This window comes from Hirundo rustica, chromosome 7 (genome assembly GCF_015227805.2).
Source record: "Hirundo rustica isolate bHirRus1 chromosome 7, bHirRus1.pri.v3, whole genome shotgun sequence".
Taxonomy (NCBI): domain Eukaryota; kingdom Metazoa; phylum Chordata; class Aves; order Passeriformes; family Hirundinidae; genus Hirundo; species Hirundo rustica.
This window is the reverse complement of record NC_053456.1, coordinates 29184271-29256359: the sequence shown is the minus strand read 5'-3', so window position 1 is coordinate 29256359 and position 72089 is coordinate 29184271. Positions and strand designations below refer to the sequence as shown.

General features: G+C 42.4%; 1 long non-coding RNA gene across 1 annotated transcript; it reads left to right on the top strand.

The window, feature by feature from the left end:
* Nucleotides 1-51926: 51926 nt before the first annotated feature.
* Nucleotides 51927-63612, top strand: LOC120755325 (uncharacterized). Its single transcript, XR_005701736.1, has 3 exons — nt 51927-51953; nt 61948-62071; nt 62339-63612. It is a non-coding gene; the product is annotated as an uncharacterized LOC120755325 (long non-coding RNA).
* The last annotated feature ends 8477 nt before the right edge of the window (nt 63613-72089 follow it).

The following is a 72089-nucleotide window of genomic DNA, read 5'->3' as shown; positions in this document are numbered from 1 at the left end:
TGTTGAGGGACTAACCTTTCCCTGCACATCCAGAATTTCTCCTCTGCCTGGACCATAGTGCCCTTTGTTCAAAGAATGACTGTTCAGGTAATTCATTTTTACTTTGCACTCTCCTGGCTACTGACAAGTGAAATGATCTTCAGGAATAATTGCAATGAATAGTGCCATCTCACTCATATTAGGTAAAACGTGCAGTGTCTTTAAAGCTACAATAGGCAAATCCCATAAATATATAAATGTTTCTGAAAGGCTGCTATACAGAAGTCAAAGGGGCTGGAAAAGCTCAGTGAAATGCTGGCATTGGCTTATTCAGTCAGAGGGAAGGGGGCCAGATCCTCAGCTAGTTTGGGGCAGCCTAATTCCTCAAAAATCAATAGTGCTGCTCCCCCTCTTGTGTTAGCAGAGCACCTTTTATTTCCCCTTCTGCTTGGCACTCTTCAGTCTGACTTCTTCCCAAGCTGTGGATGTGAGAAAAGAGACACTCTCCTTGCCCTGCTGGAGCGGAGCCCTTCCCTGCGGACTGAAGTGCCTTTCAGGAGCTGGACTTTCCAACCCAAACACTGCAGCACCTGAGCCCCGACTCAGCACACAGGGGGCTCATTTGTTGATAATGCTGCTCCATCGATTTAGTGGTGTTACAGGAGCTGAATGAGGCCCATTATGCCCTGCTCAAGTGACAGAAGAAACTGCAGCTATAACTCAGATTTCCCCGAGCCATTCCAGCTACTTAACTCGGCTTCCAGACACCCGTCCTTCTGCCCTCCAGGGCGTTGGAAGTCGAGCAGCACATGAAGGTGCAAGGCTATTTTCTCCATAAATGAGAACTACAGCTTGGATCTATATGGGGAGTACATATTACATATCCAAGCACAGAGAAACATCATAGAGCACCCATGAGAGCCGAGAATGGCTTCAGAAAACAATCTATAAATCTCCGGTGTTATCTTTCTGACAGCCTCCTAATCTCTGCAGGTTGTTGTTAAGAGCTGCATTAAACTAGCCTGTCATTGATCCCAGCTCTCACTGCTTCTCCAAGAGATGCACTTCCTGTGATCAATTAGGAAAAGAGACAACAGCTTCTTAAAAGCATCTTTACAACAGGACCCTGCAATAACATATCTTCCCAAAATGTGTATCTCTGACATTTACATCATACTTTGTCAAAGTGCAGCCGGCATCTGCACCAACAACATTATTCAGTCTTCTGAAGCAAGTGAAAAGCTTAGGTTCCTCATGTTGAATCATCATTTTTACCTCCAACTTCACCCCAAGTAAAAACAGTTATGTTTAAAAAGTGCTTGCAATTTCTTGCCATTTAAGTAATTTTCAGTCAGGCTTAGATTAGCTCTGGATAGTAACTACCTTACTCTCAATGACTTAGGGGGAAACAGGCTGTGAATCTGCCTCCTTGTTAAAACTTTGAGAAGCAGCCTGCTTATTGCCCCACTGTGGCACAGAAACTTAGCACTGGTAAGAAAAATACACAGAGGAAAAAAAAAAAGTATAAGGTTATTAGCAATACAGGCTTGGCATTGGATTTCTACTATGGAAATTGTGTTTCTCCTCACTTGTGCCCTAGGTGGAAAAGGTAAAGGTCATTTTTGTCCCCCATTCTAGCCTAGGTAAAGTCCCCTTGTGCGGATGAACTTAAATTCATTTAATGTAATTATCTTTAAGAGGTTACTGTCCAAGTATTAGAAAATTATTTTCTCCCTGGTTTCTGTACAGGAACCTGAATGTAGGGTAGACAAAAGGATGTGGAGAAGGACAAGTAATGTTGTAGCCTGTTGCTTGGTATGGTGGCTTTTATACTGGGCTATTTAATTCCAGAATAACTTGTATCACACCTATCAAGACTGAGCATTCATATGTCATTCCTCCTGTACATATTTTTAAAATGTTTTTAAGCTTATTAATTTCAAAGAAGAGATTGGCCTTTCAGCTACTGTGCTTTTGTAGTACTTGGAGCAGTCTGTCACCTTAACAAGGGAATAGGGTGGGAGTGGAAGATAATGATCTTTTGAATTTAGAGTACATATCCTCTGTATTTTCTGGACTACAGCAAGATGGAGTAGCACAAATGCTGCTGGACTAGTTTTCCATTTCACATCTTTGTAGCCACTGACACTGACAAAGAAAGCTAATTTTGTGTCTTGGCTTTCAGGAATTTTAAGATGAGATGTTCTAAAATTGTAGCAAAAGGATGGCTCTGTTTGTGTGTGTACTCACAACACTCCATGTAATTAGCAGGCTGAGCAGGAGAGCTGTATTTAGCTCACTAGCTCTTAAATGCAGTTACTTTCATTTGTTTACTGAATGTCTCTACCCACTAAAGGCTAATGAACTCATAATGGATCTGTCAGAAAACGGATAAGACAAATATCTCTAATGCTGCTATTGTAGCCTAAGAATGTGGCTATTGCTCCTCTAACTCACGATCTCCACAAGAAGGAAGCGGTGGGAGGTTTGGTATTCAATGGGTGTAAGGAAGCACAAGCGTAATTTATGTACTGATGGAGTGGAAGGGAGGAGAGTAGCAACCCTCAGGAAACAATAAAATAAGCAAGCATATTCTTCCTGCCTATTTCTGTGATGGCTTTCCCATCTACAACCCCCTGCTCCCGTGTAGAGTGTATTAATCTTCCCAATTTTCATTTGTGTTGGATAAAACCTTAAGAAGTGAAGCACTGCTTGAAGTTCATCAGCCAAACAAAGGATCAGTCAGGTCATCAACTTCAGGTGTGATGGGGAAGTTCAGAGTAATGCCCAAATAATAACTTCAGGCTGATTTAAACAAAGAAATTTCTCTCTGAAGAATGTGAAGAAAGCATACAGTCACCACTTGCCTGAAAATTACACTTACTATGTTTTGTAGTTTCAGCTTTTTTTTGGTGAACTAAAAAAATCCAGTCTTCTAAATCTGCATTACTCACTTTGGCCCAAAATGTTCTCGGACTGAAAACTAAGAAGGCTCTGGGCAGGCTGCCTTTGCAGTTGAGTAGATGTAATATTAAGTGCAATCTCTGAGAGATCAAAGCTTTTATGCTAAGATTGCTATGCTAGTGCAAGCAGACCAATGTTTATGTATTGAGTAAGCGGCACTGGTAACACTTTAACAATAAAATGAAATAACATCTGCCTTGAAGAAATAATAATTAAATTTCATAACATTCACATACTGGAAGGGTTCTTCTGTCTGATTTTTAACACCTCTGACTTTTGGAAGTAAAATATGTACATATGTCAAACTTTTTTTATGTAGTACAGTTTCAGGGTTTGGGGTTCTTTTCCTTGTAGTCTGTTGTCACCCCTTCTATATATAGTTTAATTTTTTGTCTTCATTCTCCTCTGGTGGTTAAAATTTTATGAGAGAACTGTATTTATGACCCATGTTACATTTTATCTGGTGTTATTTCATTCCCTCTGCATCTGGAGTCTGGGATAGGTTCAGACTGCTCCTTGTGTCAGAGTCTGGCTCTGGACAAGTGTGGAGGAAGCAGAAGAGGCTCCTGACTCACAGCTCAGATCTTTCCCTAGAACCAGAGTTGTTTCTTTGCTCTTACCTAGCAAAAGCAGTTTGAATTTTGGAACGATTCATGGCTACAGGAGTAGATTGGTTCCATCACTGCTGCTGCTGTTTGCTGAAGCAAGGGCACAGAGTTTCACCACCTGCATCAATTCTTTATTCCTCTCCAACAGGAGATATTTCTGCTGACCATCTGAAAACAGTTTTCAGGTTCCTTACCTATGTTTAGGGTAATAGATAATATCGTTATGGGATGTAGATTAGCACAACAGTTTTTAGGAGTAGTGACAATTGTGGCCTAATTCTTTTGCAAGTAAGAGGTAAATAATCTAATCAGGTCGTCTGGACTATGAAGCTTTTTAAGATTTTCAGGAAAATATTGAGGAAGAATGATTCATTGTGTACCTGGAAAAAGCCTAAAACATTATAGAAAGTGGATGTATTATACAGATATTTCCTTATTTCAAAATTGAGGTTTTAAATTTTAATGTTTCTTCAGTACTTTTAGTTAGAGATTTCTTGTCATGCTAGTTTTAATAATTTTTCCTTGCCTTCTACCTACATGGATACTATGAAATTTTCATTTTTATGTACTAGAAGAACAAATTTCTTGAGACACTTAAACCCCATAGAACTTAGGTAGTTAGATCTTGCTGGAAGTTTTGGGTTTTTTTTTTTTAGTAACAATTAAGTTGTGCTATATACTAGCAAGTATTTTAAAGGCCAGTTCAAACAAGAAATTTAGCTAAGGCTCGTAAACAAAGTAGAGGTAAAAGCGTCTCCATAATATCCCAGTTCAAAATGCTGCCCTTTTGAGGATTTAGTGCCAGACCACGAGGAGGTTTGATGTGCCAGAGCGAGCACTTGGGGAGCGCTGAGCCCTCCCGAGACGGCAGGGCAGGAGCTCCCCTCTGGCCAGGAGGGCAGGGCGCCAGCAGAAATCAGATGTCAAGCCTCTTGATGAGATATAAGCAGCAGAAGATTCCTAGCAGAGGAAACACAGCCCGGCTTGACACAGGCTTTGTCTGCACTGATCTTACTGATGCCGATTGCACCGCAGGGCGGGCGGAGAGCGGGCTGGGGGATCGATGGAGCTCTGCAAGCACCAGCACCGTGAAGCTGTGCTTCATCTCAGGGTTCAAGCTGCACCTTGCACTCAGCACAGCTTCACCAGAGCGCTGCAAGGATCCAACAGCTGACACGTGCAAGAGGGAAAGACCACTTTCTAGTTCTGGTGGAACAGAGATAGCTAAAGTAGTGAAAACAGACGTCACTGTACCTCCACGGCTCCACCGCATTCTGGCACTTAAAGGCTGGAAAGGAAATGTAGCTGAGGTCAACAAGGTCAGTGCACATGGCAGTCAGTCAGAAGCTGGCATTGGGAATGCATCTCACCACGGCCATGCACATTAATTAAAGAAGGATATGTAATGACAGAAACCACAGATACGTAATGACAGGTTGCACACACGGCATGAAATGAGGGAAATCAAAATCAGGAAATGAAGTGGAAACAGAAAAGCAGTATAGGATCAGAGATTTCATTTGGGTGTTTAGTATATACCTCCAGCGCAGTATAGATTTTGACAGCATGGCAACACTAAAAGAAGAAATCAACAGGTCCTGAAGTCCTTTATTTGCAATACAAAGACTAGAGTTTTTCAATGTGGTGCTTAGATTAAAATACTCTGGTAAACCATAAATGTCTTTGTTTGCTGTATCTGTTTTCTCTTCTCATTAGATCTCGGTAGGAGTATAGACAAATCTAAATCCTTAGCATGATTATGTTCTCAACAATCATATATATTGTAACCCACCTAATAATTTTAATGAAATGTAAAAAATTTAATCCTTCTAGCACTAAAGTAAAATTGTAGTTTAGATTGACCAGAATAGCAAGTCTTAAACCAAGTGAATAGCAGAAGTTGAATAGTCGAGTCTTGTGTGACTGTTGCATATACTTCCAGATAAGACTTGGAAGCTGTGAATTAGTTCTTATAAGATGGTCCGACATAGATCAGTTTTGTCTTGAATATCTGATGGAATTGGAGGCTTTGTGCTTGTTCTTAGTCACCAACAACTCCTGTAATAAAAGGGTTCTGAAGAAACCCATGTTATCAACATCCTTTCCTAATCTTCCTAAATGCAGGGGTAGCAAAGAGGAAAAAACTCCAAGCTGTCTTCCTAAAATATTACCTGAATTTGGATATGCTGTAACAAACTATTGTCAAGGATTGGAAAGGAGCACAGGTGAGAGCTGCACAGAGATTATCCCAGTTTGTGCCAAGGGCTAAACAATCCCTGATTAGCTCCTGGATTAACTGGAGCTTCATAAAAGCCTTGTACAATTATCTTTTGTCCCTGCTTGAGCTATGCACAAGAGCTTTACAGCCAGAGCCAAGGATCTTACAAGGATAGAAAATGCTGTGATTAAAACCTGGTGGGTTTTTTTGTTGGTGTTTTTTTTGTTGTTGCTTTTGGGGTTTTGTTGTTTGCTTTTTTTTTTCCAAATAACAGGCAGGCAGCAATTTCTATCTATCAAAATGCTCTGTACATGATAATCTGTCTTGCCAAAGCTGGAGTTGGCTAACCACGTGATGCTAGATAATAATGAAAACATGTCCCAAACTTGCCTCAGACAACTACCAATTTGTTTTTCAGGAACAAATATTGTCGCTTTCTCTAGAAATCCCTCTTTTCTATAAGCTCCTGTGATACTAGTGCTCAAGTACCCATATTTCATCAGCATATGGAGCAATAATAAACAGCTATGTTGTCTCCTCTTTGGAGCTTGATTGCAGAGAGCCATTTTCTGTCAGGCACTGGGAGCTTGTTTAAATATTGTGCTCCGCATCGTTGTATCTTCCCAAGAAGCAGTTTAATTTTGTCTAAACATTTTAATTGCGATCCTAAGGGAAAGGAAGTCATTGCCCATATTAAACATGAATCCCATTATACTAAAACGTTTATGTTTCTCAAAGGCTATTTATAGATGCTTTCCTAGTGTATGAAAATGTAAAACGCCAGAGCTGAACAATCATCTCCTGGCTGCGCTTGCCAGGCTGAGCCTCAGCTTGTTTATTCCAGTGGTCAAGCAAGGCACATGGCCTGGGCTTCTTCCAGCATCACCATGAATTCCTGGGAACAGTGGTGAGTGGCTTGTGGAGCCAAGGCAGGTGCCAGGGAAAGGGTGTGCTCAGCAGGGAGAACAGAGGCTGGCCTTGCAGATGTGCAAGGGAGAACAGTGTGTGGATCTAACTCCCAGAGGGACAAAACCGAACTGGAATTGAATAAATGATGAGTCTGCCACAAATCTGTAGTTGACAGCAGAATGAAGACATATTGCCATATTCTTGTCAGAAGCGTGGTGCACATGTTCTTCAACTTGGAGCAGATTTGTTTCCCTGCTTGTTTCAAAATACCCTGAACCAGTGTGAGCCACTGGTTGTACAGAGCTCATCCGTATCTGCAGGGTTCTTTGCACATTTAGATGATTTCTCACTCATGACAGCATCCATCTCGTTCCCCCACAAGTGGCCACGAAAAAATGGAGTCTCTACTGCTAGTAACTTGCATAGCACACCAATGTGTTCTACAGATGCAAATATCTTTGCATTTTGCTCTAAATGGAACCTGGATGTAGCTGTAGACCTGTTTCATGGCTTCTCGCTTTTCAAGAGTTCATGAAGCCAGTGAAAGCCCAGCTAGATCTACAGGAAAATGAAACTGGCAAAACTGTAATCAAGGAAACGTAGGGATTTAACACTCAGTACAATTGCTATTGCCCTAGATATATGCCATCAGGAGAATATTTTCTTCCAGATTGTTAGTGAATCTCATGCTTAATGAGAATGAACACAGTTTTTAACATTTCACAGAAAGTATCACCAATAACAACATAGCACTCCTGGCAACACCAATACCACAGAAACCCATTACTTTTCTGGAAACTACTGAAAGTGCAGCTTAACTTCTATCAAAGGCAAAAGCATCTAAGAAAGAAAAAGCCATTATATATTTCTCAGTACTCAGTGTAGTCTCATGTTTTTGTGTTATTGACAAGAATGAGTTTTCCTTCAAAAAACATTTTCAATAAAGAAAATAAGGTTTGTGGGAAAACAACCTGATTTTTTTTATAAAAAAATATTAGAAATACTGGAAAACAATTTAATTTGGATTTGAAATTATAGAAACCTGAAAAATAAAAATAGAAAAGATTTAATTTTCTTTTTTTTTTTTTTCCCAAAGATATTTCTTTTTATAAACTACTAGTATTTTTTTTAAGTTAATATAGTATAGTAGTCACAGGATATTTTCTCCTTCCTGAAAGAACTTCCCCCTGTCCCCAGTATATTGACACTAGCTGTAACCATCTCACTGAGCTAGCTAGCTGTGGACTGAAATTTCTTTCAGTTCGTATATCATTACATAGGAATAAACTATAATAAAGCTGAAAGAGCAGTAGAAAGTGCCAGTGAGAGCCAAGCTGTATCACCAAAACTTGCTCTTCTTTTCCTCTCCTTTGTCCTCCTTGACAGTATTTAATAGACCACCTGACCCTGCTGACAACAAAACTGTGAAACTGCATTTTCTAATATCCACAGCATCACAGGGAGCATCCATTTCTAGGAACCCCTGAGTGCTGAGCTAATATTGCAGGCTTATGTGGTCCTAGATAATTAGTTATAATGACAAAAAGGACTACCAGAACATAAAGCCTTTCCAGCAGGCACTGTCATTTCTGGGTGGTGTTTTATATTGTCTAGACTGTGCCTCTCCAGCTATGAGGGAACCTCAATTAATGTGCAGCATAAAAGAGGGTGAAACATTTTGATTACTTGGTGCATGGAGAGAAGAATTGATGCTAGCAATGTATTTTAACATATTAATCTTGCCCTTTTTTTAAAAATAACGTCTTTTTTTTTCTTGCTGTTAAGAGGAAATTAGTGCCTTGTGGAGCTTACACTGCAAATTAAACAAGAAGACAGACATACATGGCTTTTAGTATGTTTGTAGCCCAACTGTATATGTCTGTGTGTACTTCAGCATGTTCATGCATAGATTAATAATTTAGTCAGCTAAACAGTAACAGGATGCAAAGCTGAAATGGAACATTGGCACAAGAGACATTTCTAAGTGCTATTAGTACTTGGAGCTATACCCATATAGCAAAATCAACAGGGAGAACTTAACACCTTTATTTTAAATGGTGCTAAACTTGCCCATTTCTTGTGTAACTTATTAGTTAATATTATAGAAAACTTTTGTCACTGTCCACAGATGTGCAGATTTTGTCATCTTGGACCTGCCTAGAGTCATGAAATTGCCAAGTTTAAGGTCAAGAAGAGTCAGTAATTTAATGGCATCAGAAAATGTCTGACTGCTACACTAGTCTAAATGTCTGCAGGGAGCGGTCAAGAGAATCTTTGCATTGGCAGTCAGATGTATTTCTTTTGGTTAGTACTGTGGATATTTCATTTTCCATGCTAAAAGTTAGCCTGACTTGTGGAAAAGAGCTTTTGGAGAAAAACAAGTAATGGAAGAGTGACTAAATACCACATATATACACCACAGGATAAATGAGATTACTGGCAAGCAGTCAATACAGCATGCAGAAATCCAACACTCCTTTGTCATATTGGCTTTAAACTGCATATTTACTTCGTTGTGAATTCCTGTGGCCATGTAGCCTTCATCTGTGCCCAGTTCGGAGACATGGCTCAATCAGGTTCTGTTTCCCACACTATATCCCAAGAGAGAGCGATGTTGAAGAGAAAATTGCCAGTTTCAAATACAGACTGTTGGCCAAGAAGTGCATTCGCTTGCAGGAGACACTTTGGTGTTGTACAGTTTTAACTCAATGTCCCGATTAAAGAGGGTCTGAGGCTTTTCACTTCTCATTCCAATTACACCTGAGAATAACAGCAGAACACATCGACAAACATTCACTGAGTTTCTGCCTCTCTATTTTCCCCCATATTAATATTAAAAAAGCCTTTTGCTATCTGTAGATATTTGGTGGACTCACTCTATAATCCCATATTGAGTAATTATATTCATGGGTCTTCACAGTAAGTTGCAAGTTAATGCTTTGTCCTTCAGAAAAATCTTGCAAAAATTAGGGAGAAGGAGAGAATCTTTCCTTCTAAACCTCTGCAAAAAGTACCCCTTTCCAGCTCTGATACTGTGATAATGTAGTGCTTATCACATACCCTTTGCTTTTCTCAGTTGTATTTTTGTGATTATTGTAAAAATGGTCTAAAACTCTGTTGTCCCCTGCCAATTTCTCATTTTTATGACAGAAGCAATGTCACTTGAGCAGTGACACAATCTTTTGACTTCTTTGAATATTATTTACCAGTAAGTTTTGAGCAGTTCACATTTGGCTGGCACTTCTGTTCGTACCCAGTGAAACCTGCTCTGTGCTAAGATCCAAAGGAATCGTTATTCTGATTCACTGAGCGTAAGGAGTCATAAAGATATTCTTGTAACACTCTGGCAAGGACAAAAAAAAATGTCTTGGCACTAAACCATGTATAGGGCTGTGATTATAACATAATGGTAGATGATGAAAATTAAATCAATTCCTAGAACATGACTGTAAAGATTTATCTAGCTATAGTCTGTAATAGGTGATTTTCTCGCTCTCATTTGGCAGCAGGACCCACGAGGTGCAGAACCAGGCAGAAGGGTGGGCTATGTCTCAGGGTGGCTTGCAGAAGAGTTCAGCTGCTGTTTCACCCTTTTAAGGCTTTGGGCCACAGATGCTCCTCTGTTTTTCAGTTAAGAGCAAAGCCTGAGGCATACCCTAGCAAAGGGGTGGTCCCGACATTTAAAATTAAGAAACTTTTTCTAGGCACCTAAGTCTTCTTTGGATTTTGACAGAGTGATTTTCCTTTGTATTTTTTCTGAGAAAGCAGTAAATTAGAAATGTGCACATGACTTGCAGAAAAATTTCCTAGAACCCTTTACATTGCTGTTCTGCATTTATTTGTAAACTGTTATTAAAAAGAGGCAGAGGACAGTCACCTCCTTTCCCTCTATTTCTGTACCTGTGTAGCTGTCCGTAGCCTGTAAAATCACATGTGCCTCAGGTCACACTGTCAGTGAGGACAGCACCAGCTGATTTTCCTCTTCCCTGGTGGTTTTTCAGAGGAAGAGATTTTGGCAGCTCCATGAGTTGAGCCAGAACAGAGGAGGAAAAGCAAGCTATGTCAGAGACAGGAGCTGCTTCTTTGATGGCAAATTATTTTCTCATTCAAATGTACTTATTCTTAGAGATGGTCAAACCTGAATAACGTTTTCCTGAGCCATGTCAGATTTGATCCAGGGAAGTATAGCTTCCGCAAAAAAAAAAAAAAAGGTTTTTTTTGTTTTTTTTTTTTTAATAGTTTCAGGAGAAAAAAGGATTTTGCATTTGGAACATGGAAGCCAGTACATTGTCTAGGAAATGGGCCTCTGGGATCTCAACCTATCATCACTGAAGTGCGAAGTTCTAATTGTATTGCTTTTCATAATGTATCTGCTACATAAATATTATTCAATACCTGCAAATTTGCACCAGTGGGAAATGGAGAGGTTATAATGCAGGGAAGATTTATGACAGCTAGATGCTGGGCTGTCATGATTAAAAATTTTCCACCCATTATGTGAATCCTATTGATCATCGCAGGAAGCAGAAAATTGTGCTGTTCATTGATTTTGCGTGGCTGCAGAATGCATTAGGCCTGATGCATTTGATGGGTAGCCAGGTTTTCAAAGGAAGTTCAGTTAAGCTAATCTTAGTTCAGAGGAATATGCACAATGGAATAAGAACCCTTGTAATTGCAAGAGCAAATAGAAGAGTCAGAGGACTATATTATGAGCCATATCAGCATAAGAATTAGACATGAGCCTTCCCAAGACACAACAGTAAAACGCGTCAAGGCTTTGATGCTGTTTTTCGTGAACGTAGCAATTACTGGATGAATTGGGTTTTAGTTTCTCACCCATCAGCCAAGATAGTGAACAAAAAGCAATTAGTTCTTCCGCCTCCTTAGCAAAGGGGGGTTATCAGGTTTTCATCGACTCCTTAAAATAACAAGGTGAGGAAATGAGTTTGGATCCAAAAGTAGAGCAGTAAGGATACAAGGGAAAAGGAGAGAGAGAAAAAGAAAGAAAATTTGCAGGCAGAGAGAATTTTTACCTTTGAAATTTTTTTCTACTGATTGGTCCTTATTATCTCTGTCTTTTATTAGCTTATGATAATGCTTAGTGTCATCTCTGTATCAGAAGCTGCATTTCCTATGAATAAAGGCTTTGAGCAAATTTAATCCTCAAAATAAATTCTGTCAGTATCTAATGCAGGGATTAATTCCAATCTTAAAAATAAAGAGAAGAAAATATTATTTTGCATCCCAGCTGGATGCTGTCTTACTGGCGTGTTAATACAATGCAAAGAGTTACATCTCTGTGATAAAGGAAATATTAAAATTGCATGTATCTTTGGGCAGTACATTAACTCTTCCTGGAAGTCCAAGACATACACATCATTAAACATCTGAGTCACTTCTAATAGTGACACTCAAGCCACTTGGATCCTGCAAAACTTTTGAAGGTACATATCTTAAGCATAAGAACCTATTTAGTCCAGATTTTTGTTCTTTACTTGCTAGTTCTAGTAATTTTATCAAGAAAAGCATGTACTGAAATTACTATCTACAGAGTATTGTTAATGCTTCTTTTATATTAAAAAATGCTGCCAGCAATATTAAGAAGTATTTTAAAGTGTAACATATGTATCTGTGTTTACTCAAATAATGTCTTGGATTAGGTGAAAAAAAGCCCACATGGGTATTATCACAATCTCACTGGTTTATGTCCTACAACATCAGATTTTCAAAAAAGAGTTCCGGCAACAATGCCAAATGTAAAGGAGCAGCTCCTTTAGCTTTCACATATCATTAGGTGAACAAAAGTGGTATTTGACCTTCCATACATAAAACCAGTAACATGTGAGGTCACAGAGTTCTGTTTATGTGTTCACTAGTGGTTAGTAACCCTGAGGGGGGAAATAGAAAGTTTTGGTCTTAGTACTGCAAAGATGCTGTAACTGTAAACATGAGTGTAAACTCTTCAAACAAAATGACACTGAACATACACCTATGAGCATCATAAAAATCTTTCACTCTTTTTCTTCTTCATTAGAGGCACAGATCATAGTGAGTATTTAATTCTGCCAGCAGACTAAGAAAATTTCAGTGAAAGTTCATCTGTGACTTTGAAGAGTAACTCTGAAACCCTGCAAAGATGTATCGCACATATGAAGCTTTGGAGAACTGCAATCCTAATCTGTAATGAAGAAGCAAAGCCCTGTACAGTAGTGTAGCTATTCCACTGCCTTCTAAAAATAGCCGTGTCTGGGGGATTAAAGCAACAGCATCAAAACCAGGGTTGTAACATAAAACGTCAGGATTTGAAAGAATGGGAAATGACATAAGGAACAATGATCACAGCTCTGCACTGAGGTCTTTAGCTGTGCAACCCAGAGGATAGATTTGCTCTTGTCTGGAAACCAGCCCAGCTCAATTTAAAAGACCGGGTTCAGGAATTACTCAGACACAGCGTGTCTGACTAGACTGGAGCAATTGAAATATTTGCCCACACAGATGCTTATCAGACAATGTCTTCTTCTTTTGACAGACCTTTCATCAATATTATTTAACAGTTGTTTACTCCTAGAACATCCAATTACCAATTAAATGTAATTAAAAGCATTGCATCACTTTTCACTGATTTAATTCTGCCGTTTCCTCAGGAAGATGTCATGGACCACAGGCTTTAACTTTTTCCAGCAGGCAATTCTGTACTGTGCATCAAACTTCATGGCTATAAATAATGAGTGGTGACAAATGAGCACACCCAGAAAGCCAGGGTTAAAACCAAAAAAAATTGCTGATAGATAAACCACCTACTAGCACAGTATTTCATGATGGCAGCCTCTGAGATTTTAGGCCTGTAAGAGCCACTGTGCTGCCCATATTCCCTGTATTCACAGCAGTTGTCAAAAATCACTGCAAGGCAATTATGGTAAGTACCGAGACAGAGGAAAGAAGATGAGATAAAATGCAAATGAAGGGAGATGATTCTGAAGCTGTGGGGTGTGATCTCAGTGACCTCCTGTGGGGCTGTAAAGAGCCACAGAAAGGAGCTATACAGCCTTGTTGTTTCATAATTTTTGTCATAAGATTTATTTTGCTGACTCCTAAAAGCATAATTTGCAAGAATTAGACATTTGGAAATCAACTGACTCCTACTCTGGAGGGCATATAGGAAATTTGAGAGGGGCAGGGAGAGAAGCAGCTCTGAAACTTGAAATTAACATTTTCGTTTTGTGTTGCTAAATACAAACTTTTGTTTCTTGTGAACCCTGTGAATGGAAGCTATCAAATAACATAGCCAAGTCAGTAACAGGCTTAGACCACAGTGGCTGTCAACAAAAAGAAGTAAAAAAAGTAAGAGCTGGCTTTTAAACCATGTCCCTGGAATATGTTAGTTTATCTAAAGTTTATGACTTCTTCTGCTACAGAGTTAAGCTCATCTGCAAAAGGTGTCCTGCATCTTATCTGGAAATTAATAGCTCTTCATCTGTCATGACTTCATAAAGGAATGATGTTTTGGATAAAAAGCAAAACAAAGGTCAATACTTTCAAGAAGAGTAAAGTACTAGTTTGTTGTTTTGGGTTTGTTTGTTGTTGGGGTTTTTTTGTTTTGGTTTTTTTTTGTTTGTTTGTTTTTGTTTGTTTGGGGGGGGGTTTTGGGGTTTTGTTTTGGGTTTTTTGGTGTTTTTGTTTGTTTTTGTGGGGGTTTTTTTGTTTGGTTGGTTTTTTTGGTGGTATTTTTTGGGGTTTTTTTTGGTGGTTTTTTTTTTTTTTTTTTTGGTGGGTTTTTTGTTTGTTGGTTTGGTTTTTTTAGTTTTGGGGGGGTTTTTTAACAGGAAAAAGAGCCAGAAAAACGCAAAATGGTTGTAGAAGACCATGAAAAATTCACATAGGAAAAAAATAAAGATTTTTTTTATGAGCTACATAGAATCCATTTAAGGGTCCAAGATCATGGTCATTATCACAGTTCACAAAATTTGGGTAGTGCTACAGCGTCCAGTCTCCAGTAATGGGATGTCTCATATGAGTCTTCCGGCAGGGAGAGAATCTTGCCAGTTTGTCTAAGACAGATGAAGCAGCAGAAATTATCATTATGATGGGAAAAGGAAGTTCAGCATAGTTTAAACTGAAATACACCATTTCAGTCCTTCTCACAGGATTTGTTCTCTGGGCACTGAGGTGCTCCACTCCCTCTGGATGGCATCTTGTCACTGTGCCAGGAGAAAATCCATGTGTTCCTGCAGCCCTGGTGAAAACACTGAAGCTATATTTTGACTTTTTTTTTTCAATATAGCTTTCGACTTTTCTTTCCTGCAGTCTCATCTCTCTCCTGCCATCCTGCTCCCCCTCCTCATCCCTTTGCCCAGAGATTTGTTAGCTGTATCTAATACATCTATTTAGAGCATGCACCATGGTACAGCTGCTGGGGCTTTTTAGGAGATAGAAGAATGAATGAAAAGATTTTTGGCAGGTAGACTGAATTGTTGAGGAATCCAAGTATCTCAAGTGTTTAAACAGCTCATATCCATTTCTGTGACTCTCCTGTCAGTTCATATATTATAATCTGTGGTGTTTCCTGAGCCTCAGCTTTGCATCTGGGGTGCATTCTGTAATCCTAGAAATGCCTTTTGTTCACCAAACACTCTTTCTTACAAAATATCCCAAGTTTTTAATTGTGTAGGTTCACTTTTCTTCCGAACATCATGGTCCATCGCAGTGTCTTAAAGTATTGTTCATTTAGACAGCTACATCCTGATATGCACTGAAAAGCAGGTTATCGTATTCACGGCAGGTCACGCATGAGTTTCACACATTATTTGTGTCCCAAATAATTTGATCATTCCACAAAACATCCTATTAAGTGTTTGCTATTTAATGGCACAAATAAAAGACAAATTTTCATATGTGAAACTGGCTTTCCTCCCTTTTGATGGAAATTGTAGTTGTTTTTCAATTTCCATTGGATCTCCTTTTTAATTATAAGCCATGGTTTCTTTTATTTCAGACTGCTAAATGCAGTGGAACAAAACTGATTTCAGAGAATTAAGTTCTATTTAGATTCATTTTAATTTTATTACCACTTTGCTCATAGGGTTTGCCTTCTGTGTGTGTGTTTGGTAAGAGAGAACTATTTTTTAAAAATACAATATTGTAAAAAATACATACTAGAAAACAATAAAATGTGCCTGGATGGGGAGGTGTAAGAGAGAAATAAATAAGTATCAGTTGCTAGAGATGCTAAAATTAAGTAATAGCTATTTTCTTACCCCAAAAGCTATGAACTGATGAGAGCTGAGCATGGATCCCATGCCATGTCCTCTACACCATGTGTCCATCTGGCTTATTATAAATCTGCTCTGGTGAACGCGCCTCCAGCGCTCTGAGGAGCGTCACGCTCCATGCTCTGCCTCTTCCCCATCTAAATGCTTGCTTCCCTGGGCAGCATTATTTACCTGAGCAAATGGGTTTGGGCTGTCCTGGCCAGCTCATCCCCAGCTGCTGCTGCAGCGCCTCGGCAGGAGCTGCCTCTCCAAGCCCTGGGCCTCACAGCTCTGGGGTGACCCTCGAGGAAATGTGAGCACATCCAGGGAGCTCATTGACCTTGCATTCCCTGTGCCTCTTCACTGAAGATTTTAACTACTGCATTTGACCTTAATTTCTTTAGAGCATTTAAAAATGAGCTAAGGTTTAATGCCTGCCTTTTGTCCTTTTCTGAAGTGCAGCCACCATGAATTGCTTAATTAACTCATTAGGGCCCTAAGCCAAGCAGGTATCTAAGCCAACCGTGCCTTTAAGACCCATTATCAAAGGGCTTGGAACTATCCAAGCCTAAACCCACATGTTCTTTTCCATGCTCAAAAACATCGGCAACACCATGTAAAGTCAGAGTTAAAGGGTGTTTGAAGACAATCTGACACACCATTTTTCTTTATTTTAAAAATACACATAGTTCTCCATTTCCTTGCAAAAAGAATCAGCTCTGCAGTTAATTCTTGATTTTTTATTAGAAATTATTTGTAGCCTTCTAACCCCACATTCCCTAATTTACTTTACAATTTCAGGTTACCTCAGTTTACCTCGTTATCCAGATTCCTGCCTCTTAGGCAGAAGCAATATTAAAGTTCACAGCATATGTTATGGAGCTCTATTACTTGTCCTTTGCTGGAAAAACTTTCTCTGGAGTATGTGTTTTTACTGTTTTGTTGTTTTACTTTTTACTGGTTTACTTTTTACTGGTTTACTTTTTCATTAGCGAGTGACAATTAAATTGGGCAGTGGCAGCAAGAAACATTACTCACAGTGAAGTTATCCTTTGAAATAAGGGTTTGTAGTATTTTCCAGGGAAAGAACATATCAATCAGTAAGACAGGGAAGCAGACCTGTTATCTGAATGTAACAGATATAAGTAATAAGTAAAATATAGAAACCAAAATAACAAACAGTACACTGTAAATCACATCCTCCTTTATCTTGATGGCACAAAAAGGAACTTAGGAGTATGCTTTGTTTGTGCTAGGAATTTTCTTAGCAATTTTAACATTCTGCAAGTTGCTTCTGTGCCCTATACAGTGTGGTAATTTTGTCAATGAATTACATCTTAAATTCCAAATTCTGTGGAAAAAATCTGCTCTTTTGTGCAAGTGTCAACGGATTAGAAGAACGTAGGAAGAGTAAAAGATGTTGGCTGGAGAACAAAACGCCATTATGTTTTTCATCATGGAAGAAGTGATATTCCATAATGTTCTACTGTTCCATTTTTTCTCTTATGAAGGAAAAAATACTCTGTGCTTCCTTTCAATGATAATTGTTAAACATTCTCTTGCCTATCCCCCAGAATAAAAATATTTTATCTCTGAGACTTGAATAAAAAATTTCATTTCAATAATCTGTGCAAAGTCATGTTTTATTCAACCAACAGGAAGATCTCTTCATCATGCAAGTTTAGGTTCTTCTATCATAAGCTGACTTCCCTGTGATCTGCATCAGCCTAACCCATTCTTCCTGTGAAGTGCAAGAGTTGGGGGGGAAAAAAAAAAAAAAAAAAAAAAAAAAAAAAAAAAAAAAAAAAAAAAAAAAAAAAAAGGGAATAATGCCTTTTAATTCTATTATATAATGACTGTGTGGGAGGATAAATGCAGACTTTTTTCCATGAGCAACCAGTAGCCATAAAGCTGGAGCCAGCTGCATTCCCTGGTTCTCCTGGCACAACCTACATCTAACCTGCTTACTCATATTCAAGGCAGCTATTGCCTTTAGAAAGGGAAGAAAAAAGCTAAATTCTTTTTTTATAAATATGCTTGCAAAGTTTAGAAATCAGTCCAAACGAGGGAGGGGCTATTTCTTAAGTATGCCATTAACCATCATCTTTAAAATACTGAAATAAGCAGAAGCATGCTGATTATTTTGTAGTAAATCTCATTGTCAGCAAAATAAATTCTGCCTTCTTAGAAATTTTTTTTCCTGCCATAAAGATATATCAAAGTAGTAGTCTATTGGACAGAGACCAATCAATAGTGTTTCCTTGGGAATTCTATGAGGCACTAGTTAAACAGCCTTCCCCCATGTGGTAATTTCTGTCCAGTTTTACTACTTGTGGTCAATACGAGGGCACTGCACACACCTTCTAGGAGCCACAGAGCCACCATATCCTGCTGTGAAATGTCTAATTTATATACTGTTTAATAAAACCTCCGTAAACATGGATTGAAAATTCCTGTTTTGTGTTTCCATTTCAATATGCTGCAGAGAAATCTGTTTCAGTATTTCACAAAGCTATTTCTGAAGTTTTTTATTCTCTGGTTCAACTGCTTGAGAAGCCAAAATTCCTGAGGTACATGCAAGTGTTTGAGATGGTTATCTGAGCACATTTGAAGGGTTATCTCCTTTTTCTCAGAGAATTTCAAGCTCATTTTTTCTGTATCCAGTAACATTCTCAAAATGCAGTGTTTGAAGTTAGTGATGAGAAAGATACAATGGCAAATTGGAAGGGCCATAGGAAGGATATTGCAGCATGGTAATAATTTCACCTTTTTAGTGCAATTCTTTCAATGGCAATACAGAACAACTTCTCTTGGTGATAAATCCCTGGGGCACAGCACGTTGCATGCCTGCACCTAGATGAACCAGGTAATTTTACGGATTGACTGGAAATCTCAGATGACAATTAAAACCATGTAAAAATTACATGCACTAAGAAGCCAATCTAGTCTTATCAGCTTTCAAGGACTTGCAAGACTTATTTCTTCCTCTCATTTTTCTCATACTAGTTCTTTTTTTCATTCTCTGTGAAGAGATAAAGCATTAAATTAATTTTGAAGGTACTCTAATGGCTTACCAGAGTAACATTTACCTGCTCCATGTACAAAGGGTTTCAAGAGCATTAAAAGAAGAACACAGCACGATATATTTTTTTCCATTAATTGGAAAATTTAGAGCCAAGTTTTGTGACGGAAAAAACAGTAAGATCTTGAAAGTCTTCTAGCTTGGGCTGAAGAATGTGGGATGAAGGGGGTTAATAGATAAAGCACTGCAACTGCACTTTGGAGATCAGTAATTGTGAAGTGAAAACCCTTGCATCATAATCACAACCAAATTTAGATGAATTTTCTTTTCCGATGATAAAAGTTCATCAATTACCTGTTCTTCCTTTGCATTATTTGTGCGGCTGCTTATGTTCCTGTTAGTTATGAGTATTTACAGCCTATCTGCCTGATTTTACCAAATCCTTTATATCTAATTTTATAAAATTCCCTGCACATAAATTTTGCAAAATAGGTCAAATTTCAGAATCTGTTTTTAAAAAGGTATAAACTCTATTGCATGGTGATTATCACATTGACTATATAACATAATTTTTTTTAATAATTAAGCTGTTCAGATTAGTTTCACCCTCTGCTTGATTGCTGTATGGGTAGCTGTAATTAACCTCTACTGATGTTAATTATGCACAAAGTGGGATCTTGGAGCTGCTGACCATGCAATTTGTTAAACCACTCAGGAGGTGATATGGCTTGCACAGTGTTTCTATGCACTCTTTAAATTTATGGCACAATGTGAAGTCAAAGTGGTGAGAGCTGTGCTTTGAAAAGAATTGCAGAATTTTTCTGCACACTAAAGTCATTGAAGTTCATTTGTCTTGGAGGTGAAATAAGTAGAGGTGTCACCAAGATACCTCTGTAAGGGTCCTGCTGCAAGAAACTTTGGTAGAAGTTTATCAAGCTAAATTTTAAACGTAATTCCTCACAGGACTCCTTTCATGAAGGCCCAGTTCCACTAAGAGTCTGTACACAATAGGAACACCATTCCACGTACTCCCTCTGCACTGACTTTACAGGTGCTGGCAGGAACCTGACAAAACACGGAAGAGTGAGGACACAGGTATAATCTCTTTCATGTTGTGGAGGTGTTGGTATTTCAATAGAAAACTGCTCAGGGCATTATCTACGTTAAGATGAAATTTTGTAGGTCGGTTTATAAATTTTTTAGGAAAAATTCTCACTCCATTACCCTACAGAGGATTAACTTCTGTTTCACACAGGGATCAAACCAGTTTATCAGTGCACAGCTTCTCCAAGCTACAAGCAATCCTACAATTAGAATTGCAAATAATTCTACAAACAAACTAAAGCAATTAGACTGAAGCAGCCCATTTTCTGCTAAAATAAAGGAAGCTTAACAGTTTAAAATGTGTGTTTAAATGTGTGTTGAAACAAAAACAAGTTTGTGATTAGTTTGTAAACAAGTGCAGCAAAAATCAAGGATAGAAGCCATCCAGAAACAACTGGGAAAGTCTCTATCAGGAGGAGGGCTGGAGCCTGTGGGGCCTCTGAAAATACCTATTCCTTGATAATCACTTTATGAAAATATTGTCTTTATCATCCAGTTCTGTCGGATAGGAGAAATAGTTAAGAGTAAAAATGTTGTGTTTGTGATGCTGGTGTTGTGCTGAATTCTTATGAGCCACGTGGCCATTTGGATTTGCAGAGTTCCCTGGTGCAAAGAAACCTCCCCAGAAGTAGTCCCTCACTTGTGCACTTTCTTCCCACTGAAAATATCAAGCAAGAACTTGACAGTTGGGTATTCCATGCATACTGACTAAATTGCTTCAGTAGCAGCACAGAAATCACTGCCTTATTAGTATAATTTCTTCATATTACCGAATTTAATTTCAATGATAGTTTTCTGTAACTTGGAATTAAAATGCTGAATATTATAATGGAACAAAGTAAATAAAATAAGAAAACTTATTCAGAAAAAATGTGTTTGTAGTTTTTTTTAAAAAGAGGTATTTGGGAAGCAAAATGCTATTTCAGCCAACATATTTCTTTAGATGAACCAGAAAACAGCACATCGTTAAGACAGACAAAGCTCCAAAAAGTTATTTTCCCTTAACCTAATCACTCCAACATAATTGCAGTGTGTGAGCACAATAGTGTTCCAAAGCGGCGTTATTATATAAAACAACAGAAGAGTCTGGCAATAAAAAGTAAAAAATATCAAAAATTAGAACTAGTGAAAGTATTTTCAATTCAGTTTTCCAGCTGTCAGACTCAGTGGCAACACGCTGGGTGCTCCCTGTGAGTCTCCTCATGGGCCCTGCCACACGGAAACCGCGGCAGGAAGCACGGCCTCGGGACAGCTGCAAATCCCGGGCACGGAGCTACAAGGCCTGCCCGGGCTGCAGAGGGCTCCGCTCTGCTCCGCTCCGCTCGCCGTGCGGACCAGGGCCGGCGGGGGCGCAGCACTGAGGGCTTTCAGCGACACGTGGGGAGCCGTGGCCAGCACCGTCCGGGCCATGCCCTTGTCTCCTGCTCCCTCCTGGCCATGGCAAGATCTGGGTGGGATGGCCCTGGCAGGAGGGTTTCCTTGGACTCCCACAAGCCGGCCTCTGACCGTGGCTCTGTTCCTCTCTCTTACAGGCCTTCAAGCCCTGATGGAATACGAGACACCCTCCTTCCTCAGCCAGTTGATCCAGCTGATGTTCTACGCTAGAACTGCCCAACTTCGTCAGCTGGATGAGGAGAACCAGGGTCTTTCGGCGACCTCCAGTTCCCTCTGAAGATGGGACACCTGCAGAGCAGAGAGGATAAGCCCAAGCTCCAGGCAGAGCTGTTGCTGGTCACAGCTGGGCCTGTGGCAAGCTCCAGGAGCTCCTGCCCTCTCCCTCCCTGTTGGCAGCTCCCTCCCTCCCTGCAGCCCTCAGACTCCTTTTTGCCCATGCCGTGTTTTGCCTCCCAGCTCACCCCTTTGCTTTGCCTTCCCCTAATAAACGGTTTGGTTTCTTCACTTTACCCGTGTCTCTGTGGAGCTGAAGCGGCACCAAACCTCAGCCCTGGGACACACGGGGCCCTGCTGCCCGTCTCTGTCGGCGCCGTCTTCTGTGCACGGACAGAGGAGCAAGGGCAGCTCAGGCTGCAAAGGTCCCTGTCCTGCAGGTCCAGGTGCACAACATCGTGCACTTCAAGGTCATGCTGAGCACGCTGAAGGGCACAAGCAGCCTGTGTTTTAGAAGAGCCAGCTGGAGTGTGCCCTGAACCCAGGCGTGAGGGGTTCCACGGCAAGCATCCACGCAGGGTAAAGGAGCTTGCAATGCTGGAAGTTTTCACCAAGAGCAGCGTGAAAGCACAGCAATGCTCCAGCCCTGCAGAGGGACAGGAGGAGGGCAGAAGCAGAGGCCATCATGGCCTGCCAGTGAGCTTTGGCCGTGCTGAAAAGCAAATGAAGCAAAAGCAGGCTCAGAGGCGCGACCGTGCCAGCGGACGGAGCGCAGTCAGGCAGTGCCTGCACGCTGGCCACGGTTGTGGCGCTTCTGGTCTCCCCACAAGCGAGGAATCGCAGCCCCTGTCTCAGACCCAGTCAGAAACACAACCAAGTGAGACCAGAGGTGGGGGACCCTTCCCATCTCCCCTGGGCACGGCTGCAAGACAGCCGCTGCATCTCCCAGCGCCTTTCTTTGGGGTCTGTTGTCCCAAGAGCGTTGTGGACGGGCAGGAGAAGGGCAGGAAGGTGCTCACGAGAGCCTCCTGCGGCAACAGGGCTCTGCTCTCGGGCTGGCAACGGCCTGCTTTTGCTGCTGAGGCCGCAGGCCGGAGCTCAGGCACGCCGAGGGGCAGCGGGCAGCTCGCGTTTGCAGGGGCCCGGGGCTGCGCGCCCAAACCCACATGTGGCAGCACGCTCAGGGGAAGGAAGATGAACTGGAGCTGGAGTGCCTGTGCTGCAAGGACCAATTAGCCTTGCCAGGGTTTCTTAAGTGTGTGTTGGTGTTCCATGGGAAATGTAAAAACTTGGGGAAATGCCTTTGGAGGAGAGGGGCTTGCTTCTCCAGGAAAGGTGCCTCCCCAGGAGCCCCCAGTGTGAGGCAGGTGCAGCTGTCCCCCTTTGGCTCCCTGTGCTCCTTCCAGTCCTTGAGGCCCGTTGTGCCTGGCAGAGGGGAGTGGGAAGGCAGAAGGCTGTGAAGAGCAGCTTTGGCATGTGCCTGAGACTGTGGAGACCAAGCCAAGCACCTGTGGCAGGGGGAGTTCCCCTGCTCCGAGAACAGGTCTGAGCTGGATCTTCTCTGCTCAGCTGAGAGCTCCAAAGCTCTCTCGGAGAGCTGTGAATTCAAAGGCCTTTATGCATGCACTAATGCCATCTTCCCTATCTGGTGTGTTTAACTCCTGGCAAGATGCGTTTGCCTCTTGCTTGCTGGAAGCTGCCCTGCTCCAGGGCCAGCACCGAGCTGGGCTGTGCGGGCCAGGCCCCATGGAGAGTCCTTCCCTGAGCACTGGGCCAGTCCGGGTGTTTCCCCGGCTGTCTGAGACACTTCTGGCAAGGGATTCCTTCCAACCTGGGGCACTTTGGGTGGGGCAGGGGCGGCCCCTGGGCACGTGGCAGCGTGTCCCAGGGCCCTTTGTGAGCGCCCGAGGGCCCTTTGTGACACGCGCTGACATAGGCGCCAGCGGCGCCGCGGCCGCGCCACAGTGCTCGGAGCACGCGACGGGACAGGAGGCGAGAGAGCGGCGCTGTGAGGAGCCCCCGCACAGCCAGCTCGTTCGTGTCTTCCCACCCGGAGCTTTTCCGAGGTGTTCCTCCTGCGGCTGGCCTCGCGGCCAGGCTGTGGGACTTGCTGGTCTCAATCTTTCACCAGGAGTCTCCTGTCATTGCGGCAGGAGCCCTCGAGACCAGAGTGCAGGACTTGCTGTCCTGTAGCCTTCCTGAGGCCTCTGTGTCGCAGGTGCCTTCAAGGCGCGACTGCGGCACTCCTTGACTTGGACCTTTCCCGAGGCACCCGTCTCGAAGGTGCCCTCGAGGTTCGACAGCGGGATGGCGGGCAGAGGGTTCAGCCTGTTCAAGGTGTTTCGGGGCAACACCAGGAAACGCCCTGCAGCTGCCCCGGCACAGCAGCCTGAAGAGCTGGAGCAGTTGCAGCCGCTGCAGGACGGTGAGTGGCAGAGCCGGGCCGCAGGGCTGGTGCCTGTGGCCAGCTTGGCCCCGTCCCAGGCCCTGTGGACTTGCCCACGGACAGGACGGAACAGGGGCTGGGGCTGCGCCCCCGGCAGCCGTGCTCCGTTCCCTGGCCATCCGGGGGCTGCCCCTGCCTGGGCAGAGCAGGGCTGGGCTGTGTTCTCCGGCCACTCCCGTGGCCCCTCAGCACCGGCTGCGTTTGCCCTTTGCCAAATGCAGGCGAGGACCGGACATCAGAGCAGGACCCTGCCCGTGACTCTCTGCCACAGGCGGGCGAGGACCGGACACCAGAGCAGGACCCCGCCCGTGGCCGCTTCCGCAGAGCACTGAAGGTACCCTCGGCCATCCCCACCTGGGCCGGGCCTGCTGACCCCGCTGGGCCGAGCACCGCGCTTGGAGCGTACCACGGAACGTCCCTCTCCTCCCGCCCTTCTTTCTGCTGCAGATCTTGCAGAGGTTCCTGCGCCTTCGGCGTAGGAACACCACCGCGGCAGCAAGCGAGGCCACAGCCCGGCCCGACTGCAGGCCGACCGAGCTGCGGGCAGAGCCCGGTGCCAGCACCGCGCCCACCGAGGGCGCAGCAAACTCTGCCCGGGCAACGGCCGAGGGCAGGGCAAAGGCTGACGTGGCCCTGACTGAGGCCGTGGCCAGCACCAACACCCACACGCCGGGCATCTCAAAGATGGACGCCACGCCCACGCAGACTGAGATTCCAGCTCTTCCTCTGGAGTTTTCAAAAGAAAAAGCTGGTTTCCATCTGCAGCAGGCAAGCAGCTTGGGGCCAGGGCTGAAGGCCTCCCAGGGTGCTGTGGCCCCTCAAGCCACGTCTGCTGGGCCCCCTCAGCCTTTGAGGCTGAGCACAATGTGGTGGGAAGGCAAGCGCTTCTCGCGGGAAGCTGGGGAAGTTGCTCTCCTGGACAGCACTCCAAGTCTTCCCCATGCCTTCTCCAGGTGCCAGCCATGGTGAGGGACATTCACCAGAGACTCGTGTCCTGTGTCACTGTGGATGGCCGGCTGCAAAAGTTCATCCAGAGGCTGGCTGAAGAACACACCGCTTGTGTGGTGATGAGCCTCCTGCGCTGTGCCCCATCGTGTGATAGGTACGGGGCACAACTGCCTCGAGAGCTCGGGGCTCACGGGCCTGTAGAGCCTGTCCCGTGGGCTCTGCCAGAGCTCCGGGACCCTCGGGCCCCTCTGTTTCCTTGAGCCTGCTGCCATGCTCCCTCCCTGCCCCTCAGGGCACGGGGGCTCTGTCACCCGGCCCCACGCGGCTGCACGGGGCACGGTAGCGACACACAGCTCTGCTCCCACAGAGCTGCCGCGCTGATGTGGAGAACCATCGGCTCGTCGAGGCCGGCAGCGAAGAAGGTGCTTCCCGCGCTGCTGTCCGTGATGCAGGACGGGCCGCTGGACAGCACATTCTTCTCCAGAGGGGACGAGGCCATCTTTGCCCTGGCTGTGAGTTTCTGGAGCTGGCCCTTGCTCGCCCTCCAGGCCGCCTCTCCAGCAGCTCTCCATGGCCTCCCCGCCCTGCAGCTCCCTGCCTCAGGTGCTGGGCCCAAAGCTGGGCCAGGGGCAGGCTCAGGGGCAGCAGGCCGGGCCCTGCCACACGGACACCTCGGCACTGAGCGCTACCTTGGCCTGCTTTGTCTTTTGCAGGCAACTGTGGTGCTGTGGTGGGTGATTGCCCACGTGCCCGAGTGGCACGACACCGTCCTCGGTCACTCCGCCCGCCTGTTCGTGGCTCTGCTCTTCCAGATTTTCAGCACCACAGAGCAGATGCCAGAGGAAGTTGACAACTTCTGGAGGGCGTGCCGGGAGGAACACCGCCTTCCCACCAACCCCAACAGGTCCCAGTCGTCCTGTCCTTCCCACGCCCTTGCGGCCAGGGCCAGCGTGACCTTGCGGCTCCCGGCGTGACCTGGCCTTTGCTCTGCACACAGGTTTGCAGTGCAGACCAAGAAGGCTCTGCTGTGCCTCCTGAGCTGGGAGAACGGGGTGCTGGCTCTGGAGCGCAAGCGCGTCTGGGACACCCTGCTCTGTGCCGACACCCGGCACTATGCAGCGGGCCTGCTGGCCAGGTGAGACCCCCACCGCTCCTCCCCACCGCCGGTGCCGGCGTTTGTGCCCGGAGTGCCCCGCAGAGTCCCCCCGTGGTTGTGTCCCTTGTCACCGAGGGACGGCCGAGCGGACTGGAAAGGGCTGGGAGAGGAGGGAGCCCAGTGGCAGCCGCCTCCCAGTGAGCCCACGTCCCCTTGTAGGGTGCTGGGGAAAGATCAGACCTCTGCAGCTCAGCCCTGGGAGAGGTTTGTCCGCCCGGCTCAGGGCCTTGGTGCCTTTTTCCCCTGCCAGGGAGATGCGCCGTGGCTTGGCCCGCTTGTGTTCCCACATCGCCTTGCGCCTGCTCAGCCTGCTCATCGGGAAGCGGCCACGCTGGGATCTGCCTGCCCTGGCCTTCCTTGTGGAGGTGAGCCTGAGGGCCGGCGCTGCCTTGCGGAGCTGTCTCCCGGCTCTCTGCCCTCTGGCAGCTGCAGCCGCCTGGGACGGGGCCCGTGTCCGGTGCTGCTGCTGGGCCACGGGCCTGTGCGGTTCCGGGCTCCCGCCGGCCGGCTCCCCTGTCACTGCCCTGTGCCTTTCAGGTCCTGGAGCGTCTGGACTTGAGCAAACACGGTCACCATGCGCTGAGGGTCATGTCCAGGCAACTGCCGAGCGAGTGCAGGGACAGGCGGCGCCTGCAGCTCAGAGGCCTCGTGGTGCTCTGCAAGGAGCCCTTGCTGGTGAGAGGGGGGCAGCGGCTGAAGCCGTGCTGGCAGCCTGGGGCTGGGGAACGCAGCCCCTTGGGCCTGGCTGGGCTTCTGGAGCGGAAGCAGCTGCTCCCAGCTCTCCGGCCCCCCGCTTCAGCTGTCCCAGCGGCCCGGGACAGGCCTTTGGCCGCTGGGCCCTGCGGCAGCTGGGTGGGGTTGCAGGGCCAGGGCGCTGCAGGTGCTGCAGCCGTTCAGGGCCTCACAGCACAGCCTTGTCTCACACACAGAGGGATGGAATACGTGGCATGTATCAACACCTGGTGGAGCAGCTGGCCGATCCCGATGGAGAGATGGTCGCGATGACCCTCACCGTGCTGACGCACGTGCTCCAGGAGAAAGACCTCAAGATACGCAGCGTCATCGCCGCAAAGCTGGCTGAGCGGCTCCTGCCACACTTTGAGAACGTAAGGCTCTGCGGCCCCAGCCACGGGCACTGGATCCTGCACGGAACCTTTGTGTAGTTTTGGGCCTTTGCCCAGGGGGGCCCGGAGTAGCTGGTGCTGAGGTCTTCTCCTTTCCTCCAGGACAACAGCCACGTGCAGCTGCTCTCCATCCAGCTCTTCTGCAAGGTGATGGAGCTGGTAGCCGAAGTGGGGGAAAATGCTTTCACAGGAATTGTGAGCCAGAGCCTGGTCCCACTCTTCTGGCACTGGCACGATGAGAACCGGCGCGTGGCAGAGGTGAGGTCTCGTGCGATGCTGCCGCATCCCTGGAAGGGGGTTTGGCGGCCTCCGGCCCTGGCACCTGGCGGGCCCCGGCCTCCCCCCGGCCTTGGCGCAGGGACGCGGTTCCTGTGCCCTGGTGCCAGCTCCGGCTCTGTGCTGCTCTCCAGGCCTCTTACCAAGCACTGCTTTGTGCGGCACGCTTCCTGAGGAGGTGGGATCTCGAGGAGCTGCTGAAGGAGAATCAGCGGATGACGTTCTCCCAGTGCCTGGTAAGGACAGCCTGGAAGCCCCAGCCGCAGCCTGGAGAAGCCCCCTGCCCCCGGTGCTCAGTGTGCGGGGCTGGCGGCTGCGCCCCTGCCCAGCGCCGCACCCAGGGGCGCCGGCCTGCGCAGCACTCTGCTCCCTTCCCTGGGCCGCACGGGCTCTGCTCCAGGCTCCTGCGGCCCCGAGCCGGGTGCGCACGGAGCCCCGGCCCGGCCGGGACGGCACCGCGGCTGCCCGGGCAGCGCCCGGCCGAGGGGCAGAGCCCGCGCCGAGCCTTCTCTCCTGGCGTTCTCCGCAGCTGGCGGAGTCCGAGAGCCGAGCGGCCGAGCAGCTGCGCTGGGCCCTGCCGTGCCTGCGGAGCCCGCACATGGCCGTGCGGCAGGAAGCCGTCAGGTGCATCGGTGAGCCACGAGCCCGGCTTCCCCGCCTGCCTCCCCGCCCGGCCGCTGTCCCCGCAGCCGTGCCCTTCCTTGGCCGTCAGCATGCGGCCCCACCAGGCCGTGTGGGGCAGCTGTGCTGCCTGCGGCCGCCACAGCTTCTGTGTTGCCAGGGGTCGCCGGCGTGCTCATGATGGGGCGGAATGAGGAGCTGCAGGTCCTCAGTGAGGGTGAGTCGGGGCAGCCGCCTGCCGCCGGGGACAGCTGCAAATCCCGGGCACGGAGCTACAAGGCCTGCCCGGGCTGCAGAGGGCTCCGCTCTGCTCCGCTCTGCTCGCTGTGCGGACCAGGGCCGGCGGGGCGCAGCACTGAGGGCTTTCAGCGACACGTGGGGAGCCGTGGCCAGCACCGTCCGGGCCATGCCCTTGTCTCCTGCTCCCTCCTGGCCATGGCAAGAGCTGGGTGGGATGGCCCTGGCAGGAGGGTTTCCTTGGACTCCCGCAAGCTGGCTTCTGACCGTGGCTCTCTGTTCCTCTCTCTTACAGGCCTTCAAGCCCTGATGGAATACGAGACACCCTCCTTCCTCAGCCAGTTGATCCAGCTGATGTTCTACGCTAGAACTGCCCAACTTCGTCGGCTGGATGAGGAGAACCAGGGTCTTTCGGTGCCCTCCACTTCCCTCTGAAGATGGGACACCTGCAGAGCAGAGAGGATAAGCCCAAGCTCCAGGCAGAGCTGTTGCTGGTCACAGCTGGGCCTGTGGCAAGCTCCAAGAGCTCCTGCCCTCTCTCTCCCTGTTGGCAGCTCCCTCCCTCCCTGCAGCCCTCAGACTCCTTTCTGCCCATGCCGTGTTTTGCCTCCCAGCTCACCCCTTTGCTTTGCCTTCCCCTAATAAACGGTTTGGTTTCTTCACTTTACCCGTGTCTCTGTGGAGCTGAAGCGGCACCAAACCTCAGCCCTGGGACACACGGGGCCCTGCTGCCCGTCTCTGTCGGCGCCGTCTTCTGTGCACGGACAGAGGAGCAAGGGCAGCTCAGGCTGCAAAGGTCCCTGTCCTGCAGGTCCAGGTGCACAACATCGTGCACTTCAAGGTCGTGCTGAGCACGCTGAAGGGCACAAGCAGCCTGTGTTTTAGAAGAGCCAGCTGGAGTGTGCCCTGAACCCAGGCGTGACAAGTTCCATTCCAGCCCGTGCCATCAGCGTCTTGTATTCCTTGTCTCCCGTTAAAACAGTCTTTCTGCTTTTTCTGCAAACCCTCTCGCACCTGCAAAGTGTAACCCACAAAGAAGTATAAAATTCTCTCTTTTTTCCTTCTATTCCATGGTTCCAGTAAAATCTTTTGAAAACTTCCTACCAGTTTGAAATCATAATCACTGCCCATCTGCTCTCCCATTGATCGGTGTGTTCCTAGGAAGTCGCACTCAGTGCATCAAAGAGGCAGTCCTTGGACAGGGATGATCTTTGTGGTTGTCAACTAGCAGTAATAGAGAGCTCAAGGTGATTAAGTGATCTGCAGTACCATATAATGGTCCTTAGCATGTTACTAGTTTATTATATAAACATCACATACACAATGCATATGGATTTCAACAATTGCATACACAACTTTCGTGAAGTGTTGGAACAGATTGTGATTTCCCCAAGGCACCTGTCTGAGGTTTCTGAGCAGAATTTTACCTTCTGAACCTTTGAGATCCTTTTCAGATAGTTTGCAATAAGTAATGAATTGTCTGCAAATGCTGTGAAGTGTCTTAGTAACCACATTGGTCAGTAAAAACTTGGGAATCCACGATTTGCCTTTAGGGTAAGGGGCAGGCCTTGATGCTGGAATCTTTCTACCTCTCTGTTTTTATGCTACCTGTACAAAGATAACTGAATCCCATCTTAAAAGCCCTTACTATGGAAACGCCAGTGGAAATAGAGCTGTCTTCCCTCTGACACCAAGCAGACCAAGTGCTGGGGTGCCAGAAGCTGTGTACATCCAGGGTTAAGCACTCTATCTTTTTTGGATTGGGTAGGAAGGCCAGATGCAGCATCACATCAGCATCAGCAAGCCTGATCATATCCACTTCCAGAACTACTTCAGATATCTCCACACAGCAATGTCAAGCATAACACAGACCAGCTCTGGGTTTTAAAGACAGAGCAGGTTTTAATCTACAAATAGCTACCTTAGACAGGGAAATTACATCATATCAAGGAATGTAAACATTTCTTTATTCAGTTTCTTATGTGTAAAATGTGCTATTAGATCACTGTCTAATGCATTTACTTGTTTTTCCAGCAGAGCTTTGGAGGGGAGTTTTAGTTCTGTCTGCATGTAAATCAGAAATCCTCCACAGACCTTGCTGAATTTTGTCAATGGGGGAAAAAGAGGCCAAGATTTCACCTTGATGTTTTGATTAGTAGTTTATAAAGTTTAATATATTACCGAAAGTTGATTTATTTGATAATTAATTTCATACTTCCAGTTCATGTTAACTTTGAATATAAATTTAAGTTTCAAGCTTTTGAAGCACTTCTGACAAAAAAAAATCCATTTTTTTATAGTCATCTCTCATGGCTCTAAATCCAATCCATACTTGGCCAGAAAGTTTTACTTTGTCAATACAATTCTACGTGAACAAAAAAAAAAAAGAAATTGAAAATCTGCATCAGCAATACGCATACCAAGATGGGTCACAAGTTTATTCTAGTCTGCCATAATGGGGAATGAGAACTGAACAAAATGTTTTTCAAGGGAACTTCAAAATAGTCCACATACAAATAAAGAAAAAAGCAGGTGGTAATTGCAGGTGTTGAGGACATTCCATATTGGTCCTTGTTTTTCAGCTATTTTAAACATGAAAATGTACTTTCTGTAACTTTTTTATTTATGTTGCCTCTTCTTACTACACAACTGACAAGCTCAATTGAAAATGCTGCAGCTTTTCTTAGCTGGGATGTTTAAAATGTCACTTGTTTGAGTAGAATCCAAATTTAAGCCTAACCATTTTTAGTAGCATTTGATCGTCAACAAATTTATTAAAATAAAGAAGCTTTTTTAGCCTACCATGTAATTTAAGGAAAATAATTAAGTACAGTACAACAAATTATTCAGTCTGCTCACTTGGGAGGTGCTCAGGCAGCTTTGTCTTTGCTGCTCTCACACCCCTGAGCTCACACTGGTGTAAATGCCAGTGCACCATGTTTGCATTGAGAAACATTCTCTGCATGTATGAATATTGGATGGAAAGGAAATAAAAACAAACATTAGGCTGAGTTCTTGTCTAGAAAAGAAATAAAAGTTAAACTAAGCTATCCCCAAAGCCCACAATTTCATCTTCAAACAATAAAAGTCAAGCTATACAGTTATTAAAAAGGAAGCTTCTTCCAAAAAAAAAAAATTGTATGCATATTTTAATGTTTATAAGTATTTTACAAGTAGGTGATGTAAGAGACAGAGATATTGCAAAGAAATGGAGTCCACCTCTCAAAGTAACAGTTATTTCTTTACCATTTAAATAAATATTTTATTGCTTTGCTACCAAACCAATTAGTGTTATTTTTACTTCAAAATTTCTCTTCCATCACTTCATAATACTTAATCTCTTAATAAACTTCTCAAAAGTCACTGATGGATATTAATTTGCTGCCAAAACCCTCTCTAATTTTAACAGACAGAAAGGTGAATTAGTCTTGGCTCTTTCCCAAAGTGTGAGCCAACCACTTTAATAATAAAATAGGAAGAGAAGAGCAAAATTTTTTTATCTTCCAGTATGGCATGTTCATGTCAGGCATATCCCGTCCAAATTAGGTTATTTTAATGATATTATTTTTGTGTCACTGCATATCCCGATTTCCCTGTGGTAGTTTAAATAACAGAAATGGAAATCTGTTAAACAATATTTTATATTTGGGGGGGGGGGGGGGGGGGGGGGTGGCCCAAACTGTTAAATATCTACTTCTGCATGAAATGGCACAGTTCAAGTAGAAACAGTTTTGCACCTCCTTATTTTTGTTAGAGACCTTAAGAGGTAGGAATAATTATTTGTGGTTTATTTATATACTGATTAAAAAATACTAAAAAGGAAACCTCAAAATAGCAAATATATTTATCTCCAAGAAGGAGCAGAACCTGCTGGGGATACAGCAGTACCATGAAACAAATGCGTGGTCAGCTTCTCCCATGCTAAAGTTAACAGGAACTAAATCAACAGCTTTAGAGTGTTTAAGGTGTACCCTGCCTGCCAAGGCTTAGCTGCTGAATTAAATCTATTGCTGAGACTGCCTTGTCCAGTTTGTCCATGTACTGTGCTAATTATAAAATGACAACCTGGATTTTCAAGGGAACCTCGGTGTGACTCTGTAGCTGTGGTCACAGCTTTAAGTAGGTAAATATCGTTGACATTCATAAAAAGGATCTCTACACTGCTTGTTAGAGACAGCTGTGGCCCCAGACCATGGGTGGGGACCTGTGCTCGTTGGGTGCCTCTTCAGCTGACCTGAAGGTTGATCTCAGCAATTTCTCCCCAGTGTTTCTTTCTAAACACTCTTTTCATCCGTGGGTTTTGGGACTGTCAGTACTATAAAGCTTGTGCAGAGCTGAAGGTTGTTGATGTTAAGCATAAATTTCGAGAAAAACAGATTTTGTCATTTCTATTAAAGCTGATTAGAAATGTTTTGACAGAATAGGTTTCGATGGAAAATAAAATTAGTCTGGTCAGATTAATTAAATTCAAAATTAGCTGAATACAGTAAAAATAAGCAGTTGGTCTCATTTTGACCAAAGCTACACAAAAAATGGAAACTCCCAGGAGACTGGAAGCTGTGTTTCCAAAATCCACTGATGGGTCATGTCTAGAAAGTCTCACAAATCCATTTAAGCTCTCTGCAGGCTGCGTCTGCTTTAAAAATTAGGATAAATCAGCCTCACTACAAGTCAAGTGCATACAGTTGGCTAGCCAAAAGCAATAGAAGAAAAAAGAAAATGACCCATTCACAATCAGCTCATAGTTTAGGAAGAAAAAACAAAAACAAACAAACAAAAAAGTGGACTTATTTCAATAGTAAGGTTTAGGAGGTGAGTGTTCTGCCAGTACACACATGATACTGAAATAATGGCATTAAAAGCAACAGTGCCCAAACCCTTGGCACACTTCTGTCAATACGTCTCCAGCAATTTGGAGCTTCTGATGGTTGGGCTTGGCATTTTAATCTAGCCATTGTCAATTCCACTTCTGTTTTTATTAATCATGCCAGTGATGTCTGAATAACTAACTCCAGAGAAATTGGATTTAAGGGCTGGTACTAAAGAATAGAATGTGCAAGTACAAAACTGATGAGCAGAAAGATACATATTGGTTCTTTTTAGGTAATATGTATTGCTGCATGCACCTTCAAGGTATCTGTGAGCAATTTGAGTGTGTTTTCTGGCAGCTGTCACTGGTATCATCCATCAGAACAAGAGCCCTGGCCAGTGACACTTTGCTGAGGTGCTGAAGGGACATGGATTTTAATTCCGAGCAGCTTTATGTGACAGATAGTGGGGCGGGTGAATGCCAGAAAAAAAGGACCATGATAGAATTTGCACAGTTATAAATAATTAGAAAAATTACATTTTTCTTGTAAAAGCAACAGCTGGACTGTTAATGTAGTTACTGTGCAGAATTCTTCCCAAGTTCAGTGTACTATTTTACCACCTCTCCTCAAGCAAATCACTATGGTTGTCATTGAGAGGGAATTCAGGGATTACAAACACTGGACTTCTGCTGGGATGTGAGATGTGTTGGAACACCTTTTCTCTTCCCTTCCTCTTGGCCTCCTTTTTAATTACATACAGTGAAGCACCTCGATAATACACTGAGGAAACCATACTTGTATCATCAGAAATGTGCTCTGAGGATGTAAGGGAGGGGACAACTACAATTATTTGCCTGCAAACATCCATAGTTTCCTGAAGAAGGGAGAGAATAATTTTGGCAGACCTGGCAGCATCCACCTCTGACACAAGGGTATCTACCCTTGTGCTAAATGCAGAGCTTAAGGTCCTTCATCTTTGGCTGCCTGACATTTTTGTTGCTCCTCTGGATATTGTACTTTGTCTCTCATTCAGCTCTTTGGCTGCCAGGTTCAAAATCAAACAGATTTACTTAGGAATTTAATAACTAGGTATTTGTTAACCAAATTTCCTTTGACTTGATTACCATAAACCCTAAACTCCATAGCAGATTAGGAAACATCCATGTGACCAACTTGATAGGCTGGAGGAAGCAGTGGTGATCACGACTTATGACTGCCTGTGAGGACATTTGAATTTACATCAGCATGAGGAAAAGCCATCAACAAAAGCAAGAGTGAATGAACTGTGCTTCAGCAGCTCCTCCCAGGCTCCATTTTTAAACCAGTGATGTTGGCGCGGTTGCTGACCATGCCCTGTGTGATCCCAAGTGGAATGTGGTTGTTTCCGTAGCCATGGAATGTTCTAGCTGAGAGGTGCACGCACAGATTGCACTTCCACACAGAAAGGGGAGGTTTTAACACACCTGGACATTCCATGCAAGTGCATCTCCAGAAAGAAATCACTGGTCTGCTATCAGCTGGAGGACAGCATGGATAATAGCCTCAGGCTCTGTTTTCTATAGCTGGAACTTAAAACTAGAAAATTGGTGAGCTTCAGACTGTACCATCACCTAAAGGTTTCCACTGCTCCAGCATGAGACAGTTTTGGGATTACTGGTGGCCTTTGCCAGGGAATGAAGCTCAGGGGACCCTCCTGTAGCACTCAGAAATCTAAGAAGTTTACAAGATTCTGTCACACGTGGGTTTTATTTGACGCCTGTACAAGAAGTTACATTTCCCTGCTGAAAATTTGTAAGACCATTTTTCCTACCCCATGAGTCTTTGATAAGATATCAAGATAGGAAATGTTACTCTCTATGGCACTATATTAAACGTGCAGCTTTTTAGTTTAATCCTAGAAGTCCTCAGTAGAGAAAGATGCCTCGAATAAAAGGGAGTATTTCACCTTCAAAATAAAAATTGCTAAAAATAGTGGGGGGGAAGAGAGAAAAGAGGAGAAACAGACCTAATGATTTCAGCTGTCCTGTTAAAGGAGGACTAGTTTCTAGGAATTCTGAGAAAGCAGCTATGCACCGACTCTGAAAATCATAACCTACCATGTAAATTTAGCTATTTCCTCCTGAGTACTGGATGCAGAGTTTATTATAACATTTGTGGCTTTTAACATAATAAACAATAGGAATTGTTGCTTGTTGAAAGCATTCTGTTTTGTTTCTCCCTTGAACTGAATTTAAATTATTGGCACTCGTATAAGGAAAGCTGTAAAAGAAATTGATTAAAACAAAAAGACATTTTTAAAATAGGATGCTTGAGTCTTCCTTTGAAAGCATGTATATTTTAATAAAAAAAAATCAATGTGTGTTTAAAATACCCAATGTGCTGATTTATTCCACACAGAAAATATGTAGTAGCATATTCTGAATTATTTTAAGTAGGTAAAAACTGGAATTTCTGTCAGGTTAGAAGCTGCATTTTCTGATTTTCATTCTGAGTTTAAACGGTAAAAAATAGCAGGAAAGAAATTCTTTCCGTAGAACAGCAAATTCCATTTTGGATATCTGCAGTCTGTAGTTCTGCACAAATGAAGCTGCCTCCCTTGAATACGGAGTGGCAAAACGGATGTGCTTCTAGGTTGGTTTGTTCCTCTTTGTGCCCAAGGACTCTGTGTGACCTTCAAGTTGGCTCCTGGGATGGGGTGGCAGCAGAAGGGACAGGCCTGGTCTGTGTGGCTGCTCTGGAGGGAAGGGAGCAGTTTCTGTCTGGTGAGTGTGCCCAGCACGGAAAGGTGTCGGGGCACGTGGGGATATGAGAGCAGCAGAGGAAAGAGGAGGACCAGGAGCAAAAGTCTCAAGGTGGCAGGAGGAGGGAGCCTTTGCTTTGGGTTTCTGTGGCTATAAAACCCAGGAAGCTGCAGGGAGCTGCTGAACTAGAAAATAATACTGGAGGGATTAACTTACCTTTCAAGGACAGAAGCAAGAGGAGTGTTTTTCAAGCCTTTTTAATATATCTTTCCGCTACATTTCCTATTTAATCTGACACCTTGTTAGAGTTTATTATTTTACTCTTCTGATAAATATGTTTTGATATCCTTTGGCACATTTGCTTTAAAAAGTGGGGAGGGGGGAAAAAAAAAAAAAGTGTGAACAGTTGGCAGTTGAGCAGGTGGCCAGAAAAATCTGTTTTTCCTGAGATGTGCCGAGTTCTTATCCACATCACCCTCTGAGACATCGTGGTGAATAACACCAGCACCAAGTAATACTCAAGTCACCCAAGCTAAAAAGTAATAATGGCTATCAAACGCTGAATTTGAACTTTCTACTCCTCAAACTCCGTAAATGAAGGTTTTTCCATATGAAACTGTTGAGTACATTCTATCCAATCCTCCCTGTCTCCCAGCTGTCTTCCTTTTGTTCTCTCTCTCTTGCTCGAGCATTCTCTATGCTGTACATGGTGTGTTCCCATTCTTGCCTGCTGAATGTCCTGTTCAGACTGCAGTGATGGTCCCTTGGAAACAACTCCAAATCCTTCCTTTGTCCCACCAGGAACCCATTCTGAGCAACCCCATAAAGGATCCTTAGAAAGGAAGGTGGCTTGGTAAGAGCCCACCTCACCTTTGAGAACACCCTAAATGTGTGGTAGTTCTTGGTAATAGTGGTTTCAACATGCTTTGTACAACAATCTGTACCTTTGGAAATGGAGAAGGGGAATTTTTTTTTTTTTTTTGAAAGATAGGACTCCCATAAGGAGACCAGCTAATCTACTTGATTTATAGTAGCCTGAAAAGTCTGTACAAAGAAAGCAGGAAACTGGTAAACAAAAGAGACACCTCAAGGTTGTGCATTTATGGTCCACTTGTGCTGAGGTACATAGTTACGAGCGAGTACAGAGAGGAATCTGCTCAGGTAATTTAGCCCGGCAGAGAAAACCAGCTTCCTAAACCATGCTTTAGGCTGGATCTCAACATCTGTGACCTCTTCTGTGTCCTTAGCACTTTCTTTAAAAACCCCCAGACTTCTATGAGAATTTGTAAGCAATTGCTGTGATGAGGCAGTACCTGTAATAAGAGCAGCTCTGCACCGCCAGCATTCAGAGGAATATCACAGAAGTGCACAAACCCTCTTAATTTGTGCCACTGATGTGACAGCAGTGGGAGGATCCCATTTGGCAGCAGAGGGGTCAGCAACGTGTTAGGTTTGTTATATTCTCTCCCCAGTTCCTCAGAATCTCTCTCAGTCTGAATAACAGAGAGTGCAGTTGTCAGAAACACGGTCTGTGCCCGAGCGATAAATGGCCACTGAGAGGGTGACAGCTCTTCCCAACAAGTGACAGTCTTGGGAGCAGCAGCAGCCATGAGGCCTGTGCAACCCAACGACGCTATTTGATTAACAAATTTATAAGCTAATTTATAACTCCTAGACATTTTTTTCCTGTGGGGTTTATTTTGCAACATTGTCACTCAGTTACAGGAAAGAAATTATTTGAGAAGTGTGATGAGGTGTTAATATTTTTGTATTATTTTTATGGTTGGATGGCTCAGAACACAAACTGAGTCACTGAGTACCTTTTGATACTGATGTACCTTGAAGGGCAGTTTGCATCCGTGACTTTTTCAGATCGCACACACACACATCTTACTGATCACCATAAGTAAAACTAGAAAAAACACAGTCACCAAAACATTCAGCTGGCTGTTATGAAGAAATTAAAGTCAATTAATGAACTGTAATATTAAATAAACAGATCTTTTCTGGTCTTAAAAAGGATGTAAATAATTAGTCCATATACTTCAGAGTTTTAGTAGGAGAGACTTCTTTTCGAAGATAAATTGTTTTTTGTCTGAATGCATCCTAAAATACAGGCTCAAAATGCCATTCAGTTCACTGGCAGTTTCACAACCACTCCCACTCGGGAAGCAGAGGAGAAATCTGGACTGTTTGGGTTGTGTAACTTTCCCCAGCCGTACCAAGGTTATACTCACAACATGGTGTACGCTCTCTCTGGGGTTTTCCTTCTTTTCTTCTGAAAGGATACTTTAAGTTTCTTAGAGAAAGGAAAACCCCTTATCTCTTCTTTTCATGGCGCCAAGCAGCTCCTTGCTTTCTTTCTGTTCTCAGATGCTGACCATCTTCCCTTTATTGCAAGAAACAATGATGAAGTGCCACCCTTTTGGTTTCAGAAGTGAAAAGCAGGAGAGGGGAATTCAGCAGCTAACTTTTATGCTTTGCTAAGATGAATTTAAAGGACATTTTTTAGGACCTTGTAATATATCTATTACAGGTGCTTCCAAGCAGGTCCATAAGTATATTCCTGGGGAATGAGAAGTTTTTTTCTGCAGGTTACCACAGAAAAGTGATTTCAAGGAGAAAATACTATTCTTTTAAAACAGATTTATTCCTGGCCAGGCAGAGAAAAGAAGGTGCTGCATGTCCCAGTGGCTGACTTTGGAAACCTCCTCCTTCTTGTGTTCTTGCCCTGCGCAGTGTCTACATCAGCTCTCAATGTATCTTCTCCACAGGTCCACAGGAGGCAGACAGATGCAGTTAAACTTTTATAAACCAATTGGCAAAGATTAAGAAGGCTAAGCCAGGCTTACTGTTGCATCTTGGTCAAAAGTATATTGCTTTTCCTATAGATCAGATGCTATGAAAATAAATACCTGGGGTTTACAATGAATGAGATTTTTTTTGTTGTTTGCACATTTTAATTTTTCCCTCACCAGCAGTATTTGAACCCCCTGATATGCAGCATTTACCTCACAGGAGAACCATCACTGTCCACTGGGATGCTTCATTACAGCCTTCCCTAACCCCCTGGTATTTCACAGCTTGAATTCTGCTCATCCAGTCTGACCACAGACTTAAATGGGAACAGAAATAATGAAATCAAAAGGCATCCTTACGCTTGTGGTCACTAGTCCATCCCTTAAAATGACAAGCTTTACCAAATCAATTTTTCAGAAGGGTGTTGGATCAGAGCTTTTAACCTCTGGCTCGGAGATTCTGAAGACTAAGTTGACTATGGACCACAAAATTCACTAAAGCTGAATGACAGCAGGGTTATACTTACTGTATATACCTTCCCAGGAAAATAATTAAGAAAACTCAAATTAAAACAAAAATTGAATACTGCTGGTGCAAGATAGTATTTCCATGCTTCCTTAAGATCTGCTGATCTGACTGGAAACTTGCTGCACTTGGAGCCTTTTGTAAAGAGCAAAAGTGCAAAAATATTGCCATTTGATCAATATTTCTATGCTTTCTCTCTTTCCCACAGCATTTTCTGAGGAAGAGCCTGCTGCCCCATGGCATTTTTCCAGAGTTTTTTTCATAAGTGTCTCACACCATTGTAGGCCCTTGTTCAGTCTTTGAAAGTGTTTTCAGAACAGTGTTTATCGGTGACATCAGCCTGAAACACGCAGGAGCTTCCCAGAGAGTTATCTGGGATCAGCCCTGGATAGTGTGTGGCTCGTGCAGGAAGATCAGCCCAGGGGACAGCACCATGTGCAGGTGATGGCGTGGGGAATAAGGCACAGCTGTGCTGCTCGTTTCTGAGTTCCTTCCGGCAAGAGGAGCCCTGAAAAGGCACTGTGCTCTCTCTCTGTCTCTCTCTCTGGAGATCCACCAGGTCTCAGAAAGTCTTCAGCTCACACAGCCTACTTCTCTACTTGGCATGTCAAGGGCAGGGATTGAAAAGGTAACAAAATACAGCTACTCACCTCCTGAGGTGAGTTAGAAAATAAAAATCGATATTGTAATTTTCAGAGAATAGTGAAAGTGATGTTTCACTTTTTGCAGAGCTGTTATCTCGTGTGAAGCACAGAAGACTCATGTCTTTAATCTGGACTTCATTTGCCTTCCAGGAAATGAGTGGGATTACAATTCTGTAATTGTTGGCCAGCACGCAACTAAGGCTTCTGTGCTTCACCAGCCACTGAGCATTGGTTGTTATTAAAGCTTGTTATACTTCCATTCCTCTGGAAAATTTTCACAGATCAGTAAGTTGGTGTCATAAAAGCAGGCTTCCCTGGATGTCTGTAAGGATCTCTTCACAATCTGTGGAACCAGCTATATCACAGAGTTCACTTCTGGAGAATTTCACTTCAGCTGTGCTGAAAATTTTCTTTGTACTAGAGCACCACTGCTTGTTTGCACAGTTAATTAAACTGTGGGAGAGGTATTTGGTTAAATATCCAGATGTAATGCACATATTGACTGTTTCAAGGTGAATACTTTTCTAAATCATGAGCTATTGAATGTTGACTCACTGTGGTCCATTTTCTCTAATTGGCTTGAAGCTCCTCTCTATTGCCTGTTATGATAAAGGTGTTTTTACCCCCAGTAAAACATTACTGTCTCTAAATACCAACATTAGCGGGTGTGCTGAGAATCATTGTGCAGGGAAGGGACTGTCCTGAGTACACACTTGGGTTGGTAAGTGGTTGGGGTGCACCTTCTCTCTGCATCACAGCAGAGGGTGAAGCCTGGTGGTCCCCAGTGCCCCTCAGTCATGTGGTGCAAGTACAGCAGAGCATTTGCCTCTCTTATGAGTTCAAGGTGCTTCTTTCTTCCAGGACCCTGGCTATGTAAGCAAAGGGATTAGAAAGGTGTTGTTTGTTTTTTTTGTGTTTTTTTTTTATTCCCTGTATGAAATGACAAACAAATTACACGTTCTTTGGCAAACATCTGCAAGATTCCTCACTGTGTAGCAGTAGTCATGAGGTTCAATAGGTGTTCCTGGCTTCATGGGATGTGATGAATTCCTCAGCACCTGCAAAACCTGTCATTCCATTCAAGGCCACCATTCAAAATCCCCTGCATATCAAAACGTGCATTCAGAGACGGATTGATGAGGAAAAGTAGCTCTTAGATGATCCTATGTCAACATAAGTCCAGAAATAATTATGTATTTGTAGAAACTAATTCAGTTCTGCAGCTTGCAAATCTCTTGATGCTCCAAGCTGTGGTTTGAGCTACATATTTAAGACAAAGTCGGGGAATTTTTTGGTCCGTACTGGATGTCCGTGTGTTTCTGTGTGACTCTCTATGTTGGTCAGCATCAGGCACAGGATGGTCCATGGGACACATGTTTTTAGCTAAAACAACTGAAAAAGAGACCTTTCACTTTAAGGGATTTTATCTCAAGTTGTAGTAAGAGAAGGAGAGAGAGCCAAACCACAACAGCATTTTAGGAGACATAATTCCATAAAAAGTGATTCCACTTTATTTCAATGGCTTTTTTCTTCCACCAGTATGAAAATGAGTTTTCCTCTGTGGATTTAAGCAGCATTTAGAGCATTTAAACCTATCTATTGAATGATAATTGCTGCATTCAAAATTCATGCTGCCTTCTTCACACATTAGCAAAGTGTTAGGGAAAGAACGGACACTGCTGGGCACCACCCAGCTGAGAACCCATTGCTGAGGCGTAGAGCGCAGGGGAAAGCAAAACATTCTCCATGGTTTCCCAGTGTCTGTTTTAATAAGAAACTGAACTCCTGCTCTCAGGAAAGCAACGCTGCAGTTACGCGGAGAGAAAAGCAGCAGTCTCTGTGTCTCCCTCCCTTGTTTGTCCTAGAACTCAAAGTGCTGAAAAAGTGTTGTGTACAACCTCTTGGTCAGTACATCTTTGGAGCAGTCATCAGATTCCGGAGTTAATTCTTAAAGGCAGAAATAGTAGAACTGCCCAGGAGGAAAAAAAAAAAAATCAATCTGCGAAGTGCACTGCTTGTTAGGCAAAAAATTTAATTCCCTTCAGGCTATTCTGGGAGATGGGAAAGACTCTGCAGAGAATGAAAAGCAAATTCTCTTTCTTTGACTGCAGCAGGAGGGGAAGGTTACACCTTCACAGGCCTCATCTCTGTTTTTTCTTCTAAAGAAAACCATCATTAGTGATATGAACTCCTGTTGGTTTTTAGCTGCTCTCAGAAGTTTGTTTGGACTTGGTAATCAAGTAGGGAGGTGTGGAAATTACTATGGAGAGATAACAGCTAATAAGCAAAGACAAAGATCAAAACAAACCCAGAAATGTACAATTTCTGACCGCTGTGATGAAAAGTTAAATTGTGTTTTTGTCATAGTCTTTACTTATTAGCTGGTAGCTAATCCTGCTCATTATTTTCCAGAGTGAATAACTGTAAGGTTTTATTTTATCTGTCAATGAACTAAACTTTTAATTAACTTCTATATTTGTCTTAAGTTAAGACTAATGACTCTCAAAGGAATTGCTTAAAATCTTTACACTTTTGAACAAAGGGACCGGCAAAAAAGCACTAAGCTTCCTTTGAAAACCAACCTTTCTGTTGGAGAATAGAATAAAAAAATAAGCAACTTGAAACTGGGAGACTCAGAGTATTAATATTCATCACAAAAACAAACTATAAGAAATTTAAAATCTGTGTTAAACCCAGAGGACTTTCATTACTGGTTTCACACACATTGGCAAATTACACTAATGATTTCAGTACTCTGTCTCTAACTGGAAGATAATTATTGGTGTTTAAATGAAGACTTGATCTGAACTCTGACACACTTTGTTTAATGTTACTTACTTGTTTTAGTACAGACAAATGATTGTTGACAATGACTTTAACAGATCATCATGAATTTGTGCAAATTTTTATTTTCTTCCTCCCCATCATAATCTATGTCATATACAATGGGTGTCAGGATGATTTGCCAGGATCAGGACACTCTGGGTAGAAAAATAACAAGTATGACAGACAGGTGGAAGGACCAGAAACAATAACAGGATGTATAGTGGTATCACCCAAGTAAGTTTTGCATAAATAAAATTCATTCCAACTTTAATACATAAACTAGTATTGCAGTAATAATTATGGCAGATGCCAATACAGAAAAAAGAGGGCTGCAATAGAATTGAGAAGCAAAAACTTTACAAAAATAGAAGATACAGCTGTAAATCCTCCAAGGTTTGGGGCAGTCTGCGCTAGGGTGAAATTAGAAATTTATATTTGGAGGGTGAACTAACACCCTCTACTCTTCAGCTGCTCGCAGAAGATCCTTGCTTTAGTCTGAATCCTCTCCATGGTGGTGCGTTAAGTGGCAGGGCATTAAAAACGGGATGGGGAAGCAAACAAGCAATGCGGCCTTGTAGCATGTGTTTGACAAAAGCTGGCTGCAGCTCAGTTATGTTTTTTTAAGCCGTGTACCAGGCTTTTTCCTTCACTCCTTCTGGCTCTTCTGATAGCATGTGTGCTTTCCTGCTCCGTTATTGACTTTGTTGCAAGCCGTCCTCGGAGCAGAATTGATTTATGATACACTTTGCAGCCATCCAGACAGCTTCCAGTGAAGTGACAAAGAAGTTCTGCCTCTGCACCCACCTGATCAATGAAACCCAAAGAAAGACTGGACGAAAGAGACCCCTCACATGGAGCTGCAGGGCGCCAAACATCAGGCACAGAAGGTAGCAAAAGCCACCAAAGCGGCATGCGGTGGTTTTACTTATAATATGCCTTTTCATTTTTTCTAGTTTGCTGGGCAAGATTCTTCCTGTTTAATGGCGTAAAAGAAAGGCACATAAATATGATTGGAAATGGATCCTAAGTTTAGCAGATGGGACAAAACTACTGTAGGATGCTCATGTAACAGAATAAGAAATGTTTAGCCATTTTCTCCATCTCCAGAACAAAATATATTTTACGGCTGAAATACTGAAGGTATTTAAATAGTTAGCCAGGAATGGTTTGATGTTGCAAAGGTCTGAACAATATCATCCCAATGGTTCCAACCATTTTCTGAAGTGTGTGTTTAATTGAATTTTGAATCAACTCCAGTTCTTGGGAGAACATCAATAATGTTCTTACAATCAGTAATTGGCATCAATAAATGTTAGACTGAGGTTGAACGTGCTCTTCTGGCAGAACCTAGGCACACCAGCAGCTGAGGGGACTTTCCCATTTCCTTGGGGCCCAGCTATCTGCATGAGGATGATAGAACCACGCAATCATTTAGGCTGGAAAATATCTTTTAGTCGAACCATTAAGCTGACAGTGCCAAGCCCATGACCAAACCATGTCCCTAAGTGCCACACGTACACCTCTTTTAAATATCTCCAGGGATGGTGAGTGTGCAGCCTGTTCCAAAGCTTGACATTCCTTTCACTCAAGAAGTTTTTCCTAATGTCTCGTCTAAACCTCCCCTGGCACAGCTTGAGGCCCCTTCCTCTCACACCTTCACTTGAAAACTTGAGAGAAGTCGCTGATCCTCACCTCATTCCAGCCTCCCTGCAGGTAATTGTAGAGAGCAATAAGGTCTCCCCTGAGCCTCCTTTTCTCCAGAATTAACACCATCAGTTCCCTCAGCCTCTCCTCATCAGACTCGTGCTCCAGACTTTTCACCCAGCTTCATTGCCCTTCTGTCAGTTCATGGACGATTTTATGGAAAAAGTTGTGCCAATGCACAATTTGAAGGTCAAAACCTGCTAAAGTTTAACCTGAAGTTGACACACTTGGGAGAGCCAGATGCCCTGCTTTCTCTATGCCTGCAAAAAATGTAGAAACTTGTTCTGTGTCCCTGGATGTTTTGGGGTTTTTACCGTAATTCAGCTGTGCTAACCTTGACTCCCCTTTGCCTGCACAACGAGGGACCGTCTCGATGTAAGGCCATTGCATGTGCAGTTTACAGAGCAAATCACTGTGTGAGGGGAAGGCATGAGGAAATTAGGTTCTAAGACAGCATGCCATAAATCTTGCTTTATAGGACATGATGCTCTGGGTCTCTGGAATTAGCTTGTTATAGAGGCAATGAGATAAAAAAGCAAATAGTGGCTCAGTTTTGAAGCACTCCAGTCCCTTGGATGGGTGAAAGAAATTTCTCTCGACTCTGTCAGCCAGAATGCATTGCTCTGTGCCCAAAAGTGCATCCCCACGTACACGTACTCCACGCACGCATTTCCCGTGTGCAGAAGCATTTGATGCTCTGCCATGTCACTGGGGTGAACGTGCTCCGTTCCTCCTTCCTCTCTAATGAGATTCTGCTTTGCGACAGACCTTGTCAGAGGCTAATTATAACAAATGTTTGGAAACGTTTGCTCCAGAATAACCTTTGGCTCTAAGATGGATCGCTTGTGTGAGGCAGGTCCCCTGGCAGAGCCCTGGAGATCAAGTTCTGCTTCAGAACAATGTCTAAGATTCAATAACGGCACTGTGTACTCGGCTGACCAAGTTTGGCAGTTTCTGATTGATTTCTTTTCCTCTTCAAGCCTTGCCTGTCACGATCAGCTAATTAAAAGTGCAGTAATCTGATATAATCTCTTTCCCAGTTGGCGCGGCAGTTGGCTCTCTAACAGAAATAATTGATTTGTAAACTGCCAAACCTCAGACATTTAGGCTTGCATTGTCTCCTCTAAACCATGTCTAACAGGCAAAATTTGTCTCCTGGTACATCAAATGGCCCACACAACAAAATTAATTTAGCCTTCACTGCTATGGAGAATCAATAGAATAGAAATAGATAAATTTTAAAATGTAATAAAAGTCTGGAGGAAAAGCAAATAAACATGGCTACAGTCTGTTTGTGGAAAGTCAGCATTGTGTCGCCATTTGGCTCCCCTCAGTTTTTCTGCCGCTGTTATTGAAGAAGAGATAGTTACCTTTCCAATGTGATTGTTTTTGCACTTCAAATCACACCTTTTTTTTTTTTTTTCCAAACAGTTCAAACCTCCTGTGACATGTATGGCTCTCAGTAGCTGATGACCCAAACAACAGAATTCTTCTGCCAATGAACAATAACAACTTTGGTTATTTTTTTTTCTTACATTAAGGATTCTTCTTTAGTATTAAGGATAGGATATCATTACTTGAGTATCCCTAATGTTAGCCAATACCTCCTTTTATGTGAGACACAAATATCTGATTTAGAAGGGGTGAAAGTGGCATAAAAAGAACACTCCTGGAATCGGTGCTGAAATTGCTATACCACAGAATTTTCTAGCAGAGCTATCTGCTGCCTCCTGAGGTTCAACCTTTAATTTTCCAACCTGACAATGAGCACAAATGTCTGCTTTCCTCTAAGTTTGTAAGTGAAGAAAAAGTAAACCAATCATGGAAGTGTTTAATGGACCAGACTACCAGAGTTCTTAGAAAGCCATCTGCTTTTACAATCATTTTAACCGTACCTAGGAGCAGTCAGTTGTTGAGGAACAAAGCTGTGGTTTTCGAAATGCACTAGATAACGTGTCACTGTACAGCAAGAGTATGTCTGTAATAAATCTGCTTCTTTGAGGGGTTTGCCCTTTTTTGATTGCTGCAAAATGTAGTCTTTTGTCCCAGTAGTAAATCAGCATTTCAGGCCTGGTTTACACTGGGTTGAGGAGGCGTGCTGGATCCCTCTGCCAGGAGGCCACAAGCGCTGTCAGCCCAGGGCAGCCCCCGATGGCCGTTCCATTCCTGCAGCGCTGTGTGCAGTGCCTCAGGGCAGAGTGTATAAAATAGCTATAGATAGAACTACCAAACTACGACAGACTGTGTCTATATCTATGTGTTTCCACATGAGTGCATATATCCGGTGTAGATGTCTATTTCTCTATATCACGTACATTTGTGTGTTATATGTGCACATACACACTGAATTTCAGCCATATTGCTATTAAAGACTGCATTCTGGGCACTGCAGTTGATTGTTTGCCTATTTATCTCCCGTGATTTATTTTCTATGAGTAGTCTGTAGTTTTGTGTGCGATTTCAGTTAAGGTTCTACAAGCAGTACTTTAAATATGATTAGATTTTACAAGTGAAATTGTTCACCTCCTGAGGGATTTGAATCTGAGATTGACACCATCAAAGGATTTAACTCTGATCTGGTGGCTTTTAATGTCCTCTAGCTCTTAAATACACTAAAATAAGGGTAACTGAAGCCTGTGATGGGTTTGAGATGTTCAGATGGACAAAGCGTATTTAATTACATATATATTCTCTTTTGCATGTAAATTCAATTCAAGACAATACTTATTGTGGAAAATATCTAAGAAATCTTGTCTGGATTTCTTCCAAAGATGTGCTCTCTCCCCAAATATATAAAACCTTGAGTTCATCTTTAATCAAAGGCAAAACTGTAGAGATTTCAAAGTTGCATTTGATGCTTTCCCTCTTTTAGAGTGGGGCATCTACATCAACTACAGATTTCATTTGGCCTACCTTTTGGATTTTTTTTTTTTTTTTTTCCAAAATTCTTAGCCTGTATAATTATATATATATATATATCCAGAAATGAGGGTGAGAAATGCACATTGTCAACCACTCATCTTCATCCTGTTACCAGTTTGGGTAATTCCAACCAGAGCAGGCTCCAAACATCCTTCTTTAATTACCTTCTCACAGGTCTTGTCTCCATGCCTGCCTTTGACCTTCCTTTTACCACCACAGTCCCAGCACTTCCCACTTCGGCCCGAGGAGGGTTCAGCAGTGCACAGGTAGAGCAAGTTCTCAGGAAGGGTTTGGGTTTGGAAAACTCTAATGCATGGCCTGGAGGTGTGCCAGGCATGCAGATGTGTGTACGTGGATATGTATGAGAGCGGGACATCAAAGCTCAGCCAAATTAGTTGACAGTATTCATCAATACAGTAATCTGCCCATTTTTATATGTAGGCCATAATGGGTTTTATGATGTACAAAAGTGATTTTTTTTCTTTTTCTTTCTTAAGTGGAAATACTAACTTATAGCCCTCACCCCGTACTCAGATTTCTTTCTATTCTATATCTGTGACTAGAGGTATATTACCTTCTAGACCAAATAAATTAGCACTTTTCCCCACCCTGAGAAATGTTTAATGAACAATATTTCCATGTTATCCCACAGTCAAAGGTTTTAAAAATCAATATTTCTGTGTAAGGTACCTGTGCAATTAAGCATCAAAATCTGAATCATGTTTTATGAAAAATAAAAATTTATAATTACCTCTAAAATGAAAGAGCATAAATTATCCCTAATTGTCATATATCCTTCTCATCTACAATGAGGAGGACATCATTATTTCCAGCAAAATAAAATCATCCCAAGTCAAGCCAAATGACATTGAGGAATTAATTACTGAGGCATCCAAAGTGAATACGCAAAGATTTCCTGAAGGACTAGTATGGATTAATCATGACATCTCAAGGTGTTACCCTTAATAGGATTTCCAAAGATTTATCTATGAGTAAATTTGGAGCTCATGAATATCACGTGAGTCTTGGTGTATTTTCCCATTACAGCTGGAGCAACAGAGGCTTGCCTGGTTTTCAGGTTGTTAGTGACTATGAGTGTCTGCTGGTGATTTTGAAGACCTACCATTTATTCAATAAAGAGTGAAGTTTTTCACCCTGAAAGCTGAAATTACACTACCTGGAGATTTCTATATAGATATGAGCCATATATAATAGGACATGCGTTTCTGAGTGAAAGAACTGAATTGTATGAAGATTTAGTGCTCTGGAAAATTAATGTCTCTAACATTGGTTATCAGGTTGTTTGTTATGCAGCTACACATTTATTTCATCAAGATAGTTCAAATAAATTATCAGTGGGATATGTAATCTATGAGGATTCATTGAGCCCTGTGATGGAAACGAAAAAGAGAGATTTTAGAAACTTTGGGTTGGCTTCCTTTAGAGAAAGAGCATTCTGCTATAAAATATAAATGTTTTTCACATATAGGTACTACTGTGAAATTGACTTTAGGAAGAATGGAAGAGTACTGAGGAAAAATTTCACTGATCAAAAGATACTGTGATAACTTGAAATCCAGTTCTACATCAAAAAATGATAAACTGTTCATAAATCTAAATGAACACATTAGAAGAAGAAATAAAGAGCAGCAGAATATGCTCGGCATTTTGTCCGGTCTTTGGATTGGTCTTTAAAGTAACGACATTTTCACAAATGATTTTTACATCTTTTGATCATTGGCACATATACACGATATGGCTTGAGCGTGATGTACAGATTTAACTGTGATAATTGTATTTTCACTGAGACAAAGGCCTCAGTCTTGCAAACACGACTTACTTTCAGAGCAAACGAAATGGATCATCTTCATAAACCAAAGCCTATAAAAATAAATGTTTATTTTCATTCATTTGAGACATAGTTTGGGTTTTGTGTGGGATCCCTTTATGCCAAGTTATGATAACTTTAGAGCTCGTGGTAGAGGGATGAGATCAGCTCTTTCTGTAAGGTGCTGATGTCCCACGCTGCTTCAGGCGTGTTTCAGCACCTCAGAGCAGACTGACCTTACCTGAATTACTGATTCCTTTCTCTGGCAGCCACACTGGTCATAATATCCCTCAACTTTGGGCAGGATGAATCTCCAGTTTCAAGGCTCTGTTCGTTTTGTGAGCCCGGAGTGTTGTAAAACTGCTTTTATGCCCCTTGCAAGTGGGATCATCGAGGTGCGTGTCTGACCCATAGGTGTGTGCCAGCATCAAACGCTGATGGGGCTGAGGTTTGGTCTGTGCTTCTCTGTTAGTGTGGCTCTCAGATTAACAGTTAATCCTCCATTAATCCTTAGATTTACTTATGTCTGTCACCTCTACCCTCTGTCACCAGAACTTTAAATTAAAGGTGCTCATCCCTGGTTTTACTTGCAAAGATGAGCATTAGACATCAGCAAAAATGATTCCACTTCTGGAGTCTGCAATGAGTGGGGTTTTGTGAGGGAATTGGCAGCTTTAGGGGCACACTCATGAAATCTGCCAGACAGCTGATCTGAATTCCACTGAAAATAATACAGTGAAGATACTTTATAATATTTGAGGTTCTAGAAACCTAGATGTAAATGTTTGCCTTTTGGATAAGAAGAACTAAAAGGAAAATTAGTTAAATATTTGCATATTTATAGATTTACGTGCATGAAGATATAGACAGATCAAAACAGATAGTAGAAGCAAGTGTATATTCACACAATTAGAAAATAGCTAGAAGACGGTGTTTTAACATCCTCTCTTTTTTCATTCGTACTTCCAACGCCAAGCCTTGCCCTCTGTAAAAGTAAAAAAGAAGAAAGAAAATATTCTCTCATACAGCCATTATTTTTAAATCTGTCAATAAGTCCAAAAAGAGCAGCTTTGAACCGTGCTGCTTTGGTTTTTCTTTCGTCAGGCATTGGGAAACTGTCAAAACAAATAAGCATTACACTTTTATAAAATACATAATTACATGATGGGTGTTCGCACACACCCTAACCCAATACAGTATTCACATCGCCCTTCTTCAGGCAGGATATAAAACAAGAAAAAAAAACCCCAGCAGTGTCATTCTACACCTAAAACAAAACCCCCTCTTGTCTCCCCAGACATTTCAAAACGGTGAGAATGAAAAGTTCTCTCTGCACAGGGTGGTGCCTTCCTGCAGGGAACAAGAATTCCCCCCAGGACTTCTTCCTGCCGCCTCGAGGGCATCTCCATTTCTCTGAAACAGCCAGCAGAGAGACTGTGTTTCTCCATGGGCACTCAGGAGCTTTTCCACATCCTCACCGGGCAGCCCGGGATGGCCCAGCATCCCTAGGCAGCTGGAATTGGCATCTCTTTGTCAGTGCCCTTCCTGAGAATTACCATTACTGATATTTCACGCTATGAAAATGTGAAAATCCAACCCCTCCTGACGCGGTGAGGCCGGTTCGTGCTGTGTGTGCCACCCACCCTGGCCTGGAGCTGGTGACACGCAGGGACAGGGCCAGCCCCGGAGTGACCCAGCCCTTTGCCAGCACGGGGGTCACTGAGGCCCTTGGGTTGCTGCAGGCACCACGGATGCTCAGATGAATATTAAAAAGGGGCAGCTGCCTTTCCCGGATCCTGTGGTCAGGAGTGTGAAAACATATATTCAATATTAAATAGTGAGAAAAAAAACCCTTTCTCCCCTAGTTCACCCTCATTTTTTTAATTACGCAGTTTTGAAAAGGTGTTGAAGAGGTGCTAATTTGAGTAATTGTTGTTTATTGCAGACTATTGTTAAATCAAGCACTGCAGAGAAGCAAAACACTACCCAGTTATTCCCTATTCTTTTTAACTCTTTCTTATTAAACATATTTTTTAAATGTTGAATACTATGAGCACAGACTATTATTTTCTGTTTATTAGAACAATTTCTTTGGGGGTTTTTTTGCTACATTTCAGGGTGTTACTTCTACACCATTGGCTGTTCCCGTAATCTCATGTTTCAGTGGATGGGTGAGATCAGGCTCAGACGTGGCCTGGGGTAGGGCTGCACCCTAAAACAATCATAAATCTTTTTTCTTGAGCAGAAGAGGATTCTGTTGCGGTTATGGCATATGGAAGAAGTGAGATGTAATAGATCATGCCCTTAAGGTGTGGAGAAGGTTTGCCAGTAGTAAGCAAACTAAAAAGTAGCGCAGGGCACACATTATCGAGGATCTGGGAGGATTTGCTTCCTTCAAAAGCTTTGGTGTAACACCAGTGCTGCAGGGCCTGATTACCCCGTTAATTGGCAGGGTTCATCCTGCAGGGATGGCAGTGGGAATCACCTGAGAGTGATGGCAGTGGGAATCACCTGGAGGTGATGGCAGTGGGAATCACCTGAGAGTGATGGCAGTGGGAATCACCTGGAGGTGATGGCAGTGGGGAATCACCTGGGGTGGGAGGGTCAGGCCAGCCCATATCTGCGGGAGCTGCCACTGCTGCTGCTGGTTGTGTTTCACTTTGGATGGTGCTGCTGGAGATGGAGGTAGGTCTGAGTTTTTTGGAAGAAGTGAAGCAAAGTAAATTGTTGGAAGTGGAGTTTGGGAGGCGATGTGAAGGGGCTTTACTGATGTGAGGAGAAGCACGCTTCTCCTTCGGTGTGTTGTTTACAGATAGTCTCATGATAAGCAATAGTTTAATGTAGCTAATGTTCCATCTCAGTGGTGTTTCGAGAGCTGTGGGAGAAGGTCTGGAAATGTGAGGAGGCGGGTGTCCCTGGAGGCTCTGTGGTCTGTCCTTTTGCAGCCATAGGAAGGAGCTGGGGCTTGGGTTGTCTGTCTGTCGGCTCCCCTGAGTGGAGTGCCCTTGAACAAGATAGGAAAAGCACAGCTTTAGGCTTTTCTTGCCTGCTGAAAGCCAAAGACGTCTCTTTTGTTATTTAAACTGTGGCTTTGGCTGGTTGCTCGAGCGGCTTCTTGTAACAAAGCTAGCTTGTCAAAGTGCGGTCACTTGTGCTTTTTGTGAGTTTATGTGGGTAAACCCAGCAAAGTTATATAGAATAAAATTTCAATGAACTGGAATAAGCAGAAGTTTTGATTATGTTTGTGGCATTTTGGGTCCTTTCCTTTTGAGAAGTGGCCATGGATGAAAGATTAGTATTGGGCTATCTCAGGAACGCTCTCTAGGCAATTAATTTCACCTAGGAGCAAGCAAACAATGAGCAGTTTTAATTAAGATACTGTATTTGAGAGCAGATTTATTGCTGGCTTGTCTCAGCTATGTATTTCATCACCTGAATCTTGTTGCTAAGCCATGATTAGGGGATTCTGCAGGATTTGTTGGCTGCGTGTGATAATGGCAGGTGACACAGCTGATGTGATTTCCACCAGGTACTCCTGTAGTGAACGCCGGAGTATTCTAGTATTTGAAAAAGTGGCTGCTGAAAGGATCAGTGCTGTGTGTGGCCAGCTTTTTAAAGTTTTGTTATGTATATTTACCACTTAAACGTCTAAAGTAGCAAATCATTGCTATTCTCTCTTGTCCTCGGTAGCTGAGTGAGGTTAACAGCTTGAATTTCTTCTGTGCGCTGCTGCTTGACCCATCCAAACTTCTGTAGCAGGATGTTGTGGATGTTACTTCGTTTTTGTTGGTAGGAAAAATTGCCCTAATTCACATCTGCATTTGTAGGCAGGATGCCACCAGAGTGATTCTTCCCTCGACGGAGTTTATCGAGAGAGCTCTGATTTTCAGAAATCAGTAAAATTTTTACGGAGCTCCTTTTCTCTCTTCCAAGATGATAATGGAGATCGTAATCCGTGGTTTTGGGACGTAGTTTAAACCAGAAACCTTTTTGATTCCAGCTGTGCTGAGTGCATCCAGTGAAACTGCTCCACGCTGTGTCCTTGAGGTGATGGACAGGTTGTCACAAATACCTTTGGGATTTTTCCCTTTGGCTTTTTCCCTGTTTGCTATGTGAGCTAAGGGTCAATATGACTCGAGTGCTTAGCCCTGTCCCATAGCATGGAGAACACATTCCAAGAAAAGTGTTCGAATTCAATGTCTCTGCTGCTTTTGTCAGATGCTCACCACGAGTGTGTCCCGTTGAAGGGATTGGCTCGGTGTTTGCCTTCAGTGACATCTGATCTAGTTATTCCCAAAGTGCTCAGGTGTCACTCACTCAGTACATTTTTTCACTTTAAAAAGCCTGAAATTATTATTTCAGTTTCTTCAACAGAAATGGCATAGAAATGGAATATATTCTGTAAAAAGCATAACTGGAAAAATAAAGTTGACTTGTTAGAATCTCTGCTAAAAGGAAATGATGCTACCAAAGCAGAGCTCTGTGACAGCTCTAGGATAATGTAACCTTGTGGAGAATTGAACAGGAGAGGAAAAGCTGTAAAATTCCTGTTTTAATACGTTATGGTGTTTCAAGGTCAAACCATTTTGATTCGGGTCATTTGTTATAGCAACAGCAGCAATGGTGATACTTTGACTTTTTACAGTTCAGAAATCTATAATACTAAAATGCATTTCTTTATATAAATCTTTGCAAATAAAAGGTGAAACAAGTATAATTATCAGATATCAATGCCTTGTGGTTCTCAGCTTAGTGTGTGAAGGGGGAACAATTCAGCCAAAGGGTGAGTTTCCCCAAACAAAGGCTGTTGCTTTAATTGTTGTGTTTGAAATCCATGGAAAACAAATCTGACAGTTGTGAAAAACAAAGTTCACTTTCTTAGAAAAATTTATAAGTTTAATAAAAATAATAAAAAAAAAGACAGTTAGGAGAGACAAAAGCAAAATACAGTTTCTCGGCCAAGGATGCTTGGCACCTAGCCAGCCAGCATCCCTGCTAACGAAAAGTTTGCTCCTTAAAAGTATCAGCCTGTTGCATATTTATAAATTCATATACATGATTCAAAACAATACCTTTTGAGTGTGAATTTCTTTGTCCAGTTTCAAGCCCCACCCCCCAATCATTTTATCTGGTAGATCCATCTGCGGGTGGCTCTGTTCCGTCTGATAGCAGAGGTCCCATAAATTCTTCTCCCGGGGTTTTGGTCATCTTTGTTAGGAAAATTAATCCACAGACACCAGAGGTTTATGTCCAAAAAGGAGACAGAGGAGTCCTTTTACTTTATTTGAATAAAGGGAGAGGCCATGGGGCATTTCCCCTGGGGTCTCTCGGTTTTTCGGAGGACGCAGCCTCCTTCTAATCCTAATTTCCCGGCCACATTTCCCTCTCTCTTTCCCCATGGCTGAGGTACTTGAGAGGCACAGACTTCCCGAAATGCCTAAGATTCCCCTTTTAATGTGTAACTCCCCTAATTTTTAATTCTTATGGGATTTATGGGTTTTTCCCCATTGTTGCTTTCATCTTTCAGTATTCAGTTTCATTTACAAACAATTGTAAAGGCAAGTATCTTCCATTCATCAGTCAATAGAATCCTTCCTATTGTTTCTCTTATCTCTCAGTGCTAGTTTTATCTACCCGCAGACCCAGGGCTTGTTTGTAAAGACAATCCTTGTCATTCCTCTCATCTTCATTTGGATAACAGAAGTTCAGTAACTTTTTGGTCAGCAGCCTTCATGCAGGAATGAAGGATGACTCCCCCTGCTTTCTGGTTTGGCCAGTTTAGATGTTACAAAAAAACCCAAACCCAGTCTTTTAACACTATGTTACAATCATAAAAATATATACAGTCATCACATTTCTAAACTCTATTAATAAAAGAAAGTACAGTACAGTCTTCCTACATTGTAGATATAGTATTCATTTTAATATTTGCGAAAAGCCAGCTGTATAATATGCATTTATAACACTGTGATATGACGTTTTTGAAATTGCCTATATGGTGAGGAAGATCCTTTCCTCTTTTCTGCCTTTTTTTTTTTTTTTTTTTTTTTTTTTTTTCCTGGAGGAGATAACTTTGAACTTAGAACAAAAACTTATCTTTCTGAATTATAAATGTCTGTTGTTTACATAGCTCTCTCTTGCTAAAAGATGTTGATCTGCTGCTGGAATGTTCTAAAATAACCCTCTCCCAGCTTCTGTGTTAATCAGCTTTTCTTCACAATAGCGCATTTAGCAATATCAAATAATAGTTTCAGACAAGCTTTCACACTAAAAATCCCCTGTTCTGAACTACTAGTTAGTAATTTTGATGTTTCATTTGATTTTTACCATATATTCTATTTGTGGTAGTATGACATGATACTTAACGTAATTATGTGCTTCTGAATGTTTTAAGAACAGAAAAAGAATTATATAGCTACTATTAAGAAGTAATTATTTTATTTACATATTGGGACCCTTTGGGGAAAATGGGGTGACAAGTGTTTCCCAGAAAGCTTGCCCATGGGCCAAGCAGTAAGGTTCGTGTCATTCTCACCCCTGAGATCCAGCTGGATGCACATTTTCAATTAATATGTGTGTGTGTTCTCAACGTGATTTATATGTGCTCAACTCTGATCAGAAAAAAAAAGGGAATAACATAGAAAAGTAAGGGAGCAACATTACTACTGTGAAACTAAAAGACTTGGTTCAAAGGAGGGTGAACACACAGCTCAAAGCTGATACCTGCTATTCAAGATGCTTCCTGTCTCATCTTGTTTAATTTCATTGTAATAATGAGTTTTCTACTGCAAAGCCCAGACTCAAATGTAGACACAGGGATACTAGACTGCTCTGGATTCCTTCATTATGTCCCTATATCTTAGCAAATCTGAGTTTCTTTAGTGTTGTATAAGTAGTTCAAATCCATATCTACCTGTACATTATTTCTCTCTGATTCCAGAAGGATTCAGTCACCTTCAATTTACTTAAACCTCTGATTTTAAGGGATGTTAAATAAAATGTTGGCGCCTGCTTATCTCGGTGGTTTTGACTGTGTGTGTGTAAATGCTCAGCTGGGGCTTCTATCTGGATTTTTGCTGAAGTTTATCAGAAGGAATAGAAGGAGGGTTCTAGTTTAAGGTGTATTTGGAATAGGGGAGGAGACTAAAAGCAGCTGCAGCTAATAATTTTTCTTCAGGGAGGCTTAATTTTGGTCTGAGAACATGACTTAATCTCACTCTTGATAGCATTGCTGCTGGGAATTCAAAACTTGATGAGAGAGGCATTGTCAATAGCACTGTGAGCCAGAAAGAGGAAAATCAGACTCCATCAAAAGGCAATTCTAACGTTGTAAAGAAAAATGCTACGACAAAAGCCAACTTTGAGGATTAAATTTATGTAATTATGGAGTGTAACAATGCAGAACACAGTAATTTCTTTAGCTGCTGACTGTATTGTCTGAGTCTTTGTCATACCCAAGCTCTTTTTTTTTTTTTTTTTTTGCACCTAGCAAAGAACCATTCATGGCAGACAGGGAACAAATTGCTGCTTTCACCAGCTTAAAACTTGTGAAGTCATGATGTGAAGAAAGTTCTTACTGGAAGAACATGTAAAATTTCTATGTGTGAGTGAGATGTATAATACTTTTCCTTATATAAATTAGAATTGAGTGTCAATTTTGGCTGATGTATGATTCAAATTGTGAAAGCAGCTTTTCAGTCTTGGAGTGTTTATCTCTGGGTGTCATTATTTCACAGCTGAGAGAATGCCCATCGTAGGGATTTCACAAATGGCCAGTTAGTTGATAACAAAGCAGACCATTAAATTGTTTAAATATGATGGCTGACAATATCTTAAATATGTAGTGGAAAAAAAAATGCAGCTGTGATCTACCTGGAAGAAACATTTTACATTAAATTTTCTTTTGTTTTTCCTCCTTGTTGGATGACAGATGGGTTTAATATGCTACAAAGTTCTGATCCTTTCAAAAGATTCACAAGCAGAACCACTCCAGAATAAATTTTGTGACTTCATAAGGAAATTTTAGTTGTGGTTCCAGTTTATCACTTTGAGGTGGAGCTCTTCAGTGACTCCTATGTTTTTAAGTTGTGAGTAATTGTGCTTTTCATATTTATTTGCAATGGAAAGGGCACCAGAATCAACAACTTTATTGAATCAGGGTTGGATTTTTTTTTTTTCCTGGTCAGTGCCTATCAAGGTGTGCATGAGCTCTTTCTGAGCTAAGCTGCTGATTTAAAATGTATTTTAGTTTAACAAAACTTGTACTAACTAGGAACTCTTTAACCTTGTCTTTCTTCAGAGAAATAAAAAATAAAATTGGCAACAGGTAGTGTTGGTGATTTTCTCCAGGGTTTGAGTTTGTGCCATTTTATACCACAGGAACAGAAATTAGAATTGGCTTTTTTTGGGAGGTGTGTGCTCAAGGCATTTTCAGTATCCAGCCTTACTTTATATCTTACTGAGGTATGGAGTACTTCCAGTGCAAGAGACTTTTGTAGATGAATTAGCTGCATTTTATCTTCCTGGTCAAAAACCAGGTTGGTGTCACAGTGGTGGGGTGCACGAACCCATGTGAATAACAGGCATTATTTTAAAAACTCAAAACCCACACTTGCCTCTCAGCATCAAGCAAGCTCCTGATCACAGAAGGGACTAAAGAGTGATTAAAATCTGACATTGTACTGCTGGCTGTCTGCACTATTTTTGACTCAGATGCACTGGAATGATCTTTGACGTTCTTTTGTCTTCAAGCTGTAACAGTTTAATTTTTATAATCCTTGCCCCTGTTCTCTTATCTTCTAACCAATACTGTGATTTCAGTTAATAGTTCAGTCATTTATTTTTTTGCTCACATGCTGTCTCACAATGTCTGAAGATAATTTGTACATATTCACAGTGAGTTCCCTGAAAATGTCTTTATTGACTACAAAAAAGCGTTTTCTTTTGTCTAAATAGCAAGCTTCAATCCAGGCTTTGAACAGAAGTTACTGTGAAGTTACAATTGACTGCTCGAACTTGTGATTTTTCCCTTAGAAGTTGTTTTGTGAAAGAGCTGATACAGGACTAAAAGCAGCCCAGTCCTATTTATTACTCTGTGCTGACTTCCAGCTGGCTTTTCCTGTGCTTCTGGTTTATTCATTTTTACAACTGCCTTAAGAGCCCACATAGCCACTTTGCTGCTTGAATTTGGCTCAGCCTGATGTGACCTTTGCACATTATTCTGCATTTTGCAAGGAATGTGCTTCTTCACTCTTAAAGTCCTCCTCATATGCCTTCAGATAGCTTCTGTTATTTACCCCATAATTCTCCATTTCAGAACTGAGTAGCAATTTTAATCACGGAATCATAGAATGGCTGGGGTTGGAAGGAGCTTTAAGGATCATCTAGTTCCAACCCCCTGCCATGGCTACGGCAGCAATTAATCTGGTAAGGTTTTCTGTGCCAGACCTTTTGCATGGAGAGTGACCTCAAGGAGAATTTCTCCTTTCTACTTTTTTCTTTTGAATTTCACCCTCTGGATTTTTCAAAATATTAGTGACTGGATAACTGAGAGGTAGCAGGAATTACAAATTTCCTTTTCTAACTGCTTTTAGCACTTTTTCTGTTGTAGTCAATTTGTCTGTGACAAACCTGTTATTGTACGATCCCGTTGTCTTGGTCCTTTACGACTGCTCTGACTTTTTAAAATTTTTTTTGGTTGTTTTTGTTTTGGTTTTTGGTGGTTTTTCTTCTTGTTGCTGTTGGTTTTTTGTTTGTTTTGGTTTTTTTGTAAGGTGGGTTTGGATTTTTTGGTTTTGTTTGTTATTTTCATTTACATTTCCCTCCAATGTCCTGTATGCACCCCTAGGGGAAGGAACATTTCCTTCATATGCTTAATAACAAGTACCACTATGGGGCATGATACAGGACTGATTCTACTTTAGATAATGGATAAAAGTGAAAAGGCAGACGTGGTTTTGTACCTGATTGTGAATAAGTGAATCTGTTTGTGAGGCTGTGCAGAAGATGTGAGTGTGATGTCAACGCCAGCACCGCCGTGCAGGATGATGACGTGAGTCGTGCAGCCCTATCGAAAAGCAGGGATTCAGGTTCTTGAGGAAGAACTGAAATTTGTGAGGTTGGTGGGTTTACCAAATTAGGAGATGAGAATAAGATGTCAGCTTTCCTATCCCATTTATAGCAAGTGTTACTTGCTCATGAATTTAAGTTTTTCCCCCTTCAAAGGACCACTGAGATGTGCTAGCACGTTATAGTCAAAGTTCAGCCTTGATTTTGATCCTGATCAAAGGGTTACACTTCAAGTATTTTGACATGTAATCCTTTTCCCTGACTTTAATCATTTTAGACTGAGGTACAAGTAAAACCACTTCCACTACCTGTGTTAGCCAAGAATGAAAGCATCTTATCTGCAGATAATGGATGCTGCTGCTTGGAAATTCATTCTCCTGATATTTTAGTGTAAAAGATGTCTGTCTCTCTCTCCTTTTGCCAATATTTTTCAGCGCTGCTGCACTGTGGCATAAGGGAGGGGGAAAAAGTACTCAAAAAAAATCTATTAAATAATAATATGAGGAAAACAGATATGAAACCATCAGGGGGTGCATGTGAATTCTGTGCAGTACAATGTGAATTAGTCCCTAGAGAGTAACAGGCAGTTAAAACAAACAGGCACTTTATTGTTGTAATATAAAATTTCTGATGAGGTGGTATCATTAGACAGATCATTACAAACTTTTTTCTTCTTGTGTCGTAAAACAGAACTGGTGTTTACTGGCGCTGATGTCTTCCACAATAAACTGTAGAAGAGGAATTTATGGAGGCAGCAGAAACCACTCAAACGTTATTTTGTGGTGTTGGGTGCTGTAGGCAGGCTCCAGAAATGAGTGAGCAGAGGTCTCACCAGGGTTCCCTCAGGTGGGTTCTAACCCATCTGTTCTGGTGATGATGTGCTCTTGTCACCAGGTCACTTGAGGAGAAAGTTCTGGCGGCTGTGCCAGTTTGTTGTCCACAAAGCTGTGAGGGCTCAAGTGTTACCCAAAATACTTACCTGATGTATCACTTTATAAATTTAGGAGCAATAAATTCTGGGGAAAGACATTTCCTGGCTTTGTTTCTCCCTTTTTGGTGTGGCTTGAAAAATTCAGAACAACAGATTTATACACGTTTCTGTCGAGAAATGTGATGTGCAGGGTTAAATACATTAAAACAGCACCATTTTATAGCCATCAAATAACACCTGTTTCATCTGAATTTTTGTTTTATCTTGCCCTGTATTTTGTCACCTTCCTCAGACAATGTTATTAAGTTCCTATTAAGATGCAACTCCTTCAGTGAGGAGCTTGTATTTTTTTTTCGAAGAAATGTAGGGAAGTGTGGAAAACGATTAGTGTCGAAACTAAGGAATTCAAATTCCAGTTGCAGCTGTGAGCAATCCCCTTCAGCTGCTCACCTCTGTTTTTCTGCTTGTTGGCCTTCCTCCTGTGCACTTTTCCTTTGTCTGCCATCAGCTTTTCCTGCCCCCTGCCCTCGCTTGGTCTCTCTTTTCCCTGATGAAGTCCTGTGCTTCCTCCCGAGCTGCATCTCTTAGGGAGATGCCAAGGAGAAAATTCCCTTGCTTTTACGCTCTTGCCAATGAGTGGCACTTCAGCTGCTAGGAGGGACAACAGGGGGAATGAATCACTGTCAGTGCAGTTGAAAAGTATCTGGCAAAGCTGGAAGAGCTGCCTGGTGCCCGTGCCCCTCTCCAGGTTTACATCTCAGTTTTGCTTCTGCTCCAGTCCAGGGTGGGAGCTGAAAGAGCTCACAATGGTTTTGTGGAGCAAATAAGTCCCTGCATGATGCTGCCGAGAGTTCTGTGGGACTGGGGCTGTTCTTTTTGTGTTTTATGGATGGCAGGAGTGAAAAAGAAACAAGTGCCAGCAGGTGATTTTGTTTCCCAAGTAGTCCAAGTGTGAAATGTGTGGGCTCCATTTATCATTCCAGCTGAGTCTCTGTGGAGACTGACCTGCTCATATTTGCCCATTTTGATTTCTCTTTTTTCCTTGTTTGTTTTCCTTGACTAAATGTTGCCTGCTGGAAAAACATTGGTGGATCTGAATTTCTAAGCATACAAAAATGATAGATTGCTTTATTTGTTCAAGAAACTCTTTTGTAGGAATGTTTTAATTGTAATTAATAAGGGGAGGGGGAGGAGGGCTGTAATTTGTTGCAGACGTCCTTTGTAAACAAAAATTGCATTGATGCCAACCATGAAGGCAATATATGTGAAAAACAACTTTGTAATTTTGGAGGACAGCAATTATGTGATTTATTTTTTACACACAGCTATGTTAGAGGTCCATCCTTCTTGTTTCAGAGGATGTTTGTTTTAGAAGGCTGCAAGCTCTAAATCCTGAGATGAATTTACCTCAAGGTTACTCCATCACTAGTGAGGTACAGGAAAGACACAATGTTTGGTACAGTTTGAAGACTCCTCAGTGCTTTGGCAGATCAGATGTGGAACTTTCTGGTCACCCTTTACTGAGCACTTACCTGGGGGGCTCTTAACCATTTTCTTTGTTCCAGCCTCCTTGGTGTCCCTTCAGCCACCACCATGCAGCTGCCCTTGCTGCTTCCTAACTGGAGGTGGAGGGCAGCACTTTAATACCTTCCTTTCATGTGCTTTCTCCTTTCTTTTGAGAGCCACTTGGAGAGAAAACAGGATGGACAATGCTTTCCTTCAACTCTGAGCCTTTTGGTATTTGTTTAGCAGCTTTCAGTAGCAAAACACACCTGAAAGAGGCTGCCTCTGGAAAGGTACCTTGGTGAGTACCAATAATTTTTTTTTTCTAGATGTTTTCGAGAAGTAACTGGTTCTTCAATTTGTCTCAAATAAAAACTTAAGTGCTTTGTTTCTCTGCTTAAACCTGTGTGACCTGCAAGGTTTCATACATTAAACAGTCTGGCACTTAATAGCTGAAGATGTTACCTGACGGTACAGTCAAATTTCAGTATCCTTAAAATAGCCCAAGGAAGGAGATGCTTTAATTCCTTTGACCTGCAACATTTTAGTGGAATTTTCTGTTTTGCAGAAGCACTGATCCGTTCCTCCAAAGCTGTCTGTGGCAACTTGTGCGTGCAAGGGTGGAAAGGACGGGCTGTGATGAGTGCCATAAAACCAAAGGGAGCGGAGAGAGATGCCTGCAAAATTCAAAGTGCTTTATTAAGCCCCCTTTCCATAATCTCTGGGAGGGAGGGAAAAGCAGCTCTTTCAAGCTTGGCTAGGCTTAGAATTAGCTGCTGTCTTCCTTTCATTGTCTGCACACCTTTATGGTACTGCTGCTGTCTTGTCAGGAGCTGCACCTCCTGAGCAGCCAGGCTGCTCCTGTGTGCAGAGGGCCATCATTTCATCTCACCTTTACAGATATATTGCTTTGACTTTGGCAGCTGAGAGGAAAGTCTCAATGTTAACTCTAATTAGTAGTTTTTTGTTGTTGTCCTTGTTTTCTCTAGTAAAACTTGTTTGATGTCAGCTTGGCTGTGAATATCTCCATGTCCTTGCTTAAGAAATGAAAGTTGGGAAAGCGTGTTTGGTTTTTGTAAGTTTTACTTTGCTTTTATACAACAAGAAATATGGGAAATAAATACCTTTACAGCTTATTCTCAATGTATGTGAAAAAACCTTAAGCTTTTGGAAGACCTGACTCATAGCTATCTAAATGTAGCAGGGATGTAGCTTGGGAGGCTGAAGATTTTTCTAAGTATTTGTATAATTATTTCTCAGTTTTGCATGGTAACAGTAAAATTAGCTTATTTTTGTTGGTGTAGGAAGCATTTGATCACCTTTATTCATAGTAACACCAAGAGAGATTTCAATTCCAGTGTCTCTGAAGGCGGTGCTGCACTTCCAAAATATTCTTGAGGAATGCACAGTAAAAAAAAAAAATCCCAACTCTTTAATGGCTATCAAAATTTCAGTCTTAGGCAACAACTCAAACATTTGGATCCCTTTTGAAAAGGGGAAGGGAGGCTATTAAGGTCCACAAGCTGTTGCTAACCTCCACCTGTTATGTTCTATTCCCTTTCCCAAGAAGTGGATTTGCTTCATAGAAGGCGGAATTTTGTTGGCAGAGCTGCTCAGGCTCTCCTGCACAGGTGATGGTTATTCCTGAGCTCTGTGATGGCTCCTTCCTGCCAGAATTCATTACAAGCACAGGCTCTGCCGTCCTCCTGCACCTTGAGCTCATGGGCATCAGGGCTCTGCCAGCAGTAGCTTTGTACAGAGGATAAAGCCTGGGTTTGCTGACTGAAGTCAAAGGCTTATATGCTCAACATCTAGTGCAAGAGATAAATTTTGTCTTTTAAGATCCATCAGTTTTGTTTTTGCTGTGACAAAAAGACTTGTTCATCATTTGCTCTCTGTTTACAGCTCGCATGCTTTATATTACAAAATGAGTCAACACTTTTCTGCATCTTTTGGAACAACATAGACAGGCTGTAAAGAAAAAATTCTGTTAATGAAAGCAGACTTAAAAATCTTTGAAGATGTTTATTTCTGTAATGCTTAGCCTGTCCTGAACTGTAGAAAGCAGAAACCTTTTTTAAAATTTATAACCCTGAGTCTTTCTGTTAATAAAGTAAGGATCTAAACCCATAAGCAATATTATAGTTACAACAAGCTTTTTAAGGTATCTCTTGCTAAATAGTGAAAGAAAGGATTGAGATTCCCTTCTCTCGATTCTACTGAAGTAAATATAGTAAATGAAGTAAAATACTGAAGTGTCTGGTTGCTGTTTGAGTCGGTAACATGAAGTTACAGATTTGAAGGTAGGAGATGAAAGCAAGGGGCAGAATTAAGCCCCAGCTCTGTGTATGTCAGGATTCCTCAGGGTCTCTGGGATGGATGCCTGAAAATCCAGTCTGTAGCCCACAGCTGTGTTGAAATGGGCCCACGAAGTCACATTTCAGGAGGAATGAGGGGCTGTGTTGCTGTGCTCGGGTTTGTGCGTGTGGCTGCCCAGGCTGATGTGTTTCTCACAGGAGCACACAGGTGTAACTGTCCTGGAGAAAAAAGGTGATTGGCAATGTTTGCCGTGATCAGTATTCTCCTGTTGGGTGTTTCAAGAGAAAAGCAGTATTTTGCAGAGTGTTCAAATCTGCAACACTTAGTTTAAATTTGTTAATTGGAGATACTATGACACATTGCAGCTGTTGGAGTCAGTTTTTGCAGTTGTCTACTTTGAATTGTTATGAAAAGTTTTTTGCCCTTTCACACGGAGTTGGCTGTTGCTTTTGCATACAAAACACTTACCTAGTTCAACAGGAAAACTGTTTTTCTTAAATTACCAGCTACCCTTCCTGTCATTACAATGCATCTTGAGCTGTATCATGCTCAATCCTAAATATAACTTTGCCTTAAAGTCAAGAATGATCTAAAGAAATAGTGTCAGATGTTATATTTAAATGGATTAAGGTTCTTCATCTCTACCAAAAACATCACACTGATCCCTTTTGCTTGCTTTTACATTTTTAATGGTTTATATTTTAATATTGCTGTCTTGTAACTTTGAAAAGATAGAGGACTTAAAATGTCAAGCAATTGAGGCAATATTCTCAAATAATTTTTAGAAGGGTACTGGACCACTTCTGTCATTCTAAGGAGAAACATTGGAAAAACTATTTGATGACTGAACAAAGCAAAAGACTGTAATTTTTTTGTGTGTGTAGATATGCCACCCAATTATTCTTTCTGGCTGCATGCAATGTATGTTGTTCATTCACTTGGGGGTTTTTAGTGGGGTTATTTGTTTTTTCTTACCAGGTGATTCCTGAACTATCACTAGTTCAATAGAAACAGGACTTTTTTGAAAAAGAAATCACCTTGTTTTAGCTGGACTATTTTTTTCTTTTTTTCTTCTGTTAGTGATTGACGTGGCATTTCACAGGTTATATGAGGACCTGAGCTCCATATTCACTAGAAAAGTGGATAAATAATTCCTTCATCAGTTGGGTGCACTTCAGGGAGGTGCTTCAGAAAAGCTGTCGCTTGTACTGGGAAAAGCTACAGTTATGTGTATTAGCAATGCCAGTGAAAAGGAAAAATGAAAAAGCAGGATGATGAGGAAAGAACATGATGTGGTTTTGTGCTGTAGAATTAAAACACACCCACCAGAACATGAAGATTTTTCCGATGTCTTTTCACCGTTGTCACCAATGGGAGATGCGCTGCTGGGTCCGCAGCAGTCAGATTTGTGTCTGGTTTGGGTTTTGATTTGGTGGGATTTTCTCACTTATGCTTTGAGACAGATGTCACTGGAAAGAGACACGTTTCTGATGCTCCTCTCAGAGGAGCTGAGGTGCAGAACACACGCTCCAGAGCCAAAGCACCTCACAAGCTGCGCTGCTGAGTCTGGCTCTGTCCTCTCTTGTCCAAGAACCATTGCTCTACAGCTGGGTAAATTGATTTTTTTTTTTTTTTTTCAGGCTTGGCCAGATCAAAACAATTTTTGAATGCCAGAATTTGACTCTGCTTCCCAAAGCTGGCAAATATTTCTGTACTTTACTATAAAGCTGACAAGATGGAAGGGAAGGCATTTTGTTGTTGTGGTTTGATAGTCTGCATTCTGTCCCTGATGTAGGAAAGAAGGGCTGCTGGAGGTCAGAGGCAACTGAATTAGCAAGAGATGCTGAAATGGCATTGAAAACAGAATAAAAATATGCTGTCTTTTGGCATAATTTCAGTCAGCCCTGATTTTACAGGGTTCAAAGAAATGTTATTAGAGGTCAGGGACTTTTTTTTTTTCTTAAAACAATTATTTCCAGAAATATTGAGACCTTGTAAGCCTGACGTGATTTAAAAATTATCTGAACACTGAGAAAATACACTAGCATCTTCTAGCACACCCCTACAAGCTTTTGCACAATTATGATAAGGTAAAATCCTCGGGTCAAGAATAGCTTTGCAAAGCATTAAACTAAACACATATGTACTTGCCTGTCTTTTTGACTGGAGGATTAGTGGTTTGTTTCTTTGTGAAACTCTACACTGAGCTCTTAATTAAGCTTACCAGGCACAAGTGCACTTCAGGTGATCCAGACAACCTTTAAAGGACCTGCAGCAGATGGTGCAAAGTCTGTATTCCGCGCAGTATTCTGCTGTTTTGTCTGCTAAATAAGTATCTAATTACTCCCAGTCTTATCTTATTTCAACACAGTGTCACTAAATTACTTACATGGCTCTAAGTAAGGTAATCCGTTGCCAATCCGATAAGCTTTCAGCTTGACTTTTTGGGAAGTAAACTTGCACCTGATGAGAATTTTCTTTCAAGCAGACAAGAGTATCTTCCTGTACTTTTCCAGAGGCTCTTAACAAGATCATTCACTGTCTTTCCCACATAGCTGTTCTTTAGGTGTTCTAAATAAATTACTGTGACAAATTTGGAGTGCTTTTCTCCCTAAAGTTTCTTTCTTGAGGGCAAAATGGCTTTCATTTGTGATGGGCAAGAAAGAGGCGAGCACTTCTGAAATCAAAGCATCATCTACTCTTTGCATTTGTGGGCACCACACCATTAGTCTGTTATTTTTTTGAACTGCACGTAGGCAGGTGGTTGAGGCAATTTCTTCTTCAATATTGTCTCGGTGAGATCTAAGGTGTGAAAATAGGCAGGTTATTTCTGGAGAGAGTATATGGATCTTTCCTCATTATGACTTCCAGTCTCGCTGATTTTTAGGTGGTTTGTGAAAAGCTTGGCAGAACTGGGGAGGCTTTCCCTCATGTCAGCCTTCCTGTAATCATCCTCTCTGCGTGGCAGCGCACCTGCGGAGGAGGGATGTGTGCCATTGAAGAGGAAAAAAAAATAAAATAAATGCGTTGCTCATACACAGTCATGGATTGAAAAAAGGGGAGATGCCCTGTGATTTAAAGCACCACCATTTCTGGTCTCCAAATAGTGTTTGCTCTCTAGTTCTGCCTTCAAAATGCATCCTGGCTGTCCCCGTCCTGAATCCCTGTGCAAGCTGCAGAAATCAGTGGAGGTCTGCAGGCGCTGCTTACCCTGAGCTTGGGGGCAGGATGAGGCTCTGAAAATCTGCCTACACACCTTTTCTTCAATGGCTTTTCTACAGTAATAGTATTGAGTGGAAAAGATATTTGGGAGAAGCATATCAATCTCAGTATTCAATAGGTGTTTTTTGGTTTTATTTTTTAATATAATTAATATGCTTCATAATTGCAAGATACAAGCTGACTCGATATAGATTAGTCAGCAGGTCTTCAGGCCGGTAAATATTGATTTTATTTTTGCCTTTGCTGTCTTTTTTTTTTTTTTTTTTTGAATGAACTTGTTTCAACAGAAACAGTCATTCAATTAAAATGGTGTGAAAGGCACTTGATTCAGTCACAACTCAAGATGAGCTCTGACAGACACGCTGGGCTGAGCATCGCTGCCCTGCAGCTCTTGCTTTTCTCGGTAGTCCCCCTCTGCTTTTGCACAGCAGAGTCATTTCTCCTGTGGTTTCCACCCTGAGCAACAGGAGATGGTCTGTTTTTGTTTGAATGTAAGGTTCGGGTTCAGAGCAGTGTTCTTCAGGTTGTGTTTAAGAGGATATCAAATGAGACAATATTAATGCTGCCTGTTCTCCTTGAAACTGTATAGATGTAGCCAGTGAAGGGAAATGTCTCTTGTTCCTGTAGTTTTACTCATTGTCCTTAATCAAATTCTCAGGACAAAACACAGGAAAAGCCAAGCTCACAGGCAGCCTAACAACCTCTTTGACTTTAGTCTCCGAGTTCCCATAAATAGTTTACAAACTAATTGTCTTTAAAAGAGAAAACCCTGTTACTAAGGGCAAGATATTTAATGCATTTCTGGTAATATGCAATTTAATCTAATAGCACCATTCCTAGCTCTTAATATCCACGGATGACCTGGTTGGCATGAGCTTCTGAGAGCAGAGCTGTCCTATTAACCTGCCAGGATATCTGTTAGACTCATTTTGAGAGTGATTTGGGAGAGCTTGAAGGAGATCGTTGTAAACATCATAGTAGGATGCCAGGGAAGCCTTACCAGGAGCATACTTGCTGTTTTTATTTTGTGATCAATTGTTACAAAGGTCATTTATGTTTTTGCATTAGAAATCATACCAAGCTAAATAACATTTTGCCTCCCAGTTGGTAATTTCTGTAAAGCTGGATAAAAGCTGCAGACTTTGAGATTTATCTTGTTCTGTGGGTTGAAAATCCTGAAGTGTTTTCTTTTTCCCTCCTATAATATTATCCTTTCCTGACTTTCAGTGTGTCTGCTGTGGTTCTCCATCTCCTTGGTCACTCTTTTTCATACAATTTTGCCCTTGTACTTTATCACACCCAATACCTACCAGATAGAGATGTTTCTCTCATCCCCTCTCCTACCTTGCTGAAGTGGACCTGTTTTTAATATCTGTGAAATAAATAGGTCCTATTGTTCAAAGAGATGTTATCTTGTTGTACGCAAAGATAATTTTCAGAGCTTGGACTGAAGCAAATGTATAACTTAATTTTCTATTTAGGATTGCCACTACAGGGTGTTAAATTGCCGCTGCTGTAAGCGGAGCTGCACCAAATGTAGTAATGAATTTAGCAGCCATATATGCACTGCAGTAAACCATAACAAGTCAATTTAGGATTTTGTCTCAGGAAACACTGAGTGGTTTTATTAAAAAGCATTCACAGTTCTCAGCTACAAACTATCCTGTCTCTATGGATGAATCCAAGAATTGGCTAAGTGCTTATGCATGAGTTTAAGGGCTTATTGGCAACTGCGAGAACTTGCTCTTTTATTTCTACAGTAAAACTTCAGAGCAAAGTAGTATAAGTAAGCTTTTTTTTTTTCTCTGAAATATTTTCCAACTGTGGAAGCAATTGACTTCAAAATTACTTCAAAATATCCCTTTCTTGGGTGTTTTTTTTCAGGCAATGCATGCTGGAATGATCACCATGTGCATTTGTCAATGGGTCTTTCTTTTATTTAATTTTTTTTTTCTAGTTCTCTCAGGCTTTGGACAAAATTTAGAATATATGAATACTTAACTCATTTGTTCATGGCTTCACTGAAAAATCATTAAATAACTGAAAGGAGATGTATGCATGAATTGAAATTGAGAGATTCCCTATGATCTTAAAAAGTAGTCCACCATGAATGGAAAGCTGTGGGAAAAGCCTAGTTCTTCTCAGCAGACGCAATATTTTAGACTTCCAGATGATTTTATTTTTTTTTTTAAATCAAGTCTTGCATTCAGAATTCCTGTGTTAGACAATATTGATACTTTTATATATCTGAGCTCCTTTTCAGTGATAGTGATTATTTAATAAATGAACTGAAACGTACTTGTAGGCACATCCAAACCACTGCCTTAGTCAAAAATACCAGTATCCAATTCACAGGGTAAGAAAGGAAACATACTTTAATTAGTATGTTTCCTGAATGGCACAGGGAATTTATAATTTGGGAATAAATATCCAAGTTTGTGTTTTCCAGTACAAACCAAGCCTTTAATTTCCAGCTCTCTGAACTCAACGAAAGGTAAGGGATCAGCATCGGAATTTTTACAGAAGAATCCTTGTGACTCAGAGTATGCTTGGCATTATGATTTATGCCATGCATGCACAATTGTGGTTTTTTTGCACTGTGCTTTTCACCCTTGTGCAGAAAGGAGTAGCTCTAATGTGCTCAGGAGAGAATTTCCAGGTGCAAACCCCATTTGTCTGTCACTCCTGTTTTTCTGCTCATCACAACAATCACAGTTACGATGTTATCAATCCTTGTAAGAGGAGAAGGTGTCATATATTCTTTTTCTGGTAATGACTTCACAACCAATGTGAAAATCTCATTCTGTAGAGTGAGGGAACTGACCAACAAAAAGGCTTTTTTATAGTTTTCCCAAATCAGGCTACTCTTGTAGGAACAGCTAATGCCAAGTGATTCTTGCTGACAGAGACAAGTCACTTTAACCAAAAATGTGGAGATTACCTGCATACCATCAAAATAATTAATAATAATTATTGTAAGATATCTGTTTGACACCTAATCGATGTTTTGGCCGCAAAAATCACACAGGTTTTAGTGAAAAATGTGTTCTGTAACAACGCTAAGGTCTAGATTTCCTTCTGAGATCTAAGATGAGTTAACTCCTCTGGTTTATACTGCTGCAGGTACTGCAGCAGCTTAGAGCAGCAGTGGAATGCAACAAGGTCTGAGCAAAATTTATCCAAGGCTGGGGTAGCTCTGTTTTTGCCTGGGGCACTTTTTAAGCTAGGCCACGTTCCCTGGGGAGACTGAAGCCCTCAGAGAGCTCACCGGGGACAAAAGGCTGAGAAATCACGCAGAGTTTCATGTTTTCGTGCTATTTTCTGTACCAATGATCGCCTTTCTCTTCTCTGCCACCTTGGGCAGGTCCTGTGTGCTTTGGCAGCATTGTCAGCAATGTTCATGAGTAGCAGTCTGTCCTCTTCAGGTTTCTTAAAATGAGAACAGGAGGTGGATGGTCAGGGAGAGGATGTGAGTGAGTTAATTTGAAAGATGCTTCTTCACGGGTGTTAAACCTGTATATTTGCTCTTGAATTGATTTCTTCCTTGTCTTAGCTCCATGGATGAAGCCATCTCAGTTAAAACTTTAAAGAGTTTCCCATCAAGGTGTCGCTTAACAGGCTGCTTTTCAGAGAAGAGAAAAACAGTTCCTGCCTGTCCTTTACTGGGAATGTTTGCAGAGGACAAGATTAATGTGCTCTTCATGTTCGGTCATGACAGGGGAAATGGTTGTTTGCTATTTCTTGATAACTCAGCTCATGGTTCTTCCCCAGTCAGTCCTGAGGTATTTGTTTATGGAAGGCAGGAGAAAGATGTAAGAATTTTGTAAATATTCATTGATAGTTGTACACCAGTACTGAGTTTGTTGTGGAGTTGCAATGGATTTTTTAAGTGTTAAAAGTTAATTTCCGCATGTTTTCCAAATGTGCAAAAAGAGATGCTCTGGTACTTACCTGTACTTTGCAGTCCTCAATTTAAAACCGAATGAAATTAAAATCTGTAGGTTACACAGTAGCATTCTTCTTATGGAAATGATGGAAAACCTGGAAAGGAGGCAAGAAGCATCTTTCTAGATGCAAAATCAAATTTCTACATGAAAAATCTGATGTTCACTTGCTTTATCTATGGATTTGTTAAACTTTCTGATATAATAATAATAATAACAAAAAGGCAAGCGCTTTAAAAATCCCATGTTTGTAGTTAGCTTGCTGTGAGAGTGATATCTGTACATTGATGTTGTCAGAAGTGGGAGAGGCTGGTCATTCTCTCTGCCACGTGAGTGGAAGGAGGTGATGCATCAAGAGCTGCTAGATCAGAACCACCAGGGGCTCCTGAGCTCTGAGCAGGGGGCTGAGGTGCCCAGAACACGCTGGGGTTTCTCTCACGGGCTCACCGTGTCCACATGTGCTGGGATTTGTCACAGGGAGACAGGAGAGCTCTGCAGTCAGCTGCAGTTCAATGGGTACTGAAGTACTGCTGCAAAAGTCAATCTGATTATAAAGCTTTTTTCATCCAAGTGTCTTGTAGAGATCCACTCTCACCTGAAACTGTTCCCAACAACGTGGTCACGAGCAAAGGTGATCTTTTGTTACCTGATAGCACTTCACAGCAGTTGTACAAATGTTAATCACAAAGGCAGTGTTTGGTCAAGCAGCTGTAACCCGCTCTAGGTTGCTGTATATTTTTGTAGCAATCATAAAATAAAACAGTTGAGACAAAAATGTGATATGATAAAGTGCAACCCACGCAGCAGGTGAGGGAAGCAGCGGAATATACTTGA